This window comes from Pan paniscus, chromosome Y (assembly GCF_029289425.2).
Source record: "Pan paniscus chromosome Y, NHGRI_mPanPan1-v2.0_pri, whole genome shotgun sequence".
In the NCBI taxonomy this organism is placed as follows: Eukaryota; Metazoa; Chordata; class Mammalia; order Primates; family Hominidae; genus Pan; species Pan paniscus.
In genome coordinates, this window is record NC_073273.2 from 2,532,159 (window position 1) to 2,604,247 (window position 72,089).

Genomic DNA, 72,089 nt, shown 5'->3' on the forward strand with positions numbered 1-72,089 from the left:
ATTCCATTCCATTCCAGTCCATTACATTCCATTCCTTTCGGGGCGATTCTATTCCATTCTATTCCATTTCATTCTATTCCATTCCATTCCATTCGGATTGATTCCATTCCATTCCATTCCAATCCATTCCGTTCCATTCCTTTCGGGTTGACTCCATTCCATTCCATTCCATTCCGTTCCATGTCATTCCATTCCATTCGGGATGATTCCATTCCATTCCATTCCATTCCATTCGTGTTACATCCATTCCATTCCATTCCATTCCATTCCATTCCATTCCATTCCAATCCATTCCTTTCCATTCCATTCCATTCCATTCGGATTGATTCCATTCCATTCCATTCCTTTCCATTCCATTTCATTCGGGTTGATTCAATTACATTCCTCTCCATTCGTGTTGATTACATTCCACTCCATTCCATTCAATTCCATTTCATACCAATCCATTCCGGTTGATTCCATTCCATTCCATTCCATTCCTTTCCATTCCATTCCATTCCATTCGGGTTGATTCCATTCCAGTCCATTCCATTCCATTCCACTCCATTCGGGTTGATTCCATTCCATTCCATTCCATTCCTTTCCATTAAATTCCATTCGTGTTGATTCCATTCCATTCCATTCCATTCCATTCCATTTTGGTTGATTCCATTCCATTCCATTCCATTTCATTCCATGCCATTCCATTCCATTCCATTCCATTCCATTCCAATCGGGTTGATTCCATTCCATTCCATTCCATTCCATTCCATTCCATTCCATGGCATTCGTGTTGATTACATTCCATTCAATTCCATTCCATTACCTTCCGTTCCACTTGGGTTGATTCCATTCCAATCCATTCCATTCCATTCCATGCCGTTCCATTCCATTCGGGTTCATTCCATTGCATTCCATTCCATTCCATTCATTCCTTTCCATTCCATTCCATTCCACTCGGATTGACTCCATTCCATTCCATTCCATTCCATTCCATTCATTCCTTTCCATTCCATTCCATTCCATTCGGATTGATTCCATTCCATTCCATTCCACTCCATTCCATTCCATTCCATTCCATTCCATTCCATTCCATTCCATTCCTTTCCATTCCATTTCATTCGGGTTGATTCAATTCCATTCCTCTCCATTCGTGTTGATTACATTCCACTCCATCCCATCCAATTCCATTTCATACCAATCCATTCCGGTTGATTCCATTCCATTCCATTCCATTCCATTCGGGTTGATTCCATTCCATTCCATTCCAAAGCTTTCCATTAAATTCCATTCGTGTTGATTCCATTCCATTCCATTCCATTTTGGTTGATTCCATTCCATTCCATTCCATTTCATTCCATGCCATTCCATTCCATTCCATTCCATTCCATTCCATTCCAATCGGGTTGACTCCATTCCATTCCATTCCATTCCATTCCATTCAATTCCATGCCATTCGTGTTGATTCCATTCCATTCAATTCCATTCCATTACCTTCCGTTCCATTTGGGTTGATTCCATTCCAATCCATTCCATTCCATTCCATGCCGTTCCATTCCATTCGGGTTCATTCCATTCCATTCCATTCCATTCCTTTCGGGATGATTCTATTCCATTCTATTCCATTTCATTCTATTCCATTCCATTCCATTCGGATTGATTCCTTTCCATTCCATTCCATTCCATTCCATTCCATTCCATTCCATTCCATTCCATTCCATGTTATTCCATTCCATTCCATGCCATTCCATTCCATTTGGATTGATTCCATTACATTCCATTCCATTCCGTTCCATGCCTTTCGGTTTGACTCCATTCCATTTCATTCCATTCCATTCCATTCCATTCCATTCGGGTTGATTCCAATCCTTTCCATTCCATTCCATTCCATTCCATTCGTGTTACATCCATTCCATTCCATACCACTCCGTTCCATTCGGGTTGATTCCATTCCATTCCATTCCTTTCCATTCGGGTTGATTGCATTCCATTCCATTCCATTCAATTCCATTCTTTTCCATTCCATTCCATTCCATTCGGATTGTTTCCATTCCATTCCATTCCATTCCATTCCATTCCTTTCCATTCCATTAGATTCGGGTTGATTCCGTTCCATTCCATTCCATTCGTGTTGATTCCATTCCACTCCATTCTATTCCATTCCATTCCATTCCATTCGGGTTGATTCCAAATCATTCTATTCCATTCCATTCCGTTCCATTCCATTCCTCTCCATTCCTTTCGGGGTGATTCTATTCCATTCCATTCCATTCCATTCCATTCCATTCCATTCCATTCCAATCGGGTTGATTCCATTCCATTCCATTCTATTCCATTCCTTTCCATGCCATTCGTGTTGATTCCATTCCATTCCATTCCATTCCATTACCTTCCATTCCGTTTGGGTTGATTCCTTTCCAATCCATTCCATTCCATTCCATGCCGTTCCATTCCATTCGGGTTCATTCCATTCCATTCCAGTCCATTACATTCCATTCCTTCCGGGGCGATTCTATTCCATTCTATTCCATTTCATTCTATTCCATTCCATTCCATTCGGATTGATTCCATTCCATTCCATTGCATTCCATTCCGTTCCATTCCTTTCGGGTTGACTCCATTCCATTCCATTCCATTCCGTTCCATGCCATTCCATTCCATTCGGGATGATTCCGTTCCATTCCATTCCATTCCATTCCATTCGTGTTACATCCATTCCATTCCATTCCATTCCATTCCATTCCATTCCATTCCATTCCAATCCATTCCTTTCCATTCCATTCCATTCCATTCGGATTGATTCCATTCCATTCCATTCCTTTCCATTCCATTTCATTCGGGTTGATTCAATTCCATTCCTCTCCATTCGTGTTGATTACATTCCACTCCATTCCATTCAATTCCATTTCATACCAATCCATTCCGGTTGATTCCATTCCATTCCATTCCATTCCATTCCATTCGGGTTGATTCCATTCCAGTCCATTCCATTCCATTCCACTCCATTCGGGTTGATTCCATTCCATTCCATTCCATAACTTTCCATTAAATTCCATTCGGGTTGATTCCATTCCATTCCATTCCATAACTTTCCATTAAATTCCATTCGTGTTGATTCCATTCCATTCCATTCCATTCCATTCCATTTTGGTTGATTCCATTCCATTCCATTCCATTTCATTCCATGCCATTCCATTCCATTCCATTCCATTCCATTCCATTCCAATCGGGTTGACTCCATTCCATTCCATTCCATTCCATTCCATGCCATTCGTGTTGATTCCATTCCATTCAATTCCATTCCATTACCTTCCGTTCCATTTGGGTTGATTCCATTCCAATCCATTCCATTCCATTCCATGCCGTTCCATTCCATTCGGGTTCATTCCATTCCATTCCATTCCATTCCATTCCATACCTTTCGGGGTGATTCTATTCCATTCTATTCCATTTCATTCTATTCCATTCAATTCCATTCGGATTGATTCCTTTCCATTCCATTCCATTCCATTCCATTCCATTCCATTCCATTCCAGTCCATGTCATTCCATTCCATTCCATGCCATTCCATTCCATTTGGATTGATTCCATTACATTCCATTCCATTCCGTTCCATTCCTTTCGGTTTGACTCCATTCCATTTCATTCTGTTCCATTCCATTCCATTCCATTCGGGTTGATTCCAATCCATTCCATTCCATTCCATTCCATTCCATTCGTGTTACATCCATTGCAGTCCATACCATTCCGTTCCATTCGGGTTGATTCCATTCCATTCCATTCCTTTCCATTCGGGTTGATTGCATTCCATTACATTCCATTCAATTCCATTCTTTTCCATTCCATTCCATTCCATTCGGATTGTTTCCATTCCATTCCATTCCATTCCATTCCATTCCTTTCCATTCCATTAGATTCGGGTTGATTCCGTTCCACTCCATTCCATTCGTGTTGATTCCATTCCACTCCATTCTATTCCATTCCATTCCATTCCATTCGTGTTGATTCCAAATCATTCTATTCCATTCCATTCCGTTCCATTCCATTCCACTCCATTCTTTTCGGGGTGATTCTATTCCATTCCATTCCATTCCATTCCATTCCATTCCATTCCATTCCATTCCATTCCAATCGGGTTGATTCCATTCCATTCCATTCTATTCCATTCCATTCCATGCCATTCGTGTTGATTCCATTCCATTCCATTCCATTCCATTACCTTCCATTCCGTTTGGGTTGATTCCTTTCCAATCCATTCCATTCCATTCCATGCCGTTCCATTCCATTCGGGTTCATTCCATTCCATTCCAGTCCATTACATTCCATTCCTTTCGGGGCGATTCTATTCCATTCTATTCCATTTCATTCTATTCCATTCCATTCCATTCGGATTGATTCCATTCCATTCCATTCCAATCCATTCCGTTCCATTCCTTTCGGGTTGACTCCATTCCATTCCTTTCCATTCCGTTCCATGTCATTCCATTCCATTCGGGATGATTCCATTCCATTCCATTCCATTCCATTCCATTCGTGTTACATCCATTCCATTCCATTCCATTCCATTCCATTCCATTCCATTCCAATCCATTCCTTTCCATTCCATTCCATTCCATTCGGATTGATTCCATTCCATTCCATTCCTTTCCATTCCATTTCATTCGGGTTGATTCAATTACATTCCTCTCCATTCGTGTTGATTACATTCCACTCCATTCCATTCAATTCCATTTCATACCAATCCATTCCGGTTGATTCCATTCCATTCCATTCCATTCCATTCCATTCCATTCGCGTTGATTCCATTCCAGTCCATTCCATTCCATTCCACTCCATTCGGGTAGATTCCATTCCATTCCATTCCATTCCTTTCCATTAAATTCCATTCGTGTTGATTCCATTCCATTCCATTCCATTCCATTCCATTTTGGTTGATTCCATTCCATTCCATTCCATTTCATTCCATGCCATTCCATTCCATTCCATTCCATTCCATTCCAATCGGGTTGATTCCATTCCATTCCATTCCATTCCATTCCATTCCATGGCATTCGTGTTGATTACATTCCATTCAATTCCATTCCATTACCTTCCGTTCCATTTGGGTTGATTCCATTCCAATCCATTCCATTCCATTCCATGCCGTTCCATTCCATTCGGGTTCATTCCATTCCATTCCATTCCATTCCATTCATTCCTTTCCATTCCATTCCATTCCACTCGGATTGACTCCATTCCATTCCATTCCATTCCATTCCATTCATTCCTTTCCATTCCATTCCATTCCATTCGGATTGATTCCATTCCATTCCATTCCACTCCATTCCATTCCATTCCATTCCATTCCATTCCATTCCATTCCATTCCATTCCTTTCCATTCCATTTCATTCGGGTTGATTCAATTCCATTCCTCTCCATTCGTGTTGATTACATTCCACTCCATCCCATCCAATTCCACTTCATACCAATCCATTCCGGTTGATTCCATTCCATTCCATTCCATTCCATTCCATTCCATTCCATTCGGGTTGATTCCATTCCAGTCCATTCCATTCCATTCCACTCCATTCGGGTTGATTCCATTCCATTCCATTCCAAAGCTTTCCATTAAATTCCATTCGTGTTGATTCCATTCCATTCCATTCCATTTTGGTTGATTCCATTCCATTCCATTCCATTTCATTCCATGCCATTCCATTCCATTCCATTCCATTCCATTCCAATCGGGTTGACTCCATTCCATTCCATTCCATTCCATTCCATTCCATGCCATTCGTGTTGATTCCATTCCATTCAATTCCATTCCATTACCTTCCGTTCCATTTGGGTTGATTCCATTCCAATCCATTCCATTCCATTCCATGCCGTTCCATTCCATTCGGGTTCATTCCATTCCATTCCATTCCATTCCATTCCATTCCATTCCTTTCGGGATGATTCTATTCCATTCTATTCCATTTCATTCTATTCCATTCCATTCCATTCGGATTGATTCCTTTCCATTCCATTCCATTCCATTCCATTCCATTCCATTCCATTCCATTCCATTCCATGTCATTCCATTCCATTCCATGCCATTCCATTCCATTTGGATTGATTCCATTACATTCCATTCCATTCCGTTCCATGCCTTTCGGTTTGACTCCATTCCATTTCATTCCATTCCATTCCATTCCATTCCATTCGGGTTGATTCCAATCCATTCCATTCCATTCCATTCCATTCCATTCGTGTTACATCCATTCCATTCCATACCACTCCGTTCCATTCGGGTTGATTCCATTCCATTCCATTCCTTTCCATTCGGGTTGATTGCATTCCATTCCATTCCATTCAATTCCATTCTTTTCCATTCCATTCCATTCCATTCGGATTGTTTCCATTCAATTCCATTCCATTCCATTCCATTCCATTCCATTCCTTTCCATTCCATTAGATTCGGGTTGATTCCGTTCCATTCCATTCCATTCGTGTTGATTCCATTCCACTCCATTCTATTCCATTCCATTCCATTCCATTCGGGTTGATTCCAAATCATTCTATTCCATTCCATTCCGTTCCATTCCATTCCACTCCATTCCTTTCGGGGTGATTCTATTCCATTCCATTCCATTCCATTCCATTCCATTCCATTCCATTCCATTCCAATCGGGTTGATTCCATTCCATTCCATTCTATTCCATTCCTTTCCATGCCATTCGTGTTGATTCCATTCCATTCCATTCCATTCCATTACCTTCCATTCCGTTTGGGTTGATTCCTTTCCAATCCATTCCATTCCATTCCATGCCGTTCCATTCCATTCGGGTTCATTCCATTCCATTCCAGTCCATTACATTCCAGTCCTTCCGGGGCGATTCTATTCCATTCTATTCCATTTCATTCTATTCCATTCCATTCCATTCGGATTGATTCCATTCCATTCCATTCCATTCCATTCCGTTCCATTCCTTTCGGGTTGACTCCATTCCATTCCATTCCATTCCGTTCCATGCCATTCCACTCCATTCGGGATGATTCCATTCCATTCCATTCCATTCCATTCCATTCGTGTTACATCCATTCCATTCCATTCCATTCCATTCCATTCCATTCCATTCCATTCCAATCCATTCCTTTCCATTGCATTCCATTCCATTCGGATTGATTCCATTCCATTCCATTCCTTTCCATTCCATTTCATTCGGGTTGATTCAATTCCATTCCTCTCCATTCGTGTTGATTACATTCCACTCCATTCCATTCAATTCCATTTCATACCAATCCATTCCGGTTGATTCCATTCCATTCCATTCCATTCCATTCCATTCCATTCCATTCCATTCCATTCCATTCGGGTTGATTCCATTCCAGTCCATTCCATTCCATTCCACTCCATTCGGGTTGATTCCATTCCATTCCATTCCATTCCTTTCCATTAAATTCCATTCGTGTTGATTCCATTCCATTCCATTCCATTCCATTTTGGTTGATTCCATTCCATTCCATTCCATTCCATTCCATGCCATTCCATTCCATTCCATTCCATTCCATTCCAAGCGGGTTGATTCCATTCCATTCCATTCCTTTCCATTCCATGCCATTCGTGTTGATTCCATTCCATTCAATTCCATTCCATTGCCTTCCGTTCCATTTGGGTTGATTCCATTCCAATCCATTCCATTCCATTCCATGCCGTTCCATTCCATTCGGGTTCATTCCATTCCATTCCATTCCATTCCAATCCTTTCGGGGTGATTCTATTCCATTCTATTCCATTTCATTCTATTCCATTCCATTCCATTCGGATTGATTCCTTGCCATTCCATTCCATTCCGTTCGGGTTGATTCCATTCCATTCCATTCCATTCCATTCCATTCCATTCCATTCGGATTGATTCCTTTCCATTCCATTCCATTCCGTTCCATTCCTTTCGGTTTGACTCCATTCCATTGCATAACGTTCCATTCCATTCCATTCCATTCGTGTTGTTTCCAATCCATTCCATTCCATTCCATTCCATTCCATTCGTGTTTCATCCATTCCATTCCATCCCATTCCATTCGGGTTGATTCCATACCATTCCATTCCTTTCCATTCCGGTTGATTGAATTCCATTCCATTCCATTCCATTCCATTCCATTCCATTCCATACCATTCCATTCCATTTCATTCCATGACATTCCATGCCATTCTATTGCATTCGGGTTGATTCCATTCCATTCCATTCCATTCCATTCCATTCCATTCCATTTCATATGACTTGATTCCATTCCATTCCATTCCATTCCATTCCATTCCATTCCATTCCATTCCATTCCTTTCCATTCGGGTTGATTTCATTGCATTCAATTGCATTCCATTCCATACAATTCGGGTTGATTCCATTCCATTCCATTCCATTCCATTCGGTTTTATTCCATTCCCTTCCATTCCATTCCATTTCATTTCATTCCACTCGATTCCATTCGTGTTGATTACATTCCATTCCATTCCTTTCCATTCGGGTTGATTCCATTCCATTCCACTCCATTCCATTCCATTCCATTCCATTCTTTTCTTGTTGATTTCATTCCATTCCTTTCCATTCCATTCCATTCCATTCCATTCCATTCCACTCCATTCGGGTTGATTCCATTCCATTCAATTCCATTCCACTTTATTCCATTCCATTCGAATCCATTCTCGTTGATTCCACTCCATTCCATTCCGTTCCATTCGGGTTATTTCCATTCCATTCCATTCAATTCAACTAGGGTTGATTCCATTATATTCCATTCGAGTTGATTCCATTCCATTCCATTCCATTACATTCCCTTCGGGTTGATTCCAGTACATTCCATTCCATTCCGTTCCATTCCTTTCGGCTTGACTCCATTCCATTGCATTCTGTTCCATTCCTTTCCATTCCATTCGGGTTGATTCCAATCCATTCCATTCCATTCCATTCCATTCCATTCGTGTTACATCCATTCCATTCCATTCCATTCCATTCCATTCGTGTTGATTCCATTCCATTCCATTCCTTTCCATTCGGGTTGATTGCATTCCTTTCCATTCCATTCCATTCCATTCCATTCCATTCCATTCCATTCCATTCCATTCCATTCCATTCCATTCCATTAAATTCCATTCGGATTGATTCCATTCCATTCCATTCCATTCCATTCCTTTCCATTACATTAGATTCGGTTTGATTCCATTCCATTCCATTCCATTCGTGTTGATTCCATTCCACTCCATTCCATTCCATCCCATTCCATTCCATTCGGGTTGATTCCAAATCATTCTATTCCATTCCATTCCGTTCCATTCCATTCCACTCCATTCCTTTCGGGGTGATTCTATTCCATTCCATTCCATTCCATTCCATTCCAATCCGGTTGATTCCAATCCATTCCATTCCATTCCATTCCATTCCATTCGTGTTACATCCATTCCATTCCATACCACTCCGTTCCATTCGGTTGGATTCCATTCCATTCCATTCCTTTCCATTCGGGTTGATTGCATTCAATTCCATTCCATTCAATTCCATTCTTTTCCATTCCATTCCATTCCATTCGGATTGTTTCCATTCCATTCCATTCCATTCCATTCCTTTCCATTCCATTAGATTCGGGTTGATTCCGTTCCATTCCATTCCATTCGTGTTGATTCCATTCCACTCCATTCTATTCCATTCCATTCCATTCCATTCGGGTTGATTCCAAATCATTCTATTCCATTCCATTCCGTTCCATTCCATTCCACTCCATTCCTTTCGGGGTGATTCTATTCCATTCCATTCCATTCCATTCCATTCCATTCCATTCCATTCCAATCGGGTTGATTGCATTCCATTCCATTCTATTCCATTCCATTCCATGCCATTCGTGTTGATTCCATTCCATTCCATTCCATTCCATTACCTTCCATTCCGTTTGGGTTGATTCCTTTCCAATCCATTCCATTCCATTCCATGCCGTTCCATTCCATTCGGGTTCATTCCATTCCATTCCAGTCCATTACATTCCATTCCTTCCGGGGCGATTCTATTCCATTCTATTCCATTTCATTCTATTCCATTCCATTCCATTCGGATTGATTCCATTCCATTCCATTGCATTCCATTCCGTTCCATTCCTGTCGGGTTGACTCCATTCCATTCCATTACATTCCGTTCCATGCCATTCCATTCCATTCGGGATGATTCCGTTCCATTCCATTCCATTCCATTCCATTCGTGTTACATCCATTCCATTCCATTCCATTCCATTCCATTCCATTCCATTCCATTCCAATCCATTCCTTTCAATTCCATTCCATTCCATTCGGATTGATTCCATTCCATTCCATTCCTTTCCATTCCATTTCATTCGGGTTGATTCAATTCCATTCCTCTCCATTCGTGTTGATTACATTCCACTCCATTCCATTCAATTCCATTTCATACCAATCCATTCCGGTTGATTCCATTCCATTCCATTCCATTCCATTCCATTCCATTCGGGTTGATTCCATTCCAGTCCATTCCATTCCATTCCACTCCATTCGGGTTGATTCCATTCCATTCCATTCCATAACTTTCCATTAAATTCCATTCGTGTTGATTCCATTCCATTCCATTCCATTCCATTCCATTTTGGTTGATTCCATTCCATTCCATTCCATTTCATTCCATGCCATTCCATTCCATTCCATTCCATTCCATTCCAATCGGGTTGACTCCATTCCATTCCATTCCATTCCATTCCATGCCATTCGTGTTGATTCCATTCCATTCAATTCCATTCCATTACCTTCCGTTCCATTTGGGTTGATTCCATTCCAATCCATTCCATTCCATTCCATGCCGTTCCATTCCATTCGGGTTCATTCCATTCCATTCCATTCCATTCCATTCCATTCCTTTCGGGGTGATGCTATTCCATTCTATTCCATTTCATTCTATTCCATTCCATTCCATTCGGATTGATTCCTTTCCATTCCATTCCATTCCATTCCATTCCATTCCATTCCATTCCATTCCATGTCATTCCATTCCATTCCATGCCATTCCATTCCATTTGGATTGATTCCATTACATTCCATTCCATTCCGTTCCATTCCTTCCGGTTTGACTCCATTCCATTTCATTCTGTTCCATTCCATTCCATTCCATTCGGGTTGATTCCAATCCATTCCATTCCATTCCATTCCATTCCATTCGTGTTACATCCATTGCAGTCCATACCATTCCGTTCCATTCGGGTTGATTCCATTCCATTCCATTCCTTTCCATTCGGGTTGATTGCATTCCATTACATTCCATTCAATTCCATTCTTTTCCATTCCATTCCATTCCATTCGGATTGTTTCCATTCCATTCCATTCCATTCCATTCCATTCCTTTCCATTCCATTAGATTCGGGTTGATTCCGTTCCATTCCATTCCATTCGTGTTGATTCCATTCCACTCCATTCTATTCCATTCCATTCCATTCCATTCGGGTTGATTCCAAATCATTCTATTCCATTCCATTCCGTTCCATTCCATTCCACTCCATTCCTTTCGGGGTGATTCTATTCCATTCCATTCCATTCCATTCCATTCCATTCCATTCCATTCCAATCGGGTTGATTCCATTCCATTCCATTCTATTCCATTCCATTCCATGCCATTCGTGTTGATTCCATTCCATTCCATTCCATTCCATTACCTTCCATTCCGTTTTGGTTGATTCCTTTCCAATCCATTCCATTCCATTCCATGCCGATCCATTCCATTCGGGTTCATTCCATTCCATTCCAGTCCATTACATTCCATTCCTTTCGGGGCGATTCTATTCCATTCTATTCCATTTCATTCTATTCCATTCCATTCCATTCGGATTGATTCCATTCCATTCCATTCCAATCCATTCCGTTCCATTCCTTTCGGGTTGACTCCATTCCATTCCATTCCATTCCGTTCCATGTCATTCCATTCCATTCGGGATGATTCCATTCCATTCCATTCCATTCCATTCGTGTTACATCCATTCCATTCCATTCCATTCCATTCCATTCCATTCCATTCCAATCCATTCCTTTCCATTCCATTCCATTCCATTCGGATTGATTCCATTCCATTCCATTCCTTTCCATTCCATTTCATTCGGGTTGATTCAATTACATTCCTCTCCATTCGTGTTGATTACATTCCACTCCATTCCATTCAATTCCATTTCATACCAATCCATTCCGGTTGATTCCATTCCATTCCATTCCATTCCTTTCCATTCCATTCCATTCCATTCGGGTTGATTCCATTCCAGTCCATTCCATTCCATTCCACTCCATTCGGGTTGATTCCATTCCATTCCATTCCATTCCTTTCCATTAAATTCCATTCGTGTTGATTCCATTCCATTCCATTCCATTCCATTCCATTTTGGTTGATTCCATTCCATTCCATTCCATTTCATTCCATGCCATTCCATTCCATTCCATTCCATTCCATTCCAATCGGGTTGATTCCATTCCATTCCATTCCATTCCATTCCATGGCATTCGTGTTGATTACATTCCATTCAATTCCATTCCATTACCTTCCGTTCCACTTGGGTTGATTCCATTCCAATCCATTCCATTCCATTCCATGCCGTTCCATTCCATTCGGGTTCATTCCATTGCATTCCATTCCATTCCATTCATTCCTTTCCATTCCATTCCATTCCACTCGGATTGACTCCATTCCATTCCATTCCATTCCATTCCATTCATTCCTTTCCATTCCATTCCATTCCATTCGGATTGATTCCATTCCATTCCATTCCACTCCATTCCATTCCATTCCATTCCATTCCATTCCATTCCATTCCATTCCTTTCCATTCCATTTCATTCGGGTTGATTCAATTCCATTCCTCTCCATTCGTGTTGATTACATTCCACTCCATCCCATCCAATTCCATTTCATACCAATCCATTCCGGTTGATTCCATTCCATTCCATTCCATTCCATTCGGGTTGATTCCATTCCATTCCATTCCAAAGCTTTCCATTAAATTCCATTCGTGTTGATTCCATTCCATTCCATTCCATTTTGGTTGATTCCATTCCATTCCATTCCATTTCATTCCATGCCATTCCATTCCATTCCATTCCATTCCATTCCATTCCAATCGGGTTGACTCCATTCCATTCCATTCCATTCCATTCCATTCAATTCCATGCCATTCGTGTTGATTCCATTCCATTCAATTCCATTCCATTACCTTCCGTTCCATTTGGGTTGATTCCATTCCAATCCATTCCATTCCATTCCATGCCGTTCCATTCCATTCGGGTTCATTCCATTCCATTCCATTCCATTCCTTTCGGGATGATTCTATTCCATTCTATTCCATTTCATTCTATTCCATTCCATTCCATTCGGATTGATTCCTTTCCATTCCATTCCATTCCATTCCATTCCATTCCATTCCATTCCATTCCATTCCATTCCATGTTATTCCATTCCATTCCATGCCATTCCATTCCATTTGGATTGATTCCATTACATTCCATTCCATTCCGTTCCATGCCTTTCGGTTTGACTCCATTCCATTTCATTCCATTCCATTCCATTCCATTCCATTCGGGTTGATTCCAATCCATTCCATTCCATTCCATTCCATTCCATTCGTGTTACATCCATTCCATTCCATACCACTCCGTTCCATTCGGGTTGATTCCATTCCATTCCATTCCTTTCCATTCGGGTTGATTGCATTCCATTCCATTCCATTCAATTCCATTCTTTTCCATTCCATTCCATTCCATTCGGATTGTTTCCATTCCATTCCATTCCATTCCATTCCATTCCTTTCCATTCCATTAGATTCGGGTTGATTCCGTTCCATTCCATTCCATTCGTGTTGATTCCATTCCACTCCATTCTATTCCATTCCATTCCATTCCATTCGGGTTGATTCCAAATCATTCTATTCCATTCCATTCCGTTCCATTCCATTCCTCTCCATTCCTTTCGGGGTGATTCTATTCCATTCCATTCCATTCCATTCCATTCCATTCCATTCCATTCCAATCGGGTTGATTCCATTCCATTCCATTCTATTCCATTCCTTTCCATGCCATTCGTGTTGATTCCATTCCATTCCATTCCATTCCATTACCTTCCATTCCGTTTGGGTTGATTCCTTTCCAATCCATTCCATTCCATTCCATGCCGTTCCATTCCATTCGGGTTCATTCCATTCCATTCCAGTCCATTACATTCCATTCCTTCCAGGGCGATTCTATTCCATTCTATTCCATTTCATTCTATTCCATTCCATTCCATTCGGATTGATTCCATTCCATTCCATTCCATTCCATTCCGTTCCATTCCTTTCGGGTTGACTCCATTCCATTCCATTCCATTCCGTTCCATGCCATTCCACTCCATTCGGGATGATTCCATTCCATTCCATTCCATTCCATTCCATTCCATTCGTGTTACATCCATTCCATTCCATTCCATTCCATTCCATTCCATTCCATTCCATTCCAATCCATTCCTTTCCATTCCATTCCATTCCATTCGGATTGATTCCTTTCCATTCCATTCCTTTCCATTCCATTTCATTCGGGTTGATTCAATTCCATTCCTCTCCATTCGTGTTGATTACATTCCACTCCATTCCATTCAATTCCATTTCATACCAATCCATTCCGGTTGATTCCATTCCATTCCATTCCATTCCATTCCATTCCATTCCATTCGGGTTGATTCCATTCCAGTCCATTCCATTCCATTCCACTCCATTCGGGTTGATTCCATTCCATTCCATTCCATTCCTTTCCATTAAATTCCATTCGTGTTGATTCCATTCCATTCCATTTTGGTTGATTCCATTCCATTCCATTCCATTTCATTCCATGCCATTCCATTCCATTCCATTCCATTCCATTCCAATCGGGTTGATTCCATTCCATTCCATTCCATTCCATTCCATTCCATGGCATTCGTGTTGATTACATTCCATTCAATTCCATTCCATTACCTTCCGTTCCATTTGGGTTGATTCCATTCCAATCCATTCCATTCCATTCCATGCCGTTCCATTCCATTCGGGTTCATTCCATTCCATTCCATTCCATTCCATTCATTCCTTTCCATTCCATTCCATTCCACTCGGATTGACTCCATTCCATTCCATTCCATTCCATTCCATTCATTCCTTTCCATTCCATTCCATTCCATTCGGATTGATTCCATTCCATTCCATTCCACTCCATTCCATTCCATTCCATTCCATTCCATTCCATTCCATTCCATTCCATTCCATTCCTTTCCATTCCATTTCATTCGGGTTGATTCAATTCCATTCCTCTCCATTCGTGTTGATTACATTCCACTCCATCCCATCCAATTCCACTTCATACCAATCCATTCCGGTTGATTCCATTCCATTCCATTCCATTCCATTCCATTCCATTCCATTCGGGTTGATTCCATTCCAGTCCATTCCATTCCATTCCACTCCATTCGGGTTGATTCCATTCCATTCCATTCCAAAGCTTTCCATTAAATTCCATTCGTGTTGATTCCATTCCATTCCATTCCATTTTGGTTGATTCCATTCCATTCCATTCCATTTCATTCCATGCCATTCCATTCCATTCCATTCCATTCCATTCCAATCGGGTTGACTCCATTCCATTCCATTCCATTCCATTCCATTCCATTCCATGCCATTCGTGTTGATTCCATTCCATTCAATTCCATTCCATTACCTTCCGTTCCATTTGGGTTGATTCCATTCCAATCCATTCCATTCCATTCCATGCCGTTCCATTCCATTCGGGTTCATTCCATTCCATTCCATTCCATTCCATTCCATTCCTTTCGGGATGTTTCTATTCCATTCTATTCCATTTCATTCTATTCCATTCCATTCCATTCGGATTGATTCCTTTCCATTCCATTCCATTCCATTCCATTCCATTCCATTCCATTCCATTCCATTCCATGTCATTCCATTCCATTCCATGCCATTCCATTCCATTTGGATTGATTCCATTACATTCCATTCCATTCCGTTCCATGCCTTTCGGTTTGACTCCATTCCATTTCATTCCATTCCATTCCATTCCATTCCATTCGGGTTGATTCCAATCCATTCCATTCCATTCCATTCCATTCCATTCGTGTTACATCCATTCCATTCCATACCACTCCGTTCCATTCGGGTTGATTCCATTCCATTCCATTCCTTTCCATTCGGGTTGATTGCATTCCATTCCATTCCATTCAATTCCATTCTTTTCCATTCCATTCCATTCCATTCGGATTGTTTCCATTCAATTCCATTCCATTCCATTCCATTCCATTCCATTCCTTTCCATTCCATTAGATTCGGGTTGATTCCGTTCCATTCCATTCCATTCGTGTTGATTCCATTCCACTCCATTCTATTCCATTCCATTCCATTCCATTCGGGTTGATTCCAAATCATTCTATTCCATTCCATTCCGTTCCATTCCATTCCACTCCATTCCTTTCGGGGTGATTCTATTCCATTCCATTCCATTCCATTCCATTCCATTCCATTCCATTCCAATCGGGTTGATTCCATTCCATTCCATTCTATTCCATTCCTTTCCATGCCATTCGTGTTGATTCCATTCCATTCCATTCCATTCCATTACCTTCCATTCCGTTTGGGTTGATTCCTTTCCAATCCATTCCATTCCATTCCATGCCGTTCCATTCCATTCGGGTTCATTCCATTCCATTCCAGTCCATTACATTCCAGTCCTTCCGGGGCGATTCTATTCCATTCTATTCCATTTCATTCTATTCCATTCCATTCCATTCGGATTGATTCCATTCCATTCCATTCCATTCCATTCCGTTCCATTCCTTTCGGGTTGACTCCATTCCATTCCATTCCATTCCGTTCCATGCCATTCCACTCCATTCGGGATGATTCCATTCCATTCCATTCCATTCCATTCCATTCGTGTTACATCCATTCCATTCCATTCCATTCCATTCCATTCCATTCCATTCCATTCCATTCCAATCCATTCCTTTCCATTGCATTCCATTCCATTCGGATTGATTCCATTCCATTCCATTCCTTTCCATTCCATTTCATTCGGGTTGATTCAATTCCATTCCTCTCCATTCGTGTTGATTACATTCCACTCCATTCCATTCAATTCCATTTCATACCAATCCATTCCGGTTGATTCCATTCCATTCCATTCCATTCCATTCCATTCCATTCCATTCCATTCCATTCCATTCGGGTTGATTCCATTCCAGTCCATTCCATTCCATTCCACTCCATTCGGGTTGATTCCATTCCATTCCATTCCATTCCTTTCCATTAAATTCCATTCGTGTTGATTCCATTCCATTCCATTCCATTCCATTTTGGTTGATTCCATTCCATTCCATTCCATTCCATTCCATGCCATTCCATTCCATTCCATTCCATTCCATTCCAAGCGGGTTGATTCCATTCCATTCCATTCCTTTCCATTCCATGCCATTCGTGTTGATTCCATTCCATTCAATTCCATTCCATTGCCTTCCGTTCCATTTGGGTTGATTCCATTCCAATCCATTCCATTCCATTCCATGCCGTTCCATTCCATTCGGGTTCATTCCATTCCATTCCATTCCATTCCATTCCATTCCAATCCTTTCGGGGTGATTCTATTCCATTCTATTCCATTTCATTCTATTCCATTCCATTCCATTCGGATTGATTCCTTGCCATTCCATTCCATTCCGTTCGGGTTGATTCCATTCCATTCCATTCCATTCCATTCCATTCCATTCCATTCGGATTGATTCCTTTCCATTCCATTCCATTCCGTTCCATTCCTTTCGGTTTGACTCCATTCCATTGCATAACGTTCCATTCCATTCCATTCCATTCGTGTTGTTTCCAATCCATTCCATTCCATTCCATTCCATTCCATTCGTGTTTCATCCATTCCATTCCATCCCATTCCATTCGGGTTGATTCCATACCATTCCATTCCTTTCCATTCCGGTTGATTGAATTCCATTCCATTCCATTCCATTCCATTCCATTCCATTCCATACCATTCCATTCCATTTCATTCCATGACATTCCATGCCATTCTATTGCATTCGGGTTGATTCCATTCCATTCCATTCCATTCCATTCCATTCCATTCCATTTCATATGACTTGATTCCATTCCATTCCATTCCATTCCATTCCATTCCATTCCATTCCATTCCATTCCTTTCCATTCGGGTTGATTTCATTGCATTCAATTGCATTCCATTCCATACAATTCGGGTTGATTCCATTCCATTCCATTCCATTCCATTCGGTTTTATTCCATTCCCTTCCATTCCATTCCATTTCATTTCATTCCACTCGATTCCATTCGTGTTGATTACATTCCATTCCATTCCTTTCCATTCGGGTTGATTCCATTCCATTCCACTCCATTCCATTCCATTCCATTCCATTCTTTTCTTGTTGATTTCATTCCATTCCTTTCCATTCCATTCCATTCCATTCCATTCCATTCCACTCCATTCGGGTTGATTCCATTCCATTCAATTCCATTCCACTTTATTCCATTCCATTCGAATCCATTCTCGTTGATTCCACTCCATTCCATTCCGTTCCATTCGGGTTATTTCCATTCCATTCCATTCAATTCAACTAGGGTTGATTCCATTATATTCCATTCGAGTTGATTCCATTCCATTCCATTCCATTACATTCCCTTCGGGTTGATTCCAGTACATTCCATTCCATTCCGTTCCATTCCTTTCGGCTTGACTCCATTCCATTGCATTCTGTTCCATTCCTTTCCATTCCATTCGGGTTGATTCCAATCCATTCCATTCCATTCCATTCCATTCCATTCGTGTTACATCCATTCCATTCCATTCCATTCCATTCCATTCGTGTTGATTCCATTCCATTCCATTCCTTTCCATTCGGGTTGATTGCATTCCTTTCCATTCCATTCCATTCCATTCCATTCCATTCCATTCCATTCCATTCCATTCCATTAAATTCCATTCGGATTGATTCCATTCCATTCCATTCCATTCCATTCCTTTCCATTACATTAGATTCGGTTTGATTCCATTCCATTCCATTCCATTCGTGTTGATTCCATTCCACTCCATTCCATTCCATCCCATTCCATTCCATTCGGGTTGATTCCAAATCATTCTATTCCATTCCATTCCGTTCCATTCCATTCCACTCCATTCCTTTCGGGGTGATTCTATTCCATTCCATTCCATTCCATTCCATTCCAATCCGGTTGATTCCAATCCATTCCATTCCATTCCATTCCATTCCATTCGTGTTACATCCATTCCATTCCATACCACTCCGTTCCATTCGGTTGGATTCCATTCCATTCCATTCCTTTCCATTCGGGTTGATTGCATTCAATTCCATTCCATTCAATTCCATTCTTTTCCATTCCATTCCATTCCATTCGGATTGTTTCCATTCCATTCCATTCCATTCCATTCCTTTCCATTCCATTAGATTCGGGTTGATTCCGTTCCATTCCATTCCATTCGTGTTGATTCCATTCCACTCCATTCTATTCCATTCCATTCCATTCCATTCGGGTTGATTCCAAATCATTCTATTCCATTCCATTCCGTTCCATTCCATTCCACTCCATTCCTTTCGGGGTGATTCTATTCCATTCCATTCCATTCCATTCCATTCCATTCCATTCCATTCCAATCGGGTTGATTGCATTCCATTCCATTCTATTCCATTCCATTCCATGCCATTCGTGTTGATTCCATTCCATTCCATTCCATTCCATTACCTTCCATTCCGTTTGGGTTGATTCCTTTCCAATCCATTCCATTCCATTCCATGCCGTTCCATTCCATTCGGGTTCATTCCATTCCATTCCAGTCCATTACATTCCATTCCTTCCGGGGCGATTCTATTCCATTCTATTCCATTTCATTCTATTCCATTCCATTCCATTCGGATTGATTCCATTCCATTCCATTGCATTCCATTCCGTTCCATTCCTGTCGGGTTGACTCCATTCCATTCCATTACATTCCGTTCCATGCCATTCCATTCCATTCGGGATGATTCCGTTCCATTCCATTCCATTCCATTCCATTCGTGTTACATCCATTCCATTCCATTCCATTCCATTCCATTCCATTCCATTCCATTCCAATCCATTCCTTTCAATTCCATTCCATTCCATTCGGATTGATTCCATTCCATTCCATTCCTTTCCATTCCATTTCATTCGGGTTGATTCAATTCCATTCCTCTCCATTCGTGTTGATTACATTCCACTCCATTCCATTCAATTCCATTTCATACCAATCCATTCCGGTTGATTCCATTCCATTCCATTCCATTCCATTCCATTCCATTCGGGTTGATTCCATTCCAGTCCATTCCATTCCATTCCACTCCATTCGGGTTGATTCCATTCCATTCCATTCCATAACTTTCCATTAAATTCCATTCGTGTTGATTCCATTCCATTCCATTCCATTCCATTCCATTTTGGTTGATTCCATTCCATTCCATTCCATTTCATTCCATGCCATTCCATTCCATTCCATTCCATTCCATTCCAATCGGGTTGACTCCATTCCATTCCATTCCATTCCATTCCATGCCATTCGTGTTGATTCCATTCCATTCAATTCCATTCCATTACCTTCCGTTCCATTTGGGTTGATTCCATTCCAATCCATTCCATTCCATTCCATGCCGTTCCATTCCATTCGGGTTCATTCCATTCCATTCCATTCCATTCCATTCCATTCCTTTCGGGGTGATGCTATTCCATTCTATTCCATTTCATTCTATTCCATTCCATTCCATTCGGATTGATTCCTTTCCATTCCATTCCATTCCATTCCATTCCATTCCATTCCATTCCATTCCATGTCATTCCATTCCATTCCATGCCATTCCATTCCATTTGGATTGATTCCATTACATTCCATTCCATTCCGTTCCATTCCTTCCGGTTTGACTCCATTCCATTTCATTCTGTTCCATTCCATTCCATTCCATTCGGGTTGATTCCAATCCATTCCATTCCATTCCATTCCATTCCATTCGTGTTACATCCATTGCAGTCCATACCATTCCGTTCCATTCGGGTTGATTCCATTCCATTCCATTCCTTTCCATTCGGGTTGATTGCATTCCATTACATTCCATTCAATTCCATTCTTTTCCATTCCATTCCATTCCATTCGGATTGTTTCCATTCCATTCCATTCCATTCCATTCCATTCCTTTCCATTCCATTAGATTCGGGTTGATTCCGTTCCATTCCATTCCATTCGTGTTGATTCCATTCCACTCCATTCTATTCCATTCCATTCCATTCCATTCGGGTTGATTCCAAATCATTCTATTCCATTCCATTCCGTTCCATTCCATTCCACTCCATTCCTTTCGGGGTGATTCTATTCCATTCCATTCCATTCCATTCCATTCCATTCCATTCCATTCCAATCGGGTTGATTCCATTCCATTCCATTCTATTCCATTCCATTCCATGCCATTCGTGTTGATTCCATTCCATTCCATTCCATTCCATTACCTTCCATTCCGTTTTGGTTGATTCCTTTCCAATCCATTCCATTCCATTCCATGCCGATCCATTCCATTCGGGTTCATTCCATTCCATTCCAGTCCATTACATTCCATTCCTTTCGGGGCGATTCTATTCCATTCTATTCCATTTCATTCTATTCCATTCCATTCCATTCGGATTGATTCCATTCCATTCCATTCCAATCCATTCCGTTCCATTCCTTTCGGGTTGACTCCATTCCATTCCATTCCATTCCGTTCCATGTCATTCCATTCCATTCGGGATGATTCCATTCCATTCCATTCCATTCCATTCGTGTTACATCCATTCCATTCCATTCCATTCCATTCCATTCCATTCCATTCCAATCCATTCCTTTCCATTCCATTCCATTCCATTCGGATTGATTCCATTCCATTCCATTCCTTTCCATTCCATTTCATTCGGGTTGATTCAATTACATTCCTCTCCATTCGTGTTGATTACATTCCACTCCATTCCATTCAATTCCATTTCATACCAATCCATTCCGGTTGATTCCATTCCATTCCATTCCATTCCTTTCCATTCCATTCCATTCCATTCGGGTTGATTCCATTCCAGTCCATTCCATTCCATTCCACTCCATTCGGGTTGATTCCATTCCATTCCATTCCATTCCTTTCCATTAAATTCCATTCGTGTTGATTCCATTCCATTCCATTCCATTCCATTCCATTTTGGTTGATTCCATTCCATTCCATTCCATTTCATTCCATGCCATTCCATTCCATTCCATTCCATTCCATTCCAATCGGGTTGATTCCATTCCATTCCATTCCATTCCATTCCATGGCATTCGTGTTGATTACATTCCATTCAATTCCATTCCATTACCTTCCGTTCCACTTGGGTTGATTCCATTCCAATCCATTCCATTCCATTCCATGCCGTTCCATTCCATTCGGGTTCATTCCATTGCATTCCATTCCATTCCATTCATTCCTTTCCATTCCATTCCATTCCACTCGGATTGACTCCATTCCATTCCATTCCATTCCATTCCATTCATTCCTTTCCATTCCATTCCATTCCATTCGGATTGATTCCATTCCATTCCATTCCACTCCATTCCATTCCATTCCATTCCATTCCATTCCATTCCATTCCATTCCTTTCCATTCCATTTCATTCGGGTTGATTCAATTCCATTCCTCTCCATTCGTGTTGATTACATTCCACTCCATCCCATCCAATTCCATTTCATACCAATCCATTCCGGTTGATTCCATTCCATTCCATTCCATTCCATTCGGGTTGATTCCATTCCATTCCATTCCAAAGCTTTCCATTAAATTCCATTCGTGTTGATTCCATTCCATTCCATTCCATTTTGGTTGATTCCATTCCATTCCATTCCATTTCATTCCATGCCATTCCATTCCATTCCATTCCATTCCATTCCATTCCAATCGGGTTGACTCCATTCCATTCCATTCCATTCCATTCCATTCAATTCCATGCCATTCGTGTTGATTCCATTCCATTCAATTCCATTCCATTACCTTCCGTTCCATTTGGGTTGATTCCATTCCAATCCATTCCATTCCATTCCATGCCGTTCCATTCCATTCGGGTTCATTCCATTCCATTCCATTCCATTCCTTTCGGGATGATTCTATTCCATTCTATTCCATTTCATTCTATTCCATTCCATTCCATTCGGATTGATTCCTTTCCATTCCATTCCATTCCATTCCATTCCATTCCATTCCATTCCATTCCATTCCATTCCATGTTATTCCATTCCATTCCATGCCATTCCATTCCATTTGGATTGATTCCATTACATTCCATTCCATTCCGTTCCATGCCTTTCGGTTTGACTCCATTCCATTTCATTCCATTCCATTCCATTCCATTCCATTCGGGTTGATTCCAATCCATTCCATTCCATTCCATTCCATTCCATTCGTGTTACATCCATTCCATTCCATACCACTCCGTTCCATTCGGGTTGATTCCATTCCATTCCATTCCTTTCCATTCGGGTTGATTGCATTCCATTCCATTCCATTCAATTCCATTCTTTTCCATTCCATTCCATTCCATTCGGATTGTTTCCATTCCATTCCATTCCATTCCATTCCATTCCTTTCCATTCCATTAGATTCGGGTTGATTCCGTTCCATTCCATTCCATTCGTGTTGATTCCATTCCACTCCATTCTATTCCATTCCATTCCATTCCATTCGGGTTGATTCCAAATCATTCTATTCCATTCCATTCCGTTCCATTCCATTCCTCTCCATTCCTTTCGGGGTGATTCTATTCCATTCCATTCCATTCCATTCCATTCCATTCCATTCCATTCCAATCGGGTTGATTCCATTCCATTCCATTCTATTCCATTCCTTTCCATGCCATTCGTGTTGATTCCATTCCATTCCATTCCATTCCATTACCTTCCATTCCGTTTGGGTTGATTCCTTTCCAATCCATTCCATTCCATTCCATGCCGTTCCATTCCATTCGGGTTCATTCCATTCCATTCCAGTCCATTACATTCCATTCCTTCCAGGGCGATTCTATTCCATTCTATTCCATTTCATTCTATTCCATTCCATTCCATTCGGATTGATTCCATTCCATTCCATTCCATTCCATTCCGTTCCATTCCTTTCGGGTTGACTCCATTCCATTCCATTCCATTCCGTTCCATGCCATTCCACTCCATTCGGGATGATTCCATTCCATTCCATTCCATTCCATTCCATTCCATTCGTGTTACATCCATTCCATTCCATTCCATTCCATTCCATTCCATTCCATTCCATTCCAATCCATTCCTTTCCATTCCATTCCATTCCATTCGGATTGATTCCTTTCCATTCCATTCCTTTCCATTCCATTTCATTCGGGTTGATTCAATTCCATTCCTCTCCATTCGTGTTGATTACATTCCACTCCATTCCATTCAATTCCATTTCATACCAATCCATTCCGGTTGATTCCATTCCATTCCATTCCATTCCATTCCATTCCATTCCATTCGGGTTGATTCCATTCCAGTCCATTCCATTCCATTCCACTCCATTCGGGTTGATTCCATTCCATTCCATTCCATTCCTTTCCATTAAATTCCATTCGTGTTGATTCCATTCCATTCCATTCCATTCCATTTTGGTTGATTCCATTCCATTCCATTCCATTTCATTCCATGCCATTCCATTCCATTCCATTCCATTCCATTCCAATCGGGTTGATTCCATTCCATTCCATTCCATTCCATTCCATTCCATGGCATTCGTGTTGATTACATTCCATTCAATTCCATTCCATTACCTTCCGTTCCATTTGGGTTGATTCCATTCCAATCCATTCCATTCCATTCCATGCCGTTCCATTCCATTCGGGTTCATTCCATTCCATTCCATTCCATTCCATTCATTCCTTTCCATTCCATTCCATTCCACTCGGATTGACTCCATTCCATTCCATTCCATTCCATTCCATTCATTCCTTTCCATTCCATTCCATTCCATTCGGATTGATTCCATTCCATTCCATTCCACTCCATTCCATTCCATTCCATTCCATTCCATTCCATTCCATTCCATTCCATTCCATTCCTTTCCATTCCATTTCATTCGGGTTGATTCAATTCCATTCCTCTCCATTCGTGTTGATTACATTCCACTCCATCCCATCCAATTCCACTTCATACCAATCCATTCCGGTTGATTCCATTCCATTCCATTCCATTCCATTCCATTCCATTCCATTCGGGTTGATTCCATTCCAGTCCATTCCATTCCATTCCACTCCATTCGGGTTGATTCCATTCCATTCCATTCCAAAGCTTTCCATTAAATTCCATTCGTGTTGATTCCATTCCATTCCATTCCATTTTGGTTGATTCCATTCCATTCCATTCCATTTCATTCCATGCCATTCCATTCCATTCCATTCCATTCCATTCCAATCGGGTTGACTCCATTCCATTCCATTCCATTCCATTCCATTCCATTCCATGCCATTCGTGTTGATTCCATTCCATTCAATTCCATTCCATTACCTTCCGTTCCATTTGGGTTGATTCCATTCCAATCCATTCCATTCCATTCCATGCCGTTCCATTCCATTCGGGTTCATTCCATTCCATTCCATTCCATTCCATTCCATTCCTTTCGGGATGTTTCTATTCCATTCTATTCCATTTCATTCTATTCCATTCCATTCCATTCGGATTGATTCCTTTCCATTCCATTCCATTCCATTCCATTCCATTCCATTCCATTCCATTCCATTCCATTCCATGTCATTCCATTCCATTCCATGCCATTCCATTCCATTTGGATTGATTCCATTACATTCCATTCCATTCCGTTCCATGCCTTTCGGTTTGACTCCATTCCATTTCATTCCATTCCATTCCATTCCATTCCATTCGGGTTGATTCCAATCCATTCCATTCCATTCCATTCCATTCCATTCGTGTTACATCCATTCCATTCCATACCACTCCGTTCCATTCGGGTTGATTCCATTCCATTCCATTCCTTTCCATTCGGGTTGATTGCATTCCATTCCATTCCATTCAATTCCATTCTTTTCCATTCCATTCCATTCCATTCGGATTGTTTCCATTCAATTCCATTCCATTCCATTCCATTCCATTCCATTCCTTTCCATTCCATTAGATTCGGGTTGATTCCGTTCCATTCCATTCCATTCGTGTTGATTCCATTCCACTCCATTCTATTCCATTCCATTCCATTCCATTCGGGTTGATTCCAAATCATTCTATTCCATTCCATTCCGTTCCATTCCATTCCACTCCATTCCTTTCGGGGTGATTCTATTCCATTCCATTCCATTCCATTCCATTCCATTCCATTCCATTCCAATCGGGTTGATTCCATTCCATTCCATTCTATTCCATTCCTTTCCATGCCATTCGTGTTGATTCCATTCCATTCCATTCCATTCCATTACCTTCCATTCCGTTTGGGTTGATTCCTTTCCAATCCATTCCATTCCATTCCATGCCGTTCCATTCCATTCGGGTTCATTCCATTCCATTCCAGTCCATTACATTCCAGTCCTTCCGGGGCGATTCTATTCCATTCTATTCCATTTCATTCTATTCCATTCCATTCCATTCGGATTGATTCCATTCCATTCCATTCCATTCCATTCCGTTCCATTCCTTTCGGGTTGACTCCATTCCATTCCATTCCATTCCGTTCCATGCCATTCCACTCCATTCGGGATGATTCCATTCCATTCCATTCCATTCCATTCCATTCGTGTTACATCCATTCCATTCCATTCCATTCCATTCCATTCCATTCCATTCCATTCCATTCCAATCCATTCCTTTCCATTGCATTCCATTCCATTCGGATTGATTCCATTCCATTCCATTCCTTTCCATTCCATTTCATTCGGGTTGATTCAATTCCATTCCTCTCCATTCGTGTTGATTACATTCCACTCCATTCCATTCAATTCCATTTCATACCAATCCATTCCGGTTGATTCCATTCCATTCCATTCCATTCCATTCCATTCCATTCCATTCCATTCCATTCCATTCGGGTTGATTCCATTCCAGTCCATTCCATTCCATTCCACTCCATTCGGGTTGATTCCATTCCATTCCATTCCATTCCTTTCCATTAAATTCCATTCGTGTTGATTCCATTCCATTCCATTCCATTCCATTTTGGTTGATTCCATTCCATTCCATTCCATTCCATTCCATGCCATTCCATTCCATTCCATTCCATTCCATTCCAAGCGGGTTGATTCCATTCCATTCCATTCCTTTCCATTCCATGCCATTCGTGTTGATTCCATTCCATTCAATTCCATTCCATTGCCTTCCGTTCCATTTGGGTTGATTCCATTCCAATCCATTCCATTCCATTCCATGCCGTTCCATTCCATTCGGGTTCATTCCATTCCATTCCATTCCATTCCATTCCATTCCAATCCTTTCGGGGTGATTCTATTCCATTCTATTCCATTTCATTCTATTCCATTCCATTCCATTCGGATTGATTCCTTGCCATTCCATTCCATTCCGTTCGGGTTGATTCCATTCCATTCCATTCCATTCCATTCCATTCCATTCCATTCGGATTGATTCCTTTCCATTCCATTCCATTCCGTTCCATTCCTTTCGGTTTGACTCCATTCCATTGCATAACGTTCCATTCCATTCCATTCCATTCGTGTTGTTTCCAATCCATTCCATTCCATTCCATTCCATTCCATTCGTGTTTCATCCATTCCATTCCATCCCATTCCATTCGGGTTGATTCCATACCATTCCATTCCTTTCCATTCCGGTTGATTGAATTCCATTCCATTCCATTCCATTCCATTCCATTCCATTCCATTCCATTCCATACCATTCCATTCCATTTCATTCCATGACATTCCATGCCATTCTATTGCATTCGGGTTGATTCCATTCCATTCCATTCCATTCCATTCCATTCCATTCCATTTCATATGACTTGATTCCATTCCATTCCATTCCATTCCATTCCATTCCATTCCATTCCTTTCCATTCGGGTTGATTTCATTGCATTCAATTGCATTCCATTCCATACAATTCGGGTTGATTCCATTCCATTCCATTCCATTCCATTCGGTTTTATTCCATTCCCTTCCATTCCATTCCATTTCATTTCATTCCACTCGATTCCATTCGTGTTGATTACATTCCATTCCATTCCTTTCCATTCGGGTTGATTCCATTCCATTCCACTCCATTCCATTCCATTCCATTCCATTCTTTTCTTGTTGATTTCATTCCATTCCTTTCCATTCCATTCCATTCCATTCCATTCCATTCCACTCCATTCGGGTTGATTCCATTCCATTCAATTCCATTCCACTTTATTCCATTCCATTCGAATCCATTCTCGTTGATTCCACTCCATTCCATTCCGTTCCATTCGGGTTATTTCCATTCCATTCCATTCAATTCAACTAGGGTTGATTCCATTATATTCCATTCGAGTTGATTCCATTCCATTCCATTCCATTACATTCCCTTCGGGTTGATTCCAGTACATTCCATTCCATTCCGTTCCATTCCTTTCGGCTTGACTCCATTCCATTGCATTCTGTTCCATTCCTTTCCATTCCATTCGGGTTGATTCCAATCCATTCCATTCCATTCCATTCCATTCCATTCGTGTTACATCCATTCCATTCCATTCCATTCCATTCCATTCGTGTTGATTCCATTCCATTCCATTCCTTTCCATTCGGGTTGATTGCATTCCATTCCATTCCATTCCATTCCATTCCATTCCATTCCATTCCATTCCATTCCATTCGGATTGATTCCATTCCATTCCATTCCATTCCATTCCTTTCCATTACATTAGATTCGGTTTGATTCCATTCCATTCCATTCCATTCGTGTTGATTCCATTCCACTCCATTCCATTCCATTCCATTCCATTCCATTCGGGTTGATTCCAAATCATTCTATTCCATTCCATTCCGTTCCATTCCATTCCACTCCATTCCTTTCGGGGTGATTCTATTCCATTCCATTCCATTCCATTCCATTCCATTCCAATCCGGTTGATTCCAATCCATTCCATTCCATTCCATTCCATTCCATTCGTGTTACATCCATTCCATTCCATACCACTCCGTTCCATTCGGTTGGATTCCATTCCATTCCATTCCTTTCCATTCGGGTTGATTGCATTCCATTCCATTCCATTCAATTCCATTTTTTCCATTCCATTCCATTCCATTCGGATTGTTTCCATTCCATTCCATTCCATTCCATTCCTTTCCATTCCATTAGATTCGGGTTGATTCCGTTCCATTCCATTCCATTCGTGTTGATTCCATTCCACTCCATTCTATTCCATTCCATTCCATTCCATTCGGGTTGATTCCAAATCATTCTATTCCATTCCATTCCGTTCCATTCCATTCCACTCCATTCCTTTCGGGGTGATTCTATTCCATTCCATTCCATTCCATTCCATTCCATTCCATTCCATTCCAATCGGGTTGATTGCATTCCATTCCATTCTATTCCATTCCATTCCATGCCATTCGTGTTGATTCCATTCCATTCCATTCCATTCCATTACCTTCCATTCCGTTTGGGTTGATTCCTTTCCAATCCATTCCATTCCATTCCATGCCGTTCCATTCCATTCGGGTTCATTCCATTCCATTCCAGTCCATTACATTCCATTCCTTCCGGGGCGATTCTATTCCATTCTATTCCATTTCATTCTATTCCATTCCATTCCATTCGGATTGATTCCATTCCATTGCATTGCATTCCATTCCGTTCCATTCCTGTCGGGTTGACTCCATTCCATTCCATTACATTCCGTTCCATGCCATTCCATTCCATTCGGGATGATTCCGTTCCATTCCATTCCATTCCATTCCATTCGTGTTACATCCATTCCATTCCATTCCATTCCATTCCATTCCATTCCATTCCATTCCATTCCAATCCATTCCTTTCAATTCCATTCCATTCCATTCGGATTGATTCCATTCCATTCCATTCCTTTCCATTCCATTTCATTCGGGTTGATTCAATTCCATTCCTCTCTATTCGTGTTGATTACATTCCACTCCATTCCATTCAATTCCATTTCATACCAATCCATTCCGGTTGATTCCATTCCATTCCATTCCATTCCATTCCATTCCATTCGGGTTGATTCCATTCCAGTCCATTCCATTCCATTCCACTCCATTCGGGTTGATTCCATTCCATTCCATTCCATAACTTTCCATTAAATTCCATTCGTGTTGATTCCATTCCATTCCATTCCATTCCATTCCATTTTGGTTGATTCCATTCCATTCCATTCCATTTCATTCCATGCCATTCCATTCCATTCCATTCCATTCCATTCCAATCGGGTTGACTCCATTCCATTCCATTCCATTCCATTCCATGCCATTCGTGTTGATTCCATTCCATTCAATTCCATTCCATTACCTTCCGTTCCATTTGGGTTGATTCCATTCCAATCCATTCCATTCCATTCCATGCCGTTCCATTCCATTCGGGTTCATTCCATTCCATTCCATTCCATTCCATTCCATTCCTTTCGGGGTGATGCTATTCCATTCTATTCCATTTCATTCTATTCCATTCCATTCCATTCGGATTGATTCCTTTCCATTCCATTCCATTCCATTCCATTCCATTCCATTCCATTCCATTCCATTCCATGTCATTCCATTCCATTCCATGCCATTCCATTCCATTTGGATTGATTCCATTACATTCCATTCCATTCCGTTCCATTCCTTCCGGTTTGACTCCATTCCATTTCATTCTGTTCCATTCCATTCCATTCCATTCGGGTTGATTCCAATCCATTCCATTCCATTCCATTCCATTCCATTCGTGTTACATCCATTGCAGTCCATACCATTCCGTTCCATTCGGGTTGATTCCATTCCATTCCATTCCTTTCCATTCGGGTTGATTGCATTCCATTACATTCCATTCAATTCCATTCTTTTCCATTCCATTCCATTCCATTCGGATTGTTTCCATTCCATTCCATTCCATTCCATTCCATTCCTTTCCATTCCATTAGATTCGGGTTGATTCCGTTCCATTCCATTCCATTCGTGTTGATTCCATTCCACTCCATTCTATTCCATTCCATTCCATTCCATTCGGGTTGATTCCAAATCATTCTATTCCATTCCATTCCGTTCCATTCCATTCCACTCCATTCCTTTCGGGGTGATTCTATTCCATTCCATTCCATTCCATTCCATTCCATTCCATTCCATTCCAATCGGGTTGATTCCATTCCATTCCATTCTATTCCATTCCATTCCATGCCATTCGTGTTGATTCCATTCCATTCCATTCCATTCCATTACCTTCCATTCCGTTTGGGTTGATTCCTTTCCAATCCATTCCATTCCATTCCATGCCGATCCATTCCATTCGGGTTCATTCCATTCCATTCCAGTCCATTACATTCCATTCCTTTCGGGGCGATTCTATTCCATTCTATTCCATTTCATTCTATTCCATTCCATTCCATTCGGATTGATTCCATTCCATTCCATTCCAATCCATTCCGTTCCATTCCTTTCGGGTTGACTCCATTCCATTCCATTCCATTCCGTTCCATGTCATCCCATTCCATTCGGGATGATTCCATTCCATTCCATTCCATTCCATTCGTGTTACATCCATTCCATTCCATTCCATTCCATTCCATTCCATTCCATTCCAATCCATTCCTTTCCATTCCATTCCATTCCATTCGGATTGATTCCATTCCATTCCATTCCTTTCCATTCCATTTCATTCGGGTTGATTCAATTACATTCCTCTCCATTCGTGTTGATTACATTCCACTCCATTCCATTCAATTCCATTTCATACCAATCCATTCCGGTTGATTCCATTCCATTCCATTCCATTCCATTCCTTTCCATTCCATTCCATTCCATTCGGGTTGATTCCATTCCAGTCCATTCCATTCCATTCCACTCCATTCGGGTTGATTCCATTCCATTCCATTCCATTCCTTTCCATTAAATTCCATTCGTGTTGATTCCATTCCATTCCATTCCATTCCATTCCATTTTGGTTGATTCCATTCCATTCCATTCCATTTCATTCCATGCCATTCCATTCCATTCCATTCCATTCCATTCCAATCGGGTTGATTCCATTCCATTCCATTCCATTCCATTCCATTCCATTCCATGGCATTCGTGTTGATTACATTCCATTCAATTCCATTCCATTACCTTCCGTTCCACTTGGGTTGATTCCATTCCAATCCATTCCATTCCATTCCATGCCGTTCCATTCCATTCGGGTTCATTCCATTGCATTCCATTCCATTCCATTCATTCCTTTCCATTCCATTCCATTCCACTCGGATTGACTCCATTCCATTCCATTCCATTCCATTCCATTCATTCCTTTCCATTCCATTCCATTCCATTCGGATTGATTCCATTCCATTCCATTCCACTCCATTCCATTCCATTCCATTCCATTCCATTCCATTCCATTCCATTCCTTTCCATTCCATTTCATTCGGGTTGATTCAATTCCATTCCTCTCCATTCGTGTTGATCACATTCCACTCCATCCCATCCAATTCCACTTCATACCAATCCATTCCGGTTGATTCCATTCCATTCCATTCCATTCCATTCGGGTTGATTCCATTCCATTCCATTCCAAAGCTTTCCATTAAATTCCATTCGTGTTGATTCCATTCCATTCCATTCCATTTTGGTTGATTCCATTCCATTCCATTCCATTTCATTCCATGCCATTCCATTCCATTCCATTCCATTCCATTCCATTCCAATCGGGTTGACTCCATTCCATTCCATTCCATTCCATTCCATTCAATTCCATGCCATTCGTGTTGATTCCATTCCATTCAATTCCATTCCATTACCTTCCGTTCCATTTGGGTTGATTCCATTCCAATCCATTCCATTCCATTCCATGCCGTTCCATTCCATTCGGGTTCATTCCATTCCATTCCATTCCATTCCTTTCGGGATGATTCTATTCCAATCTATTCCATTTCATTCTATTCCATTCCATTCCATTCGGATTGATTCCTTTCCATTCCATTCCATTCCATTCCATTCCATTCCATTCCATTCCATTCCATTCCATGTCATTCCATTCCATTCCATGCCATTCCATTCCATTTGGATTGATTCCATTACATTCCATTCCATTCCGTTCCATGCCTTTCGGTTTGACTCCATTCCATTTCATTCCATTCCATTCCATTCCATTCCATTCGGGTTGATTCCAATCCATTCCATTCCATTCCATTCCATTCCATTCGTGTTACATCCATTCCATTCCATACCACTCCGTTCCATTCGGGTTGATTCCATTCCATTCCATTCCTTTCCATTCGGGTTGATTGCATTCCATTCCATTCCATTCAATTCCATTCTTTTCCATTCCATTCCATTCCATTCGGATTGTTTCCATTCCATTCCATTCTATTCCATTCCATTCCATTCGGATTGATTCCATTCCATTCCATTCCATTCCATTCCGTTCCATTCCTTTCGGGTTGACTCCATTCCATTCCATTCCATTCCGTTCCATGCCATTCCACTCCATTCGGGATGATTCCATTCCATTCCATTCCATTCCATTCCATTCCATTCGTGTTACATCCATTCCATTCCATTCCATTCCATTCCATTCCATTCCATTCCATTCCAATCCATTCCTTTCCATTCCATTCCATTCCATTCGGATTGATTCCTTTCCATTCCATTCCTTTCCATTCCATTTCATTCGGGTTGATTCAATTCCATTCCTCTCCATTCGTGTTGATTACATTCCACTCCATTCCATTCAATTCCATTTCATACCAATCCATTCCGGTTGATTCCATTCCATTCCATTCCATTCCATTCCATTCCATTCCATTCCATTCCATTCGGGTTGATTCCATTCCAGTCCATTCCATTCCATTCCACTCCATTCGGGTTGATTCCATTCCATTCCATTCCATTCCTTTCCATTAAATTCCATTCGTGTTGATTCCATTCCATTCCATTCCATTCCATTTTGGTTGATTCCATTCCATTCCATTCCATTTCATTCCATGCCATTCCATTCCATTCCATTCCATTCCATTCCAATCGGGTTGATTCCATTCCATTCCATTCCATTCCATTCCATGCCATTCGTGTTGATTCCATTCCATTCAATTCCATTCCATTGCCTTCCGTTCCATTTGTGTTGATTCCATTCCAATCCATTCCATTCCATTCCATGCCGTTCCATTCCATTCGGGTTCATTCAATTCCATTCCATTCCATTCCATTCCATTCCATTCCTTTCGGGGTGATTCTATTCCATTCTATTCCATTTCATTCTATTCCATTCCATTCCATTCGGATTGATTCCTTGCCATTCCATTCCATTCCGTTCGAGTTGATTCCATTCCATTCCATTCCATTGCATTCCATTCCATTCCATTCCATTCCATTCGGATTGATTCCTTTCCATTCCATTCCATTCCGTTCCATTCCTTTCGGTTTGACTCCATTCCATTGCATAACGTTCCATTCCATTCCATTCCATTCGTGTTGTTTCCAATCCATTCCATTCCATTCCATTCCATTCCATTCGTGTTACATCCATTCCATTCCATCCCATTCCATTCGGGTTGATTCCATACCATTCCATTCCTTTCCATTCCGGTTGATTGAATTCCATTCCATTCCATCCCATTCCATTCCATTCCATTCCATACCATTCCATTCCATTTCATTCCATGACATTCCATGCCATTCTATTGCATTCGGGTTGATTCCATTCCATTCCATTCCATTCCATTCCATTCCATTCCATTCCATTTCATATGACTTGATTCCATTCCATTCCATTCCATTCCATTCCATTCCATTCCATTCCTTTCCATTCGGGTTGATTTCATTGCATTCAATTGCATTCCATTCCATACAATTCGGGTTGATTCCATTCCATTCCATTCCATTCCATTCGGTTTTATTCCATTCCCTTCCATTCCATTCCATTCCATTTCATTCCACTCGATTCCATTCGTGTTGATTGCATTCCATTCCATTCCTTTCCATTCGGGTTGATTCCATTCCATTCCACTCCATTCCATTCCATTCCATTCCATTCTTTTCTTGTTGATTTCATTCCATTCCTTTCCATTCCATTCCATTCCATTCCATTCCATTCCACTCCATTCGGGTTGAATCCATTCCATTCAATTCCATTCCACTTTATTCCATTCCATTCGAATCCATTCTCGTTGATTCCACTCCATTCCATTCCGTTCCATTCGGGTTATTTCCATTCCATTCCATTCCATTCAACTAGGGTTGATTCCATTATATTCCATTCGAGTTGATTCCATTCCATTCCATTCCATTCCATTCCCTTCGGGTTGATTCCAGTACATTCCATTCCATTCCGTTCCATTCCTTTCGGCTTGACTCCATTCCATTGCATTCTGTTCCATTCCTTTCCATTCCATTCGCGTTGATTCCAATCCATTCCATTCCATTCCATTCCATTCCATTCGTGTTACATCCATTCCATTCCATTCCATTCCATTCCATTCGTGTTGATTCCATTCCATTCCATTCCTTTCCATTCGGGTTGATTGCATTCCATTCCATTCCATTCCATTCCATTCCATTCCATTCCATTCCATTCGGATTGATTCCATTCCATTCCATTCCATTCCATTCCTTTCCATTACATTAGATTCTGTTTGATTCCATTCCATTCCATTCCATTCGTGTTGATTCCATTCCACTCCATTCCATTCCATTCCATTCCATTCCATTCGGGTTGATTCCAAATCATTCTATTCCATTCCATTCCGTTCCATTCCATTCCACTCCATTCCTTTCGGGGTGATTCTATTCCATTCCATTCCATTCCATTCCATTCCAATCCGGTTGATTCCAATCCATTCCATTCCATTCCATTCCATTCCATTCGTGTTACATCCATTCCATTCCATACCACTCCGTTCCATTCGGGTTGATTCCATTCCATTCCATTCCTTTCCATTCGGGTTGATTGCATTCCATTCCATTCCATTCAATTCCATTGTTTTCCATTCCATTCCATTCCATTCGGATTGTTTCCATTCCATTCCATTCCATTCCATTCCTTTCCATTCCATTAGATTCGGGTTGATTCCGTTCCATTCCATTCCATTCGTGTTGATTCCATTCCACTCCATTCTATTCCATTCCATTCCATTCCATTCGGGTTGATTCCAAGTCATTCTATTCCATTCCATTCCGTTCCATTCCATTCCACTCCATTCCTTTCGGGGTGATTCTATTCCATTCCATTCCATTCCATTCCATTCCATTCCATTCCAATCGGGTTGATTGCATTCCATTCCATTCTATTCCATTCCATTCCATGCCATTTGTGTTGATTCCATTCCATTCCATTCCATTCCATTACCTTCCATTCCGTTTGGGTTGATTCCTTTCCAATCCATTCCATTCCATTCCATGCCGTTCCATTCCATTCGGGTTCATTCCATTCCATTCCAGTCCATTACATTCCATTCCTTCCGGGGCGATTCTATTCCATTCTATTCCATTTCATTCTATTCCATTCCATTCCATTCGGATTGATTCCATTCCATTCCATTGCATTCCATTCCGTTCCATTCCTTTCGGGTTGACTCCATTCCATTCCATTCCATTCCGTTCCATGCCATTCCATTCCATTCGGGATGATTCCGTTCCATTCCATTCCATTCCATTCCATTCGTGTTACATCCATTCCATTCCATTCCATTCCATTCCATTCCATTCCAATCCATTCCTTTCCATTCCATTCCATTCCATTCGGATTGATTCCATTCCATTCCATTCCTTTCCATTCCATTTCATTCGGGTTGATTCAATTCCATTCCTCTCCATTCGTGTTGATTACATTCCACTCCATTCCATTCAATTCCATTTCATACCAATACATTCCTGTTGATTCCATTCCATTCCATTCCATTCCATTCCATTCCATTCCATTCCATTCCATTCGTGTTGATTCCATTCCAGTCCATTCCATTCCATTCCACTCCATTCGGGTTGATTCCATTCCATTCCATTCCATTCCTATCCATTAAATTCCATTCGTGTTGATTCCATTCCATTCCATTCCATTCCATTCCATTCCATTCCATTTTGGTTGATTCCATTCCATTCCATTCCATTTCATTCCATGCCATTCCATTCCATTCCATTCCATTCCATTCCTATCGGGTTGATTCCATTCCATTCCATTCCATTCCATTCCATTCCATTCCATTCCATGCCATTCGTGTTGATTCCATTCCATTCAATTCCATTCCATTACCTTCCGTTCCATTTGGGTTGATTCCATTCCAATCCATTCCATTCCATTCCATGCCGTTCCATTCCATTCGGGTTCATTCCATTCCAATCCATTCCATTCCATTCCATGCCGTTCCATTCCATTCGGGTTATTTCCATTCCATTCCATTCAATTCAACTAGGGTTGATTCCATTATATTCCTTTCGAGTTGATTCCATTCCATTCCATTCCATTCCATTCCCTTCGGGTTGATTCCAGTACATTCCATTCCATTCCGTTCCATTCCTTTCGGCTTGACTCCATTCCATTGCATTCTGTTCCATTCCTTTCCATTCCATTCGGGTTGATTCCAATCCATTCCATTCCATTCCATTCCATTCCATTCGTGTTACATCCATTCCATTCCATTCCATTCCATTCCATTCGTGTTGATTCCATTCCATTCCATTCCTTTCCATTTGGGTTGATTGCATTCCATTCCATTCCATTCCATTCCATTCCATTCCATTCGGATTGATTCCATTCCATTCCATTCCATTCCATTCCTTTCCATTACATTAGATTCGGGTTGATTCCATTCCATTCCATTCCATTCGTGTTGATTCCATTCCACTCCATTCCATTCCATTCCATTCCATTCCATTCGGGTTGATTCCAAATCATTCTATTCCATTCCATTCCATTCCATTCCATTCCATTCCAATCGGGCTGATTCAATTCCATTCCATTGCATTCCATTCCATTCCATGCCATTCGTGTTGATTCCATTCCATTCCATTCCATTCCATTCTATTACCTTCCATTCCATTTGTTTTGCTTCCATTCCTATCCATTCCATTCCATTCCATGCCGTTCCATTCCATTCTGGTTCATTCCATTCCATTCCATTCCATTCCATTCCATTCCATTCCATTCCATTCCTTTCGGGGTGATTCTATTTCATTCTATTCCATTTCTTTCTATTCCTTCCATTCCATTAGGATTGATTCCATTCCATTCCATTCCATTCCGTTCCATTCCGTTCCACGCCTTTCGAGTGGACTCCATTCCATTCCTTTCCATTCCATTCCATTCCATTCCATTCGGGTTGATTCCATTCCATTCCATTTCATTCCATTCCATTCGTGTTTCATCCATTCCTTTCCATTCCATTCCATTGCATTCCATTCGTTTGATTCCATTGCATTCCATTCCTTTCCATTCGGGTTGACTCCATTCCATTCCATTCAATTCCTTTCCATTCCATTCGGATTGATTCCATTCCATTCCATACCTTTCCATTCCATTCTTTTCCATTCCATTCCATTAGGGTTGATTCCATTCTATTCCATTCCATTCCAGTCATTTCCATTCCATTCGGATTGATTCCATTCCATTCCATTCCTTTCCTTTCCATTCCATTCCATTCGGGTTGATTCCATTCCACTCCATTCTATTCCATTCCATTCCATTCCATTAGGGTTGATTCCAAATCATTCTATTCCATTCCTTTCCGTTCCATTCCATTCCACTCCATTCCTTTCGGGGTGATTCTATTCCATTCCATTCCATTCCATTCCATTCCATTCCATTCCAATCGGGTTGATTGCATTCCATTCCATTCTATTCCATTCCATTCCATGCCATTCGTGTTGATTCCATTCCATTCCATTCCATTCCATTACCTACCATTCCGTTTGGGTTGATTCCTTTCCAATCCATTCCATTCCATTCCATGCCGTTCCATTCCATTCGGGTTCATTCCATTCCATTCCAGTCCATTACATTCCATTCCTTCCGGGGCGATTCTATTCCATTCTATTCCATTTCATTCTATTCCATTCCATTCCATTCGGATTGATTCCATTCCATTCCATTGCATTCCATTCCGTTCCATTCCTTTCGGGTTGACTCCATTCCATTCCATTCCATTCCGTTCCATGCCATTCCATTCCATTCGGGATGATTCCGTTCCATTCCATTCCATTCCATTCCATTCGTGTTACATCCATTCCATTCCATTCCATTCCATTCCATTCCATTCCATTCCATTCCAATCCATTCCTTTCCATTCCATTCCATTCCATTCGGATTGATTCCATTCCATTCCATTCCTTTCCATTCCATTTCATTCGGGTTGATTCAATTCCATTCCTCTCCATTCGTGTTGATTACATTCCACTCCATTCCATTCAATTCCATTTCATACCAATCCATTCCGGTTGATTCCATTCCATTCCATTCCATTCCATTCCATTCGGGTTGATTCCATTCCAGTCCATTCCATTCCATTCCACTCCATACGGGTTGATTCCATTCCATTCCATTCCATAACTTTCCATTAAATTCCATTCGTGTTGATTCCATTCCATTCCATTCCATTCCATTCCATTTTGGTTGATTCCATTCCATTCCATTCCATTTCATTCCATGCCATTCCATTCCATTCCATTCCATTCCATTCCATTCCAATCGGGTTGACTCCATTCCATTCCATTCCATTCCATTCCATGCCATTCGTGTTGATTCCATTCCATTCAATTCCATTCCATTACCTTCCGTTCCATTTGGGTTGATTCCATTCCAATCCATTCCATTCCATTCCATGCCGTTCCATTCCATTCGGGTTCATTCCATTCCATTCCATTCCATTCCATTCCATACCTTTCGGGGTGATTCTATTCCATTCTATTCCATTTCATTCTATTCCATTCCATTCCATTCGGATTGATTCCTTTCCATTCCATTCCATTCCATTCCATTCCATTCCATTCCATTCCAGTCCATGTCATTCCATTCCATTCCATGCCATTCCATTCCATTTGGATTGATTCCATTACATTCCATTCCATTCCGTTCCATTCCTTTCGGTTTGACTCCATTCCATTTCATTCTGTTCCATTCCATTCCATTCCATTCGGGTTGATTCCAATCCATTCCATTCCATTCCATTCCATTCCATTCGTGTTACATCCATTGCAGTCCATACCATTCCGTTCCATTCGGGTTGATTCCATTCCATTCCATTCCTTTCCATTCGGGTTGATTGCATTCCATTACATTCCATTCAATTCCATTCTTTTCCATTCCATTCCATTCCATTCGGATTGTTTCCATTCCATTCCATTCCATTCCATTCCATTCCTTTCCATTCCATTAGATTCGGGTTGATTCCGTTCCACTCCATTCCATTCGTGTTGATTCCATTCCACTCCATTCTATTCCATTCCATTCCATTCCATTCGTGTTGATTCCAAATCATTCTATTCCATTCCATTCCGTTCCATTCCATTCCACTCCATTCCTTTCGGGGTGATTCTATTCCATTCCATTCCATTCCATTCCATTCCATTCCATTCCATTCCATTCCAATCGGGTTGATTCCATTCCATTCCATTCTATTCCATTCCATTCCATGCCATTCGTGTTGATTCCATTCCATTCCATTCCATTCCATTACCTTCCATTCCGTTTGGGTTGATTCCTTTCCAATCCATTCCATTCCATTCCATGCCGTTCCATTCCATTCGGGTTCATTCCATTCCATTCCAGTCCATTACATTCCATTCCTTTCGGGGCGATTCTATTCCATTCTATTCCATTTCATTCTATTCCATTCCATTCCATTCGGATTGATTCCATTCCATTCCATTCCAATCCATTCCGTTCCATTCCTTTCGGGTTGACTCCATTCCATTCCATTCCATTCCGTTCCATGTCATTCCATTCCATTCGGGATGATTCCATTCCATTCCATTCCATTCCATTCCATTCGTGTTACATCCATTCCATTCCATTCCATTCCATTCCATTCCATTCCATTCCAATCCATTCCTTTCCATTCCATTCCATTCCATTCGGATTGATTCCATTCCATTCCATTCCTTTCCATTCCATTTCATTCGGGTTGATTCAATTACATTCCTCTCCATTCGTGTTGATTACATTCCACTCCATTCCATTCAATTCCATTTCATACCAATCCATTCCGGTTGATTCCATTCCATTCCATTCCATTCCATTCCATTCCATTCGCGTTGATTCCATTCCAGTCCATTCCATTCCATTCCACTCCATTCGGGTAGATTCCATTCCATTCCATTCCATTCCTTTCCATTAAATTCCATTCGTGTTGATTCCATTCCATTCCATTCCATTCCATTCCATTTTGGTTGATTCCATTCCATTCCATTCCATTTCATTCCATGCCATTCCATTCCATTCCATTCCATTCCATTCCAATCGGGTTGATTCCATTCCATTCCATTCCATTCCATTCCATTCCATGGCATTCGTGTTGATTACATTCCATTCAATTCCATTCCATTACCTTCCGTTCCATTTGGGTTGATTCCATTCCAATCCATTCCATTCCATTCCATGCCGTTCCATTCCATTCGGGTTCATTCCATTCCATTCCATTCCATTCCATTCATTCCTTTCCATTCCATTCCATTCCACTCGGATTGACTCCATTCCATTCCATTCCATTCCATTCCATTCATTCCTTTCCATTCCATTCCATTCCATTCGGATTGATTCCATTCCATTCCATTCCACTCCATTCCATTCCATTCCATTCCATTCCATTCCATTCCATTCCATTCCATTCCATTCCATTCCTTTCCATTCCATTTCATTCGGGTTGATTCAATTCCATTCCTCTCCATTCGTGTTGATTACATTCCACTCCATCCCATCCAATTCCACTTCATACCAATCCATTCCGGTTGATTCCATTCCATTCCATTCCATTCCATTCCATTCCATTCCATTCCATTCGGGTTGATTCCATTCCAGTCCATTCCATTCCATTCCACTCCATTCGGGTTGATTCCATTCCATTCCATTCCAAAGCTTTCCATTAAATTCCATTCGTGTTGATTCCATTCCATTCCATTCCATTTTGGTTGATTCCATTCCATTCCATTCCATTTCATTCCATGCCATTCCATTCCATTCCATTCCATTCCATTCCAATCGGGTTGACTCCATTCCATTCCATTCCATTCCATTCCATTCCATGCCATTCGTGTTGATTCCATTCCATTCAATTCCATTCCATTACCTTCCGTTCCATTTGGGTTGATTCCATTCCAATCCATTCCATTCCATTCCATGCCGTTCCATTCCATTCGGGTTCATTCCATTCCATTCCATTCCATTCCATTCCATTCCTTTCGGGATGATTCTATTCCATTCTATTCCATTTCATTCTATTCCATTCCATTCCATTCGGATTGATTCCTTTCCATTCCATTCCATTCCATTCCATTCCATTCCATTCCATTCCATTCCATTCCATGTCATTCCATTCCATTCCATGCCATTCCATTCCATTTGGATTGATTCCATTACATTCCATTCCATTCCGTTCCATGCCTTTCGGTTTGACTCCATTCCATTTCATTCCATTCCATTCCATTCCATTCCATTCGGGTTGATTCCAATCCATTCCATTCCATTCCATTCGTGTTACATCCATTCCATTCCATACCACTCCGTTCCATTCGGGTTGATTCCATTCCATTCCATTCCTTTCCATTCGGGTTGATTGCATTCCATTCCATTCCATTCAATTCCATTCTTTTCCATTCCATTCCATTCCATTCGGATTGTTTCCATTCAATTCCATTCCATTCCATTCCATTCCATTCCATTCCATTCCTTTCCATTCCATTAGATTCGGGTTGATTCCGTTCCATTCCATTCCATTCGTGTTGATTCCATTCCACTCCATTCTATTCCATTCCATTCCATTCCATTCGGGTTGATTCCAAATCATTCTATTCCATTCCATTCCGTTCCATTCCATTCCACTCCATTCCTTTCGGGGTGATTCTATTCCATTCCATTCCATTCCATTCCATTCCATTCCATTCCATTCCAATCGGGTTGATTCCATTCCATTCCATTCTATTCCATTCCTTTCCATGCCATTCGTGTTGATTCCATTCCATTCCATTCCATTCCATTACCTTCCATTCCGTTTGGGTTGATTCCTTTCCAATCCATTCCATTCCATTCCATGCCGTTCCATTCCATTCGGTTTCATTCCATTCCATTCCAGTCCATTACATTCCAGTCCTTCCGGGGCGATTCTATTCCATTCTATTCCATTTCATTGTATTCCATTCCATTCCATTCTGATTGATTCCATTCCATTCCATTCCATTCCATTCCGTTCCATTCCTTTCGGGTTGACTCCATTCCATTCCATTCCATTCCGTTCCATGCCATTCCACTCCATTCGGGATGATTCCATTCCATTCCATTCCATTCCATTCCATTCGTGTTACATCCATTCCATTCCATTCCATTCCATTCCATTCCATTCCATTCCATTCCAATCCATTCCTTTCCATTGCATTCCATTCCATTCGGATTGATTCCATTCCATTCCATTCCTTTCCATTCCATTCCATTCGGATTGATTCCTTGCCATTCCATTCCATTCCGTTCGGGTTGATTCCATTCCATTCCATTCCATTCCATTCCATTCCATTCCATTCGGATTGATTCCTTTCCATTCCATTCCATTCCGTTCCATTCCTTTCGGTTTGACTCCATTCCATTGCATAACGTTCCATTCCATTCCATTCCATTCGTGTTGTTTCCAATCCATTCCATTCCATTCCATTCCATTCCATTCGTGTTTCATCCATTCCATTCCATCCCATTCCATTCGGGTTGATTCCATACCATTCCATTCCTTTCCATTCCGGTTGATTGAATTCCATTCCATTCCATTCCATTCCATTCCATTCCATTCCATTCCATTCCATACCATTCCATTCCATTTCATTCCATGACATTCCATGCCATTCTATTGCATTCGGGTTGATTCCATTCCATTCCATTCCATTCCATTCCATTCCATTCCATTTCATATGACTTGATTCCATTCCATTCCATTCCATTCCATTCCATTCCATTCCATTCCATTCCATTCCATTCCTTTCCATTCGGGTTGATTTCATTGCATTCAATTGCATTCCATTCCATACAATTCGGGTTGATTCCATTCCATTCCATTCCATTCCATTCGGTTTTATTCCATTCCCTTCCATTCCATTCCATTTCATTTCATTCCACTCGATTCCATTCGTGTTGATTACATTCCATTCCATTCCTTTCCATTCGGGTTGATTCCATTCCATTCCACTCCATTCCATTCCATTCCATTCCATTCTTTTCTTGTTGATTTCATTCCATTCCTTTCCATTCCATTCCATTCCATTCCATTCCATTCCACTCCATTCGGGTTGATTCCATTCCATTCAATTCCATTCCACTTTATTCCATTCCATTCGAATCCATTCTCGTTGATTCCACTCTATTCCATTCCGTTCCATTCGGGTTATTTCCATTCCATTCCATTCAATTCAACTAGGGTTGATTCCATTATATTCCATTCGAGTTGATTCCATTCCATTCCATTCCATTACATTCCCTTCGGGTTGATTCCAGTACATTCCATTCCATTCCGTTCCATTCCTTTCGGCTTGACTCCATTCCATTGCATTCTGTTCCATTCCTTTCCATTCCATTCGGGTTGATTCCAATGCATTCCATTCCATTCCATTCCATTCCATTCGTGTTACATCCATTCCATTCCATTCCATTCCATTCCATTCGTGTTGATTCCATTCCATTCCATTCCTTTCCATTCGGGTTGATTGCATTCCATTCCATTCCATTCCATTCCATTCCATTCCATTCCATTCCATTCCATTCCATTCCATTCCATTCGGATTGATTCCATTCCATTCCATTCCATTCCATTCCTTTCCATTACATTAGATTCGGTTTGATTCCATTCCATTCCATTCCATTCGTGTTGACTCCATTCCACTCCATTCCATTCCATTCCATTCCATTCCATTCGGGTTGATTCCAAATCATTCTATTCCATTCCATTCCGTTCCATTCCATTCCACTCCATTCCTTTCGGGGTGATTCTATTCCATTCCATTCCATTCCATTCCATTCCAATCCGGTTGATTCCAATCCATTCCATTCCATTCCATTCCATTCCATTCGTGTTACATCCATTCCATTCCATACCACTCCGTTCCATTCGGTTGGATTCCATTCCATTCCATTCCTTTCCATTCGGGTTGATTGCATTCAATTCCATTCCATTCAATTCCATTCTTTTCCATTCCATTCCATTCCATTCGGATTGTTTCCATTCCATTCCATTCCATTCCATTCCTTTCCATTCCATTAGATTCGGGTTGATTCCGTTCCATTCCATTCCATTCGTGTTGATTCCATTCCACTCCATTCTATTCCATTCCATTCCATTCCATTCGGGTTGATTCCAAATCATTCTATTCCATTCCATTCCGTTCCATTCCATTCCACTCCATTCCTTTCGGGGTGATTCTATTCCATTCCATTCCATTCCATTCCATTCCATTCCATTCCATTCCATTCCAATCGGGTTGATTGCATTCCATTCCATTCTATTCCATTCCATTCCATGCCATTCGTGTTGATTCCATTCCATTCCATTCCATTCCATTACCTTCCATTCCGTTTGGGTTGATTCCTTTCCAATCCATTCCATTCCATTCCATGCCGTTCCATTCCATTCGGGTTCATTCCATTCCATTCCAGTCCATTACATTCCATTCCTTCCGGGGCGATTCTATTCCATTCTATTCCATTTCATTCTATTCCATTCCATTCCATTCGGATTGATTCCATTCCATTCCATTGCATTCCATTCCGTTCCATTCCTGTCGGGTTGACTCCATTCCATTCCATTACATTCCGTTCCATGCCATTCCATTCCATTCGGGATGATTCCGTTCCATTCCATTCCATTCCATTCCATTCGTGTTACATCCATTCCATTCCATTCCATTCCATTCCATTCCATTCCATTCCATTCCAATCCATTCCTTTCAATTCCATTCCATTCCATTCGGATTGATTCCATTCCATTCCATTCCTTTCCATTCCATTTCATTCGGGTTGATTCAATTCCATTCCTCTCCATTCGTGTTGATTACATTCCACTCCATTCCATTCAATTCCATTTCATACCAATCCATTCCGGTTGATTCCATTCCATTCCATTCCATTCCATTCCATTCCATTCGGGTTGATTCCATTCCAGTCCATTCCATTCCATTCCACTCCATTCGGGTTGATTCCATTCCATTCCATTCCATAACTTTCCATTAAATTCCATTCGTGTTGATTCCATTCCATTCCATTCCATTCCATTCCATTTTGGTTGATTCCATTCCATTCCATTCCATTTCATTCCATGCCATTCCATTCCATTCCATTCCATTCCATTCCAATCGGGTTGACTCCATTCCATTCCATTCCATTCCATTCCATTCCATGCCATTCGTGTTGATTCCATTCCATTCAATTCCATTCCATTACCTTCCGTTCCATTTGGGTTGATTCCATTCCAATCCATTCCATTCCATTCCATGCCGTTCCATTCCATTCGGGTTCATTCCATTCCATTCCATTCCATTCCATTCCATTCCTTTCGGGGTGATGCTATTCCATTCTATTCCATTTCATTCTATTCCATTCCATTCCATTCGGATTGATTCCTTTCCATTCCATTCCATTCCATTCCATTCCATTCCATTCCATTCCATTCCATTCCATGTCATTCCATTCCATTCCATGCCATTCCATTCCATTTGGATTGATTCCATTACATTCCATTCCATTCCGTTCCATTCCTTCCGGTTTGACTCCATTCCATTTCATTCTGTTCCATTCCATTCCATTCCATTCGGGTTGATTCCAATCCATTCCATTCCATTCCATTCCATTCCATTCGTGTTACATCCATTGCAGTCCATACCATTCCGTTCCATTCGGGTTGATTCCATTCCATTCCATTCCTTTCCATTCGGGTTGATTGCATTCCATTACATTCCATTCAATTCCATTCTTTTCCATTCCATTCCATTCCATTCGGATTGTTTCCATTCCATTCCATTCCATTCCATTCCATTCCTTTCCATTCCATTAGATTCGGGTTGATTCCGTTCCATTCCATTCCATTCGTGTTGATTCCATTCCACTCCATTCTATTCCATTCCATTCCATTCCATTCGGGTTGATTCCAAATCATTCTATTCCATTCCATTCCGTTCCATTCCATTCCACTCCATTCCTTTCGGGGTGATTCTATTCCATTCCATTCCATTCCATTCCATTCCATTCCATTCCAATCGGGTTGATTCCATTCCATTCCATTCTATTCCATTCCATTCCATGCCATTCGTTTTGATTCCATTCCATTCCATTCCATTCCATTACCTTCCATTCCGTTTTGGTTGATTCCTTTCCAATCCATTCCATTCCATTCCATGCCGATCCATTCCATTCGGGTTCATTCCATTCCATTCCAGTCCATTACATTCCATTCCTTTCGGGGCGATTCTATTCCATTCTATTCCATTTCATTCTATTCCATTCCATTCCATTCGGATTGATTCCATTCCATTCCATTCCAATCCATTCCGTTCCATTCCTTTCGGGTTGACTCCATTCCATTCCATTCCATTCCGTTCCATGTCATTCCATTCCATTCGGGATGATTCCATTCCATTCCATTCCATTCCATTCGTGTTACATCCATTCCATTCCATTCCATTCCATTCCATTCCATTCCATTCCAATCCATTCCTTTCCATTCCATTCCATTCCATTCGGATTGATTCCATTCCATTCCATTCCTTTCCATTCCATTTCATTCGGGTTGATTCAATTACATTCCTCTCCATTCGTGTTGATTACATTCCACTCCATTCCATTCAATTCCATTTCATACCAATCCATTCCGGTTGATTCCATTCCATTCCATTCCATTCCTTTCCATTCCATTCCATTCCATTCGGGTTGATTCCATTCCAGTCCATTCCATTCCATTCCACTCCATTCGGGTTGATTCCATTCCATTCCATTCCATTCCTTTCCATTAAATTCCATTCGTGTTGATTCCATTCCATTCCATTCCATTCCATTCCATTTTGGTTGATTCCATTCCATTCCATTCCATTTCATTCCATGCCATTCCATTCCATTCCATTCCAATCGGGTTGATTCCATTCCATTCCATTCCATTCCATTCCATTCCATTCCATGGCATTCGTGTTGATTACATTCCATTCAATTCCATTCCATTACCTTCCGTTCCACTTGGGTTGATTCCATTCCAATCCATTCCATTCCATTCCATGCCGTTCCATTCCATTCGGGTTCATTCCATTGCATTCCATTCCATTCCATTCATTCCTTTCCATTCCATTCCATTCCACTCGGATTGACTCCATTCCATTCCATTCCATTCCATTCCATTCATTCCTTTCCATTCCATTCCATTCCATTCGGATTGATTCCATTCCATTCCATTCCACTCCATTCCATTCCATTCCATTCCATTCCATTCCATTCCATTCCATTCCTTTCCATTCCATTTCATTCGGGTTGATTCAATTCCATTCCTCTCCATTCGTGTTGATTACCTTCCACTCCATCCCATCCAATTCCATTTCATACCAATCCATTCCGGTTGATTCCATTCCATTCCATTCCATTCCATTCGGGTTGATTCCATTCCATTCCATTCCAAAGCTTTCCATTAAATTCCATTCGTGTTGATTCCATTCCATTCCATTCCATTTTGGTTGATTCCATTCCATTCCATTCCATTTCATTCCATGCCATTCCATTCCATTCCATTCCATTCCATTCCATTCCAATCGGGTTGACTCCATTCCATTCCATTCCATTCCATTCCATTCAATTCCATGCCATTCGTGTTGATTCCATTCCATTCAATTCCATTCCATTACCTTCCGTTCCATTTGGGTTGATTCCATTCCAATCCATTCCATTCCATTCCATGCCGTTCCATTCCATTCGGGTTCATTCCATTCCATTCCATTCCATTCCTTTCGGGATGATTCTATTCCATTCTATTCCATTTCATTCTATTCCATTCCATTCCATTCGGATTGATTCCTTTCCATTCCATTCCATTCCATTCCATTCCATTCCATTCCATTCCATTCCATTCCATGTTATTCCATTCCATTCCATGCCATTCCATTCCATTTGGATTGATTCCATTACATTCCATTCCATTCCGTTCCATGCCTTTCGGTTTGACTCCATTCCATTTCATTCCATTCCATTCCATTCCATTCCATTCGGGTTGATTCCAATCCTTTCCATTCCATTCCATTCCATTCCATTCGTGTTACATCCATTCCATTCCATACCACTCCGTTCCATTCGGGTTGATTCCATTCCATTCCATTCCTTTCCATTCGGGTTGATTGCATTCCATTCCATTCCATTCAATTCCATTCTTTTCCATTCCATTCCATTCCATTCGGATTGTTTCCATTCCATTCCATTCCATTCCATTCCATTCCTTTCCATTCCATTAGATTCGGGTTGATTCCGTTCCATTCCATTCCATTCGTGTTGATTCCATTCCACTCCATTCTATTCCATTCCATTCCATTCCATTCGGGTTGATTCCAAATCATTCTATTCCATTCCATTCCGTTCCATTCCATTCCTCTCCATTCCTTTCGGGGTGATTCTATTCCATTCCATTCCATTCCATTCCATTCCATTCCATTCCATTCCAATCGGGTTGATTCCATTCCATTCCATTCTATTCCATTCCTTTCCATGCCATTCGTGTTGATTCCATTCCATTCCATTCCATTCCATTACCTTCCATTCCGTTTGGGTTGATTCCTTTCCAATCCATTCCATTCCATTCCATGCCGTTCCATTCCATTCGGGTTCATTCCATTCCATTCCAGTCCATTACATTCCATTCCTTCCGGGGCGATTCTATTCCATTCTATTCCATTTCATTCTATTCCATTCCATTCCATTCGGATTGATTCCATTCCATTCCATTGCATTCCATTCCGTTCCATTCCTTTCGGGTTGACTCCATTCCATTCCATTCCATTCCGTTCCATGCCATTCCATTCCATTCGGGATGATTCCGTTCCATTCCATTCCATTCCATTCCATTCGTGTTACATCCATTCCATTCCATTCCATTCCATTCCATTCCATTCCATTCCATTCCAATCCATTCCTTTCCATTCCATTCCATTCCATTCGGATTGATTCCATTCCATTCCATTCCTTTCCATTCCATTTCATTCGGGTTGATTCAATTCCATTCCTCTCCATTCGTGTTGATTACATTCCACTCCATTCCATTCAATTCCATTTCATACCAATCCATTCCGGTTGATTCCATTCCATTCCATTCCATTCCATTCCATTCGGGTTGATTCCATTCCAGTCCATTCCATTCCATTCCACTCCATTCGGGTTGATTCCATTCCATTCCATTCCATAACTTTCCATTAAATTCCATTCGTGTTGATTCCATTCCATTCCATTCCATTCCATTCCATTTTGGTTGATTCCATTCCATTCCATTCCATTTCATTCCATGCCATTCCATTCCATTCCATTCCATTCCATTCCATTCCAATCGGGTTGACTCCATTCCATTCCATTCCATTCCATTCCATGCCATTCGTGTTGATTCCATTCCATTCAATTCCATTCCATTACCTTCCGTTCCATTTGGGTTGATTCCATTCCAATCCATTCCATTCCATTCCATGCCGTTCCATTCCATTCGGGTTCATTCCATTCCATTCCATTCCATTCCATTCCATACCTTTCGGGGTGATTCTATTCCATTCTATTCCATTTCATTCTATTCCATTCCATTCCATTCGGATTGATTCCTTTCCATTCCATTCCATTCCATTCCATTCCATTCCATTCCATTCCAGTCCATGTCATTCCATTCCATTCCATGCCATTCCATTCCATTTGGATTGATTCCATTACATTCCATTCCATTCCGTTCCATTCCTTTCGGTTTGACTCCATTCCATTTCATTCTGTTCCATTCCATTCCATTCCATTCGGGTTGATTCCAATCCATTCCATTCCATTCCATTCCATTCCATTCGTGTTACATCCATTGCAGTCCATACCATTCCGTTCCATTCGGGTTGATTCCATTCCATTCCATTCCTTTCCATTCGGGTTGATTGCATTCCATTACATTCCATTCAATTCCATTCTTTTCCATTCCATTCCATTCCATTCGGATTGTTTCCATTCCATTCCATTCCATTCCATTCCATTCCTTTCCATTCCATTAGATTCGGGTTGATTCCGTTCCACTCCATTCCATTCGTGTTGATTCCATTCCACTCCATTCTATTCCATTCCATTCCATTCCATTCGTGTTGATTCCAAATCATTCTATTCCATTCCATTCCGTTCCATTCCATTCCACTCCATTCCTTTCGGGGTGATTCTATTCCATTCCATTCCATTCCATTCCATTCCATTCCATTCCATTCCATTCCATTCCATTCCATTCCAATCGGGTTGATTCCATTCCATTCCATTCTATTCCATTCCATTCCATGCCATTCGTGTTGATTCCATTCCATTCCATTCCATTCCATTACCTTCCATTCCGTTTGGGTTGATTCCTTTCCAATCCATTCCATTCCATTCCATGCCGTTCCATTCCATTCGGGTTCATTCCATTCCATTCCAGTCCATTACATTCCATTCCTTTCGGGGCGATTCTATTCCATTCTATTCCATTTCATTCTATTCCATTCCATTCCATTCGGATTGATTCCATTCCATTCCATTCCAATCCATTCCGTTCCATTCCTTTCGGGTTGACTCCATTCCATTCCATTCCATTCCGTTCCATGTCATTCCATTCCATTCGGGATGATTCCATTCCATTCCATTCCATTCCATTCCATTCGTGTTACATCCATTCCATTCCATTCCATTCCATTCCATTCCATTCCATTCCAATCCATTCCTTTCCATTCCATTCCATTCCATTCGGATTGATTCCATTCCATTCCATTCCTTTCCATTCCATTTCATTCGGGTTGATTCAATTACATTCCTCTCCATTCGTGTTGATTACATTCCACTCCATTCCATTCAATTCCATTTCATACCAATCCATTCCGGTTGATTCCATTCCATTCCATTCCATTCCATTCCATTCCATTCGCGTTGATTCCATTCCAGTCCATTCCATTCCATTCCACTCCATTCGGGTAGATTCCATTCCATTCCATTCCATTCCTTTCCATTAAATTCCATTCGTGTTGATTCCATTCCATTCCATTCCATTCCATTCCATTTTGGTTGATTCCATTCCATTCCATTCCATTTCATTCCATGCCATTCCATTCCATTCCATTCCATTCCATTCCAATCGGGTTGATTCCATTCCATTCCATTCCATTCCATTCCATTCCATGGCATTCGTGTTGATTACATTCCATTCAATTCCATTCCATTACCTTCCGTTCCATTTGGGTTGATTCCATTCCAATCCATTCCATTCCATTCCATGCCGTTCCATTCCATTCGGGTTCATTCCATTCCATTCCATTCCATTCCATTCATTCCTTTCCATTCCATTCCATTCCACTCGGATTGACTCCATTCCATTCCATTCCATTCCATTCCATTCATTCCTTTCCATTCCATTCCATTCCATTCGGATTGATTCCATTCCATTCCATTCCACTCCATTCCATTCCATTCCATTCCATTCCATTCCATTCCATTCCATTCCATTCCATTCCTTTCCATTCCATTTCATTCGGGTTGATTCAATTCCATTCCTCTCCATTCGTGTTGATTACATTCCACTCCATCCCATCCAATTCCACTTCATACCAATCCATTCCGGTTGATTCCATTCCATTCCATTCCATTCCATTCCATTCCATTCCATTCGGGTTGATTCCATTCCAGTCCATTCCATTCCATTCCACTCCATTCGGGTTGATTCCATTCCATTCCATTCCAAAGCTTTCCATTAAATTCCATTCGTGTTGATTCCATTCCATTCCATTCCATTTTGGTTGATTCCATTCCATTCCATTCCATTTCATTCCATGCCATTCCATTCCATTCCATTCCATTCCATTCCAATCGGGTTGACTCCATTCCATTCCATTCCATTCCATTCCATTCCATGCCATTCGTGTTGATTCCATTCCATTCAATTCCATTCCATTACCTTCCGTTCCATTTGGGTTGATTCCATTCCAATCCATTCCATTCCGTTCCATGCCGTTCCATTCCATTCGGGTTCATTCCATTCCATTCCATTCCATTCCATTCCATTCCTTTCGGGATGATTCTATTCCATTCTATTCCATTTCATTCTATTCCATTCCATTCCATTCGGATTGATTCCTTTCCATTCCATTCCATTCCATTCCATTCCATTCCATTCCATTCCATTCCATTCCATGTCATTCCATTCCATTCCATGCCATTCCATTCCATTTGGATTGATTCCATTACATTCCATTCCATTCCGTTCCATGCCTTTCGGTTTGACTCCATTCCATTTCATTCCATTCCATTCCATTCCATTCCATTCGGGTTGATTCCAATCCATTCCATTCCATTCCATTCCATTCCATTCGTGTTACATCCATTCCATTCCATACCACTCCGTTCCATTCGGGTTGATTCCATTCCATTCCATTCCTTTCCATTCGGGTTGATTGCATTCCATTCCATTCCATTCAATTCCATTCTTTTCCATTCCATTCCATTCCATTCGGATTGTTTCCATTCAATTCCATTCCATTCCATTCCATTCCATTCCATTCCTTTCCATTCCATTAGATTCGGGTTGATTCCGTTCCATTCCATTCCATTCGTGTTGATTCCATTCCACTCCATTCCATTCCATTCCATTCCATTCCATTCGGGTTGATTCCAAATCATTCTATTCCATTCCATTCCGTTCCATTCCATTCCACTCCATTCCTTTCGGGGTGATTCTATTCCATTCCATTCCATTCCATTCCATTCCATTCCATTCCATTCCAATCGGGTTGATTCCATTCCATTCCATTCTATTCCATTCCTTTCCATGCCATTCGTGTTGATTCCATTCCATTCCATTCCATTCCATTACCTTCCATTCCGTTTGGGTTGATTCCTTTCCAATCCATTCCATTCCATTCCATGCCGTTCCATTCCATTCGGGTTCATTCCATTCCATTCCAGTCCATTACATTCCAGTCCTTCCGGGGCGATTCTATTCCATTCTATTCCATTTCATTCTATTCCATTCCATTCCATTCGGATTGATTCCATTCCATTCCATTCCATTCCATTCCGTTCCATTCCTTTCGGGTTGACTCCATTCCATTCCATTCCATTCCGTTCCATGCCATTCCACTCCATTCGGGATGATTCCATTCCATTCCATTCCATTCCATTCCATTCGTGTTACATCCATTCCATTCCATTCCATTCCATTCCATTCCATTCCATTCCATTCCAATCCATTCCTTTCCATTGCATTCCATTCCATTCGGGTTGATTCCATTCCATTCCATTCCTTTCCATTCCATTTCATTCGGGTTGATTCAATTCCATTCCTCTCCATTCGTGTTGATTACATTCCACTCCATTCCATTCAATTCCATTTCATACCAATCCATTCCGGTTGATTCCATTCCATTCCATTCCATTCCATTCCATTCCATTCCATTCCATTCCATTCGGGTTGATTCCATTCCAGTCCATTCCATTCCATTCCACTCCATTCGGGTTGATTCCATTCCATTCCATTCCATTCCTTTCCATTAAATTCCATTCGTGTTGATTCCATTCCATTCCATTCCATTCCATTTTGGTTGATTCCATTCCATTCCATTCCATTCCATTCCATGCCATTCCATTCCATTCCATTCCATTCCATTCCAAGCGGGTTGATTCCATTCCATTCCATTCCTTTCCATTCCATGCCATTCGTGTTGATTCCATTCCATTCAATTCCATTCCATTGCCTTCCGTTCCATTTGGGTTGATTCCATTCCAATCCATTCCATTCCATTCCATGCCGTTCCATTCCATTCGGGTTCATTCCATTCCATTCCATTCCATTCCAATCCTTTCGGGGTGATTCTATTCCATTCTATTCCATTTCATTCTATTCCATTCCATTCCATTCGGATTGATTCCTTGCCATTCCATTCCATTCCGTTCGGGTTGATTCCATTCCATTCCATTCCATTCCATTCCATTCCATTCCATTCGGATTGATTCCTTTCCATTCCATTCCATTCCGTTCCATTCCTTTCGGTTTGACTCCATTCCATTGCATAACGTTCCATTCCATTCCATTCCATTCGTGTTGTTTCCAATCCATTCCATTCCATTCCATTCCATTCCATTCCATTCGTGTTTCATCCATTCCATTCCATCCCATTCCATTCGGGTTGATTCCATACCATTCCATTCCTTTCCATTCCGGTTGATTGAATTCCATTCCATTCCATTCCATTCCATTCCATTCCATTCCATTCCATACCATTCCATTCCATTTCATTCCATGACATTCCATGCCATTCTATTGCATTCGGGTTGATTCCATTCCATTCCATTCCATTCCATTCCATTCCATTCCATTCCATTTCATATGACTTGATTCCATTCCATTCCATTCCATTCCATTCCATTCCATTCCATTCCATTCCTTTCCATTCGGGTTGATTTCATTGCATTCAATTGCATTCCATTCCATACAATTCGGGTTGATTCCATTCCATTCCATTCCATTCCATTCGGTTTTATTCCATTCCCTTCCATTCCATTCCATTTCATTTCATTCCACTCGATTCCATTCGTGTTGATTACATTCCATTCCATTCCTTTCCATTCGGGTTGATTCCATTCCATTCCACTCCATTCCATTCCATTCCATTCCATTCTTTTCTTGTTGATTTCATTCCATTCCTTTCCATTCCATTCCATTCCATTCCATTCCATTCCACTCCATTCGGGTTGATTCCATTCCATTCAATTCCATTCCACTTTATTCCATTCCATTCGAATCCATTCTCGTTGATTCCACTCCATTCCATTCCGTTCCATTCGGGTTATTTCCATTCCATTCCATTCAATTCAACTAGGGTTGATTCCATTATATTCCATTCGAGTTGATTCCATTCCATTCCATTCCATTACATTCCCTTCGGGTTGATTCCAGTACATTCCATTCCATTCCGTTCCATTCCTTTCGGCTTGACTCCATTCCATTGCATTCTGTTCCATTCCTTTCCATTCCATTCGGGTTGATTCCAATCCATTCCATTCCATTCCATTCCATTCCATTCGTGTTACATCCATTCCATTCCATTCCATTCCATTCCATTCGTGTTGATTCCATTCCATTCCATTCCTTTCCATTCGGGTTGATTGCATTCCTTTCCATTCCATTCCATTCCATTCCATTCCATTCCATTCCATTCCATTCCATTCCATTAAATTCCATTCGGATTGATTCCATTCCATTCCATTCCATTCCATTCCTTTCCATTACATTAGATTCGGTTTGATTCCATTCCATTCCATTCCATTCGTGTTGATTCCATTCCACTCCATTCCATTCCATCCCATTCCATTCCATTCGGGTTGATTCCAAATCATTCTATTCCATTCCATTCCGTTCCATTCCATTCCACTCCATTCCTTTCGGGGTGATTCTATTCCATTCCATTCCATTCCATTCCATTCCAATCCGGTTGATTCCAATCCATTCCATTCCATTCCATTCCATTCCATTCGTGTTACATCCATTCCATTCCATACCACTCCGTTCCATTCGGTTGGATTCCATTCCATTCCATTCCTTTCCATTCGGGTTGATTGCATTCAATTCCATTCCATTCAATTCCATTCTTTTCCATTCCATTCCATTCCATTCGGATTGTTTCCATTCCATTCCATTCCATTCCATTCCTTTCCATTCCATTAGATTCGGGTTGATTCCGTTCCATTCCATTCCATTCGTGTTGATTCCATTCCACTCCATTCTATTCCATTCCATTCCATTCCATTCGGGTTGATTCCAAATCATTCTATTCCATTCCATTCCGTTCCATTCCATTCCACTCCATTCCTTTCGGGGTGATTCTATTCCATTCCATTCCATTCCATTCCATTCCATTCCATTCCATTCCAATCGGGTTGATTGCATTCCATTCCATTCTATTCCATTCCATTCCATGCCATTCGTGTTGATTCCATTCCATTCCATTCCATTCCATTACCTTCCATTCCGTTTGGGTTGATTCCTTTCCAATCCATTCCATTCCATTCCATGCCGTTCCATTCCATTCGGGTTCATTCCATTCCATTCCAGTCCATTACATTCCATTCCTTCCGGGGCGATTCTATTCCATTCTATTCCATTTCATTCTATTCCATTCCATTCCATTCGGATTGATTCCATTCCATTCCATTGCATTCCATTCCGTTCCATTCCTGTCGGGTTGACTCCATTCCATTCCATTACATTCCGTTCCATGCCATTCCATTCCATTCGGGATGATTCCGTTCCATTCCATTCCATTCCATTCCATTCGTGTTACATCCATTCCATTCCATTCCATTCCATTCCATTCCATTCCATTCCAATCCATTCCTTTCAATTCCATTCCATTCCATTCGGATTGATTCCATTCCATTCCATTCCTTTCCATTCCATTTCATTCGGGTTGATTCAATTCCATTCCTCTCCATTCGTGTTGATTACATTCCACTCCATTCCATTCAATTCCATTTCATACCAATCCATTCCGGTTGATTCCATTCCATTCCATTCCATTCCATTCCATTCCATTCGGGTTGATTCCATTCCAGTCCATTCCATTCCATTCCACTCCATTCGGGTTGATTCCATTCCATTCCATTCCATAACTTTCCATTAAATTCCATTCGTGTTGATTCCATTCCATTCCATTCCATTCCATTCCATTTTGGTTGATTCCATTCCATTCCATTCCATTTCATTCCATGCCATTCCATTCCATTCCATTCCATTCCATTCCAATCGGGTTGACTCCATTCCATTCCATTCCATTCCATTCCATGCCATTCGTGTTGATTCCATTCCATTCAATTCCATTCCATTACCTTCCGTTCCATTTGGGTTGATTCCATTCCAATCCATTCCATTCCATTCCATGCCGTTCCATTCCATTCGGGTTCATTCCATTCCATTCCATTCCATTCCATTCCATTCCTTTCGGGGTGATGCTATTCCATTCTATTCCATTTCATTCTATTCCATTCCATTCCATTCGGATTGATTCCTTTCCATTCCATTCCATTCCATTCCATTCCATTCCATTCCATTCCATTCCATGTCATTCCATTCCATTCCATGCCATTCCATTCCATTTGGATTGATTCCATTACATTCCATTCCATTCCGTTCCATTCCTTCCGGTTTGACTCCATTCCATTTCATTCTGTTCCATTCCATTCCATTCCATTCGGGTTGATTCCAATCCATTCCATTCCATTCCATTCCATTCCATTCGTGTTACATCCATTGCAGTCCATACCATTCCGTTCCATTCGGGTTGATTCCATTCCATTCCATTCCTTTCCATTCGGGTTGATTGCATTCCATTACATTCCATTCAATTCCATTCTTTTCCATTCCATTCCATTCCATTCGGATTGTTTCCATTCCATTCCATTCCATTCCATTCCATTCCTTTCCATTCCATTAGATTCGGGTTGATTCCGTTCCATTCCATTCCATTCGTGTTGATTCCATTCCACTCCATTCTATTCCATTCCATTCCATTCCATTCGGGTTGATTCCAAATCATTCTATTCCATTCCATTCCGTTCCATTCCATTCCACTCCATTCCTTTCGGGGTGATTCTATTCCATTCCATTCCATTCCATTCCATTCCATTCCATTCCAATCGGGTTGATTCCATTCCATTCCATTCTATTCCATTCCATTCCATGCCATTCGTGTTGATTCCATTCCATTCCATTCCATTCCATTACCTTCCATTCCGTTTTGGTTGATTCCTTTCCAATCCATTCCATTCCATTCCATGCCGATCCATTCCATTCGGGTTCATTCCATTCCATTCCAGTCCATTACATTCCATTCCTTTCGGGGCGATTCTATTCCATTCTATTCCATTTCATTCTATTCCATTCCATTCCATTCGGATTGATTCCATTCCATTCCATTCCAATCCATTCCGTTCCATTCCTTTCGGGTTGACTCCATTCCATTCCATTCCATTCCGTTCCATGTCATTCCATTCCATTCGGGATGATTCCATTCCATTCCATTCCATTCCATTCGTGTTACATCCATTCCATTCCATTCCATTCCATTCCATTCCATTCCATTCCAATCCATTCCTTTCCATTCCATTCCATTCCATTCGGATTGATTCCATTCCATTCCATTCCTTTCCATTCCATTTCATTCGGGTTGATTCAATTACATTCCTCTCCATTCGTGTTGATTACATTCCACTCCATTCCATTCAATTCCATTTCATACCAATCCATTCCGGTTGATTCCATTCCATTCCATTCCATTCCTTTCCATTCCATTCCATTCCATTCGGGTTGATTCCATTCCAGTCCATTCCATTCCATTCCACTCCATTCGGGTTGATTCCATTCCATTCCATTCCATTCCTTTCCATTAAATTCCATTCGTGTTGATTCCATTCCATTCCATTCCATTCCATTCCATTTTGGTTGATTCCATTCCATTCCATTCCATTTCATTCCATGCCATTCCATTCCATTCCATTCCATTCCATTCCATTCCAATCGGGTTGATTCCATTCCATTCCATTCCATTCCATTCCATTCCATTCCATGGCATTCGTGTTGATTACATTCCATTCAATTCCATTCCATTACCTTCCGTTCCACTTGGGTTGATTCCATTCCAATCCATTCCATTCCATTCCATGCCGTTCCATTCCATTCGGGTTCATTCCATTGCATTCCATTCCATTCCATTCATTCCTTTCCATTCCATTCCATTCCACTCGGATTGACTCCATTCCATTCCATTCCATTCCATTCCATTCATTCCTTTCCATTCCATTCCATTCCATTCGGATTGATTCCATTCCATTCCATTCCACTCCATTCCATTCCATTCCATTCCATTCCATTCCATTCCATTCCATTCCTTTCCATTCCATTTCATTCGGGTTGATTCAATTCCATTCCTCTCCATTCGTGTTGATTACATTCCACTCCATCCCATCCAATTCCATTTCATACCAATCCATTCCGGTTGATTCCATTCCATTCGATTCCATTCCATTCGGGTTGATTCCATTCCATTCCATTCCAAAGCTTTCCATTAAATTCCATTCGTGTTGATTCCATTCCATTCCATTCCATTTTGGTTGATTCCATTCCATTCCATTCCATTTCATTCCATGCCATTCCATTCCATTCCATTCCATTCCATTCCATTCCAATCGGGTTGACTCCATTCCATTCCATTCCATTCCATTCCATTCAATTCCATGCCATTCGTGTTGATTCCATTCCATTCAATTCCATTCCATTACCTTCCGTTCCATTTGGGTTGATTCCATTCCAATCCATTCCATTCCATTCCATGCCGTTCCATTCCATTCGGGTTCATTCCATTCCATTCCATTCCATTCCTTTCGGGATGATTCTATTCCATTCTATTCCATTTCATTCTATTCCATTCCATTCCATTCGGATTGATTCCTTTCCATTCCATTCCATTCCATTCCATTCCATTCCATTCCATTCCATTCCATTCCATGTTATTCCATTCCATTCCATGCCATTCCATTCCATTTGGATTGATTCCATTACATTCCATTCCATTCCGTTCCATGCCTTTCGGTTTGACTCCATTCCATTTCATTCCATTCCATTCCATTCCATTCCATTCGGGTTGATTCCAATCCATTCCATTCCATTCCATTCCATTCCATTCGTGTTATATCCATTCCATTCCATACCACTCCGTTCCATTCGGGTTGATTCCATTCCATTCCATTCCTTTCCATTCGGGTTGATTGCATTCCATTCCATTCCATTCAATTCCATTCTTTTCCATTCCATTCCATTCCATTCGGATTGTTTCCATTCCATTCCATTCCATTCCATTCCATTCCTTTCCATTCCATTAGATTCGGGTTGATTCCGTTCCATTCCATTCCATTCGTGTTGATTCCATTCCACTCCATTCTATTCCATTCCATTCCATTCCATTCGGGTTGATTCCAAATCATTCTATTCCATTCCATTCCGTTCCATTCCATTCCTCTCCATTCCTTTCGGGGTGATTCTATTCCATTCCATTCCATTCCATTCCATTCCATTCCATTCCATTCCATTCCAATCGGGTTGATTCCATTCCATTCCATTCTATTCCATTCCTTTCCATGCCATTCGTGTTGATTCCATTCCATTCCATTCCATTCCATTACCTTCCATTCCGTTTGGGTTGATTCCTTTCCAATCCATTCCATTCCATTCCATGCCGTTCCATTCCATTCGGGTTCATTCCATTCCATTCCAGTCCATTACATTCCATTCCTTCCAGGGCGATTCTATTCCATTCTATTCCATTTCATTCTATTCCATTCCATTCCATTCGGATTGATTCCATTCCATTCCATTCCATTCCATTCCGTTCCATTCCTTTCGGGTTGACTCCATTCCATTCCATTCCATTCCGTTCCATGCCATTCCACTCCATTCGGGATGATTCCATTCCATTCCATTCCATTCCATTCCATTCCATTCGTGTTACATCCATTCCATTCCATTCCATTCCATTCCATTCCATTCCATTCCATTCCATTCCAATCCATTCCTTTCCATTCCATTCCATTCCATTCGGATTGATTCCTTTCCATTCCATTCCTTTCCATTCCATTTCATTCGGGTTGATTCAATTCCATTCCTCTCCATTCGTGTTGATTACATTCCACTCCATTCCATTCAATTCCATTTCATACCAATCCATTCCGGTTGATTCCATTCCATTCCATTCCATTCCATTCCATTCCATTCCATTCCATTCGGGTTGATTCCATTCCAGTCCATTCCATTCCATTCCACTCCATTCGGGTTGATTCCATTCCATTCCATTCCATTCCTTTCCATTAAATTCCATTCGTGTTGATTCCATTCCATTCCATTCCATTCCATTTTGGTTGATTCCATTCCATTCCATTCCATTTCATTCCATGCCATTCCATTCCATTCCATTCCATTCCATTCCAATCGGGTTGATTCCATTCCATTCCATTCCATTCCATTCCATTCCATGGCATTCGTGTTGATTACATTCCATTCAATTCCATTCCATTACCTTCCGTTCCATTTGGGTTGATTCCATTCCAATCCATTCCATTCCATTCCATGCCGTTCCATTCCATTCGGGTTCATTCCATTCCATTCCATTCCATTCCATTCATTCCTTTCCATTCCATTCCATTCCACTCGGATTGACTCCATTCCATTCCATTCCATTCCATTCCATTCATTCCTTTCCATTCCATTCCATTCCATTCGGATTGATTCCATTCCATTCCATTCCACTCCATTCCATTCCATTCCATTCCATTCCATTCCATTCCATTCCATTCCATTCCATTCCTTTCCATTCCATTTCATTCGGGTTGATTCAATTCCATTCCTCTCCATTCGTGTTGATTACATTCCACTCCATCCCATCCAATTCCACTTCATACCAATCCATTCCGGTTGATTCCATTCCATTCCATTCCATTCCATTCCATTCCATTCCATTCGGGTTGATTCCATTCCAGTCCATTCCATTCCATTCCACTCCATTCGGGTTGATTCCATTCCATTCCATTCCAAAGCTTTCCATTAAATTCCATTCGTGTTGATTCCATTCCATTCCATTCCATTTTGGTTGATTCCATTCCATTCCATTCCATTTCATTCCATGCCATTCCATTCCATTCCATTCCATTCCATTCCAATCGGGTTGACTCCATTCCATTCCATTCCATTCCATTCCATTCCATGCCATTCGTGTTGATTCCATTCCATTCAATTCCATTCCATTACCTTCCGTTCCATTTGGGTTGATTCCATTCCAATCCATTCCATTCCATTCCATGCCGTTCCATTCCATTCGGGTTCATTCCATTCCATTCCATTCCATTCCATTCCATTCCTTTCGGGATGTTTCTATTCCATTCTATTCCATTTCATTCTATTCCATTCCATTCCATTCGGATTGATTCCTTTCCATTCCATTCCATTCCATTCCATTCCATTCCATTCCATTCCATTCCATTCCATGTCATTCCATTCCATTCCATGCCATTCCATTCCATTTGGATTGATTCCATTACATTCCATTCCATTCCGTTCCATGCCTTTCGGTTTGACTCCATTCCATTTCATTCCATTCCATTCCATTCCATTCCATTCGGGTTGATTCCAATCCATTCCATTCCATTCCATTCCATTCCATTCGTGTTACATCCATTCCATTCCATACCACTCCGTTCCATTCGGGTTGATTCCATTCCATTCCATTCCTTTCCATTCGGGTTGATTGCATTCCATTCCATTCCATTCAATTCCATTCTTTTCCATTCCATTCCATTCCATTCGGATTGTTTCCATTCAATTCCATTCCATTCCATTCCATTCCATTCCATTCCTTTCCATTCCATTAGATTCGGGTTGATTCCGTTCCATTCCATTCCATTCGTGTTGATTCCATTCCACTCCATTCTATTCCATTCCATTCCATTCCATTCGGGTTGATTCCAAATCATTCTATTCCATTCCATTCCGTTCCATTCCATTCCACTCCATTCCTTTCGGGGTGATTCTATTCCATTCCATTCCATTCCATTCCATTCCATTCCATTCCATTCCAATCGGGTTGATTCCATTCCATTCCATTCTATTCCATTCCTTTCCATGCCATTCGTGTTGATTCCATTCCATTCCATTCCATTCCATTACCTTCCATTCCGTTTGGGTTGATTCCTTTCCAATCCATTCCATTCCATTCCATGCCGTTCCATTCCATTCGGGTTCATTCCATTCCATTCCAGTCCATTACATTCCAGTCCTTCCGGGGCGATTCTATTCCATTCTATTCCATTTCATTCTATTCCATTCCATTCCATTCGGATTGATTCCATTCCATTCCATTCCATTCCATTCCGTTCCATTCCTTTCGGGTTGACTCCATTCCATTCCATTCCATTCCGTTCCATGCCATTCCACTCCATTCGGGATGATTCCATTCCATTCCATTCCATTCCATTCCATTCGTGTTACATCCATTCCATTCCATTCCATTCCATTCCATTCCATTCCATTCCATTCCAATCCATTCCTTTCCATTGCATTCCATTCCATTCGGATTGATTCCATTCCATTCCATTCCTTTCCATTCCATTTCATTCGGGTTGATTCAATTCCATTCCTCTCCATTCGTGTTGATTACATTCCACTCCATTCCATTCAATTCCATTTCATACCAATCCATTCCGGTTGATTCCATTCCATTCCATTCCATTCCATTCCATTCCATTCCATTCCATTCCATTCGGGTTGATTCCATTCCAGTCCATTCCATTCCATTCCACTCCATTCGGGTTGATTCCATTCCATTCCATTCCATTCCTTTCCATTAAATTCCATTCGTGTTGATTCCATTCCATTCCATTCCATTCCATTTTGGTTGATTCCATTCCATTCCATTCCATTCCATTCCATGCCATTCCATTCCATTCCATTCCATTCCATTCCAAGCGGGTTGATTCCATTCCATTCCATTCCTTTCCATTCCATGCCATTCGTGTTGATTCCATTCCATTCAATTCCATTCCATTGCCTTCCGTTCCATTTGGGTTGATTCCATTCCAATCCATTCCATTCCATTCCATGCCGTTCCATTCCATTCGGGTTCATTCCATTCCATTCCATTCCATTCCATTCCATTCCAATCCTTTCGGGGTGATTCTATTCCATTCTATTCCATTTCATTCTATTCCATTCCATTCCATTCGGATTGATTCCTTGCCATTCCATTCCATTCCGTTCGGGTTGATTCCATTCCATTCCATTCCATTCCATTCCATTCCATTCCATTCGGATTGATTCCTTTCCATTCCATTCCATTCCGTTCCATTCCTTTCGGTTTGACTCCATTCCATTGCATAACGTTCCATTCCATTCCATTCCATTCGTGTTGTTTCCAATCCATTCCATTCCATTCCATTCCATTCCATTCGTGTTTCATCCATTCCATTCCATCCCATTCCATTCGGGTTGATTCCATACCATTCCATTCCTTTCCATTCCGGTTGATTGAATTCCATTCCATTCCATTCCATTCCATTACATTCCATTCCATTCCATACCATTCCATTCCATTTCATTCCATGACATTCCATGCCATTCTATTGCATTCGGGTTGATTCCATTCCATTCCATTCCATTCCATTCCATTCCATTCCATTTCATATGACTTGATTCCATTCCATTCCATTCCATTCCATTCCATTCCATTCCATTCCTTTCCATTCGGGTTGATTTCATTGCATTCAATTGCATTCCATTCCATACAATTCGGGTTGATTCCATTCCATTCCATTCCATTCCATTCGGTTTTATTCCATTCCCTTCCATTCCATTCCATTTCATTTCATTCCACTCGATTCCATTCGTGTTGATTACATTCCATTCCATTCCTTTCCATTCGGGTTGATTCCATTCCATTCCACTCCATTCCATTCCATTCCATTCCATTCTTTTCTTGTTGATTTCATTCCATTCCTTTCCATTCCATTCCATTCCATTCCATTCCATTCCACTCCATTCGGGTTGATTCCATTCCATTCAATTCCATTCCACTTTATTCCATTCCATTCGAATCCATTCTCGTTGATTCCACTCCATTCCATTCCGTTCCATTCGGGTTATTTCCATTCCATTCCATTCAATTCAACTAGGGTTGATTCCATTATATTCCATTCGAGTTGATTCCATTCCATTCCATTCCATTACATTGCCTTCGGGTTGATTCCAGTACATTCCATTCCATTCCGTTCCATTCCTTTCGGCTTGACTCCATTCCATTGCATTCTGTTCCATTCCTTTCCATTCCATTCGGGTTGATTCCAATCCATTCCATTCCATTCCATTCCATTCCATTCGTGTTACATCCATTCCATTCCATTCCATTCCATTCCATTCGTGTTGATTCCATTCCATTCCATTCCTTTCCATTCGGGTTGATTGCATTCCATTCCATTCCATTCCATTCCATTCCATTCCATTCCATTCCATTCCATTCCATTCGGATTGATTCCATTCCATTCCATTCCATTCCATTCCTTTCCATTACATTAGATTCGGTTTGATTCCATTCCATTCCATTCCATTCGTGTTGATTCCATTCCACTCCATTCCATTCCATTCCATTCCATTCCATTCGGGTTGATTCCAAATCATTCTATTCCATTCCATTCCGTTCCATTCCATTCCACTCCATTCCTTTCGGGGTGATTCTATTCCATTCCATTCCATTCCATTCCATTCCAATCCGGTTGATTCCAATCCATTCCATTCCATTCCATTCCATTCCATTCGTGTTACATCCATTCCATTCCATACCACTCCGTTCCATTCGGTTGGATTCCATTCCATTCCATTCCTTTCCATTCGGGTTGATTGCATTCCATTCCATTCCATTCAATTCCATTCTTTTCCATTCCATTCCATTCCATTCGGATTTTTTCCATTCCATTCCATTCCATTCCATTCCTTTCCATTCCATTAGATTCGGGTTGATTCCGTTCCATTCCATTCCATTCGTGTTGATTCCATTCCACTCCATTCTATTCCATTCCATTCCATTCCATTCGGGTTGATTCCAAATCATTCTATTCCATTCCATTCCGTTCCATTCCATTCCACTCCATTCCTTTCGGGGTGATTCTATTCCATTCCATTCCATTCCATTCCATTCCATTCCATTCCATTCCAATCGGGTTGATTGCATTCCATTCCATTCTATTCCATTCCATTCCATGCCATTCGTGTTGATTCCATTCCATTCCATTCCATTCCATTACCTTCCATTCCGTTTGGGTTGATTCCTTTCCAATCCATTCCATTCCATTCCATGCCGTTCCATTCCATTCGGGTTCATTCCATTCCATTCCAGTCCATTACATTCCATTCCTTCCGGGGCGATTCTATTCCATTCTATTCCATTTCATTCTATTCCATTCCATTCCATTCGGATTGATTCCATTCCATTCCATTGCATTCCATTCCGTTCCATTCCTGTCGGGTTGACTCCATTCCATTCCATTACATTCCGTTCCATGCCATTCCATTCCATTCGGGATGATTCCGTTCCATTCCATTCCATTCCATTCCATTCGTGTTACATCCATTCCATTCCATTCCATTCCATTCCATTCCATTCCATTCCATTCCATTCCATTCCATTCCAATCCATTCCTTTCAATTCCATTCCATTCCATTCGGATTGATTCCATTCCATTCCATTCCTTTCCATTCCATTTCATTCGGGTTGATTCAATTCCATTCCTCTCTATTCGTGTTGATTACATTCCACTCCATTCCATTCAATTCCATTTCATACCAATCCATTCCGGTTGATTCCATTCCATTCCATTCCATTCCATTCCATTCCATTCGGGTTGATTCCATTCCAGTCCATTCCATTCCATTCCACTCCATTCGGGTTGATTCCATTCCATTCCATTCCATAACTTTCCATTAAATTCCATTCGTGTTGATTCCATTCCATTCCATTCCATTCCATTCCATTTTGGTTGATTCCATTCCATTCCATTCCATTTCATTCCATGCCATTCCATTCCATTCCATTCCATTCCATTCCAATCGGGTTGACTCCATTCCATTCCATTCCATTCCATTCCATGCCATTCGTGTTGATTCCATTCCATTCAATTCCATTCCATTACCTTCCGTTCCATTTGGGTTGATTCCATTCCAATCCATTCCATTCCATTCCATGCCGTTCCATTCCATTCGGGTTCATTCCATTCCATTCCATTCCATTCCATTCCATTCCTTTCGGGGTGATGCTATTCCATTCTATTCCATTTCATTCTATTCCATTCCATTCCATGCGGATTGATTCCTTTCCATTCCATTCCATTCCATTCCATTCCATTCCATTCCATTCCATTCCATGTCATTCCATTCCATTCCATGCCATTCCATTCCATTTGGATTGATTCCATTACATTCCATTCCATTCCGTTCCATTCCTTCCGGTTTGACTCCATTCCATTTCATTCTGTTCCATTCCATTCCATTCCATTCGGGTTGATTCCAATCCATTCCATTCCATTCCATTCCATTCCATTCGTGTTACATCCATTGCAGTCCATACCATTCCGTTCCATTCGGGTTGATTCCATTCCATTCCATTCCTTTCCATTCGGGTTGATTGCATTCCATTACATTCCATTCAATTCCATTCTTTTCCATTCCATTCCATTCCATTCGGATTGTTTCCATTCCATTCCATTCCATTCCATTCCATTCCTTTCCATTCCATTAGATTCGGGTTGATTCCGTTCCATTCCATTCCATTCGTGTTGATTCCATTCCACTCCATTCTATTCCATTCCATTCCATTCCATTCGGGTTGATTCCAAATCATTCTATTCCATTCCATTCCGTTCCATTCCATTCCACTCCATTCCTTTCGGGGTGATTCTATTCCATTCCATTCCATTCCATTCCATTCCATTCCATTCCATTCCAATCGGGTTGATTCCATTCCATTCCATTCTATTCCATTCCATTCCATGCCATTCGTGTTGATTCCATTCCATTCCATTCCATTCCATTACCTTCCATTCCGTTTTGGTTGATTCCTTTCCAATCCATTCCATTCCATTCCATGCCGATCCATTCCATTCGGGTTCATTCCATTCCATTCCAGTCCATTACATTCCATTCCTTTCGGGGCGATTCTATTCCATTCTATTCCATTTCATTCTATTCCATTCCATTCCATTCGGATTGATTCCATTCCATTCCATTCCAATCCATTCCGTTCCATTCCTTTCGGGTTGACTCCATTCCATTCCATTCCATTCCGTTCCATGTCATTCCATTCCATTCGGGATGATTCCATTCCATTCCATTCCATTCCATTCGTGTTACATCCATTCCATTCCATTCCATTCCATTCCATTCCATTCCATTCCAATCCATTCCTTTCCATTCCATTCCATTCCATTCGGATTGATTCCATTCCATTCCATTCCTTTCCATTCCATTTCATTCGGGTTGATTCAATTACATTCCTCTCCATTCGTGTTGATTACATTCCACTCCATTCCATTCAATTCCATTTCATACCAATCCATTCCGGTTGATTCCATTCCATTCCATTCCATTCCATTCCTTTCCATTCCATTCCATTCCATTCGGGTTGATTCCATTCCAGTCCATTCCATTCCATTCCACTCCATTCGGGTTGATTCCATTCCATTCCATTCCATTCCTTTCCATTAAATTCCATTCGTGTTGATTCCATTCCATTCCATTCCATTCCATTCCATTTTGGTTGATTCCATTCCATTCCATTCCATTTCATTCCATGCCATTCCATTCCATTCCATTCCATTCCATTCCAATCGGGTTGATTCCATTCCATTCCATTCCATTCCATTCCATGGCATTCGTGTTGATTACATTCCATTCAATTCCATTCCATTACCTTCCGTTCCACTTGGGTTGATTCCATTCCAATCCATTCCATTCCATTCCATGCCGTTCCATTCCATTCGGGTTCATTCCATTGCATTCCATTCCATTCCATTCATTCCTTTCCATTCCATTCCATTCCACTCGGATTGACTCCATTCCATTCCATTCCATTCCATTCCATTCATTCCTTTCCATTCCATTCCATTCCATTCGGATTGATTCCATTCCATTCCATTCCACTCCATTCCATTCCATTCCATTCCATTCCATTCCATTCCATTCCATTCCATTCCTTTCCATTCCATTTCATTCGGGTTGATTCAATTCCATTCCTCTCCATTCGTGTTGATTACATTCCACTCCATCCCATCCAATTCCACTTCATACCAATCCATTCCGGTTGATTCCATTCCATTCCATTCCATTCCATTCGGGTTGATTCCATTCCATTCCATTCCAAAGCTTTCCATTAAATTCCATTCGTGTTGATTCCATTCCATTCCATTCCATTTTGGTTGATTCCATTCCATTCCATTCCATTTCATTCCATGCCATTCCATTCCATTCCATTCCATTCCATTCCATTCCAATCGGGTTGACTCCATTCCATTCCATTCCATTCCATTCCATTCAATTCCATGCCATTCGTGTTGATTCCATTCCATTCAATTCCATTCCATTACCTTCCGTTCCATTTGGGTTGATTCCATTCCAATCCATTCCATTCCATTCCATGCCGTTCCATTCCATTCGGGTTCATTCCATTCCATTCCATTCCATTCCTTTCGGGATGATTCTATTCCAATCTATTCCATTTCATTCTATTCCATTCCATTCCATTCGGATTGATTCCTTTCCATTCCATTCCATTCCATTCCATTCCATTCCATTCCATTCCATTCCATTCCATGTCATTCCATTCCATTCCATGCCATTCCATTCCATTTGGATTGATTCCATTACATTCCATTCCATTCCGTTCCATGCCTTTCGGTTTGACTCCATTCCATTTCATTCCATTCCATTCCATTCCATTCCATTCGGGTTGATTCCAATCCATTCCATTCCATTCCATTCCATTCCATTCGTGTTACATCCATTCCATTCCATACCACTCCGTTCCATTCGGGTTGATTCCATTCCATTCCATTCCTTTCCATTCGGGTTGATTGCATTCCATTCCATTCCATTCAATTCCATTCTTTTCCATTCCATTCCATTCCATTCGGATTGTTTCCATTCCATTCCATTCTATTCCATTCCATTCCATTCGGATTGATTCCATTCCATTCCATTCCATTCCATTCCGTTCCATTCCTTTCGGGTTGACTCCATTCCATTCCATTCCATTCCGTTCCATGCCATTCCACTCCATTCGGGATGATTCCATTCCATTCCATTCCATTCCATTCCATTCCATTCGTGTTACATCCATTCCATTCCATTCCATTCCATTCCATTCCATTCCATTCCATTCCAATCCATTCCTTTCCATTCCATTCCATTCCATTCGGATTGATTCCTTTCCATTCCATTCCTTTCCATTCCATTTCATTCGGGTTGATTCAATTCCATTCCTCTCCATTCGTGTTGATTACATTCCACTCCATTCCATTCAATTCCATTTCATACCAATCCATTCCGGTTGATTCCATTCCATTCCATTCCATTCCATTCCATTCCATTCCATTCCATTCCATTCCATTCGGGTTGATTCCATTCCAGTCCATTCCATTCCATTCCACTCCATTCGGGTTGATTCCATTCCATTCCATTCCATTCCTTTCCATTAAATTCCATTCGTGTTGATTCCATTCCATTCCATTCCATTCCATTTTGGTTGATTCCATTCCATTCCATTCCATTTCATTCCATGCCATTCCATTCCATTCCATTCCATTCCATTCCAATCGGGTTGATTCCATTCCATTCCATTCCATTCCATTCCATGCCATTCGTGTTGATTCCATTCCATTCAATTCCATTCCATTGCCTTCCGTTCCATT